Here is a 72,089-nt window from a genome sequence, read left to right as displayed (position 1 = left end):
TGAGATTGACTCATTGAGAGGGCCGGTCATCCCAAATTCAAAAGATTGGACATTAGATGTAGGAAATCTATGCAGTTAATATGATTTTTAGGGATGGAGATGCATGCAACCTTTGTCATGAAATGCGGACTTCATATGAAACAATGCAATGTAATGGAAAGTTGTACAATATTCATGACATTCTTTCCCTATTTTGTGATTTTGATTTTGATTTAATTTTTTTTTAGAAAACATAGATTGATTGTCCTTTTGAAAGAGGTGATAATTCATGCAACCTTATCCTATCTTTTGCAAATCTCTTTGGGAACTCCCTCAGAGTGTATGTTCTGTTTTGATTTAGTCACTTGACCATTTTGGAGTGACGGCAATGGAGTCACTTGATGTTTAATCTATCCATTGAAATTCTAAGGTTTGTCCCCCCCCCCCCCTTTTTGTTTAAAAAACATAAATGGGTGAGAACTTTTGATCTGCCCCTAGGTTCCTTGAGGCTCATGCACGATGCCCCTCATTGCCCCAGTGTAAGGCTTTGAGGTACCAATCATTGTCTTTCATCATGACCTTGTAGCAGGGAACCTATTGGGTGAGAACTTCTAATTTGCCCCTAGGTTCACTTAAGGTTTATGCATGGTGCCTTTCATTGCCCTGGTGTAGGGCTTTGAGGTATCAATCGTTGTCTTGTTTTCACAACCATGCAGCAAGGAAGAATGAAAGAAGCGACTGATTCTCAAAAAGGACTTTCAAGGACGAGAAACAGTTGAAGGATTTTTCAATTGACGGATTAAGTCAAATGACCCCTATTCTTGATAACTCCCTTCTCTCTCAAAAAGACAAACTTTCAGGAATGATAAAATGAGCTCACATGAATGTCTATAATTTACTTGAAAACACAATCAATCAAATGTTTTTTTCCTTTTCTTTTTGAACTTTTTTTTTTGCTTTACTCGTCGTTTTATGGCATCCTCACCAAATCTGTAGCACGAGTAATTTCTGATTGAACGGTCTTGGAAGTCCAAACTCAGGAGCACATGTCGCTTGAGCAAACAAACCAATGGCTTGCACCCACATTCCAGTGGAAGCAAAGATGTAATTATGAGAGGACGGGGGACAAAAATGTCAAATTTATCCATTTTATTTAGCATTGTAACTGTGGTTTACAATGATGGCATAAACTTGAAAATCCTGATGAGTCATTAGAGACATCTAACAACAACCTTCAAATTGCCCCATGTGTGGCACCTCTTGTCAATGTCAGGACTTACACACGATTCTCCTCAAATCTCAGCCAGCCCGCATCAATTAGACTTTGCACCTTATGCTTCGAGGTCATACAATGCTCAATGGAATGTCCCGGAACTCCTCCATGATATGAACATGTTGCGTTCGAGTCATATCCTCGGAGAAATGGAGTTTGAGGAACCTTGGTTGGGGTTATGGCTACCATTGAATTATCGAGTGGATATGGGAGAAAGTCATCATAGGACACCGGAATTAGGGTGAATTCTATAGGCTTTTTTGCTGCAAAATTCCTTCCTTCGTTGGTGTTTTGGTTCGTGCTAAAGGTGGTGTTTAGTCATTGGAAGTGCAATAGACATGCTTTGTGGTTGATTTAGGGACGACCTTTATGGATAATTGGGTGGTGGGTAAGGAAAAGGGTTGTTATTGGCTGAGTAATGACATTGTTGGGTTGGTAGGAAACTTGGCTGTATAGGAATGGCAGTCACAACATGGGTTTCTCCCTCATTCTCACCCTCTTCATTTGCCCCAGTTTTTTTTCATTCATCCAAGCAGGACGATCAGATTTGCCTCTTTTCAGACCCACTTAAGTCATTTCACCGACGAAGACCAAATCTGTATAGCTTGAAGGTGTGTAACCCACCATCTCTTCATAGTAGAATACTGGTAATGTGTCTACTATCACGGTTATCATCTCCCTTTTCGTCATTGGGGGTGCCACCTGGGCTGCCAGGTCTCTCCACTTTTGGGCGTATTCTTTGAAAGATTTGTGCCCCATTTTTGCACATGTTCTGTAGTTGCATCCTATCCGGAGCCATATCAGAATTGTACTAATACTGCCTAATGAAGGCAACCATTAGGTCCTTCCAAGAATGGACTCAAGAAGGTTCCAAGTTAGTGTACTAGGTAACAGCTACCCCAGTAAGACTTTCTTGGAAGAAATGTATCAGTAGTTCCTCATCTTTTGCATATGCCCCCATCTTCCGACAATACATCTTTAGACGGTTCTTGGAGCAAGTAGTCCCGTTGTACTTGTCAAAGTCCGACACCTTGAACTTGGGATGGGTGATGATATTGGGTACTAGGAACAACTCTTCTAGGTTAGCAAAGGCATAATCTTTGCCTCCTTCAATGTCCCTGAGCCTTTCCTCTAGATGATCCAACTCTCTCATTTTTTCCATAGCATGAGGGTTTTTACCCGGTGTGGAATTCAAGGGGTGTGGTTGTGGGTGATACTGAGGGCCCTCCAAAGTGTTTTGCAGGGGTATACCACCAACTGCTTGCCCTTCAGTGGCATATCCGAGGCAAGGCTCGAAGTCGGCTAGATTGTGGTGGGATATTTCATGTGTCTCCCCAATGGGTTGAGAGACATGTGCATGATGAGCTTGTCGGCTCTCAATGAGTATGGGAGCGGAGTTATTGACATCCTCATTGGGAGTGTACACCACATTGGGTGGTGTATAGTTGGGAGGCAAGCCATATGGCGGGAAGGCGTGCTCGTTTTGAATTTGCACATCATGTGGTTGATGGGGGCGTCGAGTTCACCTTAGCAACAACGCTGGTAGCGGTAACTGCAACCACATTGGCTTCCATTATCTTCTTCATGCTCATCATGGCCTCCATCATTGTGGCCATTTGCTCTTTCATGGCCTCCATGTCGGCCTTCATCTGCTCTTGCACCTCCTCTACTTCACCCATTACTCTAGCTCTAGCACAGGTTCGGTAAGGGCACCGTAAAACGTGTTCTTTTCTTTTTATAGCAATGATTAAGTTCTTTTTTTTTCAAGGAAAGAATGCAATGAGCAATGCAACCAATGAAAAGCATGGATGTATGTGAATGATGTACAGTTGAAGTATTGTGAATTTTTTCGCGGGATATGGGGTTGAATCAATTTAGATTTTCAACATGGTCCATGACATCTTTGTCAAGGTGAAACTGGAAGTAACAAGGACATCAATAGTCCTGAATGTGTTTGGCAGTAGACGAAGCAGCGATGTAACTCGATCCATCTTTTGCCCCATTTTTTTGCAAAATGGTTACTTCCATACTTCAACCTGACTTGATGAAACATTTTGTAAAAGCATGAGCTTGGTTCAACCCCGTAATCCAAGGAATGACAATTCTGATCGCCAATACTTCAACAACATTTCATAGGGATGAAAGACTCGGGAATACGCATGCTATGCATGGAAAATGTAATTATGAGATTGAGATGCCCCAAGAAACATCATTTCCTAGTTAACCATGCATTAGGTACCATGCTCAATCATTTTGTTTTGTAAGAGAAACGGGTTTATGATGCCAACATGGTTGGCTCATGGTACCGAACATATGCAACTAAGAATACAACGTGAATTTTCATGCTTCTTGTTTTTGTTTTTGTTTTGCAGAGGAAAACGCAAGGATCATGCATGAGCAAACATGAAAACAAAAGGTATTCAGTTTGTAGAACAAAAAGTATGTTGAACGCATATGCATGATGATGCAATGACTCATGCAAAATGTGATGCTGGAATATGATAACGGACAAATGCAGGAACGATATATTCATTATGATGCCACAAAGAGATGCTTATGCGATGCATGATATGAATGCATTTATGGGCACGAGAGCCCGGAAAATTATCTCTTCTTACTTGCGTATTCGGGGACGCAGTGCCCCATGTCTGTAGTTAAGAAAGTGATATAGATCTTCTAGCTTCCCATGACAAAAGACGAGACCAACATACAACGTATGCATGATGACATGATGCAGATGCGCAACAGGGGGATGTACACAAGATGGCAATATCTTCAAATAATCATACAGCAAAGGCATACATGAAATTTAGGTTATATGCATGGCAGTGTTTAAAAGGCACGCAACGTGTTTGCTTCGTGCCCCTATTTTAGGGACCTAAACGGGAGGAACTAAAAGGCTTTTAGTGATGATTCCCAAGGTGGTCATATCTCACTTGATGGTTTCTAGAGGTATCATCCCCTTCGACAAACATATTGCGGCAGTAGGGACTACCAACAACAATATGTTATCAAAGAAAAAAACTCTAGATGAGGGTTCACTGTTATCAAGCAAGTCGGAGACCCAGCATGACCATAGATTCACCTCCACTCCTTATGTTCCTATGGACCCGGGTATAGCGTCCCTTTTCAACTCACAATGTGTACAAATAGTGTTGGTGTTTGTGTGCATCAAATGAATAAATATCTACCTCATGCATACATTTCAAAAATACATTAAAAGCATAAAAGAGTTGTATACAAGAACGTAAGAGAAATGAAAGGAAACCGAAAAAAGAGGAAGTCATCATATTGCACGAGATTAGAAGGCCTAACTCTCTCAAAACAGTTCTAGTGGAGTCGCCAACTGTCGCAACCTACCCTTCGGCGGGAGGGCGACGTGAGGGTTCACGGGTGCGTCTTCCAAGAAAGGAAAATGCGCGGAGTCGCCACCAACGTTTATTCAAGGAAAACGTCAGAAAAACCGGAAAGGCGTGGTCTACGAACTTTAAGTGTGAAAGGTTCGAGAGTTGTATTTACGCACGGGGAAGGTGTTAGCACCCCACGCGTTCGTCACAAGGGACGGCAACCTTTAATCAAGTGTGCAAATATGACTTCAAAATGCTTCATTTTCCCCCTTTTTATGTTTATGTCTTTTTTATGCCCTTTTTATCTTTTTACCTTTCTACCTTTTTGTGGTCGACAAGGGTGTTTCCCTTGCTCCTACGTATTCCTTAATTGTGATAAGGAAATCAGACCTACGTAGTTCTTTGAGAACTAAGCGTTGGTTAAGTTATTTTTATCTTTTTTGCAAGATATATTTTGACTGAATAAAAGGTCATTTAAGGTGTTGGACCATTAAGCGATCTTTTGATTCTTTTGAAAGGAGAGAAAAACATTAAGGCATTCGACCATTAATGATCTCTTGGTTTTTTGAAAGAGGTGACAAAGTTATGTGTTTGATTTCAGGCTTTTAAAAGTCCACGTTTAACCAATAAAAGCAAAGAGGACCATTTCAAGGTGTTGGACCTTAAAATGGTTTTTAGGATTTTTAATGACAAAGCTTGATTTGTGAGTTGATTTTAGCCTTAGTTTCACTTTGGTTATTAGTCAATTCGATTAAGAAAAATCCCAAAGAAAAACGTCCGATTGATTTTTTGATTATTTTATTTAAAGATATTTTTTGATTATTATATTATTATTTTGCCTCTTTTGGTTTTAAACGTGGTTACGGCGTGAAAGATCGGTCGGATTTTATTCTAATAGAGATTAAAAGATATTACAACTCAAATGATCGGTGGAAATTTATTTTATTTTTGATTAGGCGAGAAAACGATTTAAATAAATGGTTAAAGCACGTCAAAAGGGGGTACGGAAAGCAAACGAAATAAAAATAAAAGCACGCGAAACAAATGGGGACCACTAAGGGCACATAGAATGAATTGAAAGGTTCCATTTTGGGAACTTACCGGTTGAAGATCGAATAACGACGAAGAACGAACGAAGAACAATGAAGAACGATGAAGAACGGTGGAAAACCTTCATGAAATTGCCCACGGAAACGTCTCAGAAGCGTTACGGAAGCGCCTCGACTTGGATTTTCTTCACGGAAACAATTTTTCTCACTAATTTCAAGTGAATCCCAGATACCAGGAGGGTTGAACAAATTTGTTCTGCCCTCTTTTCCTTATTTATAGGGGAAAAGAGGGAGGTGGTTGCCACCCAGCTCGCCCATGCGAGCTGGATTGCTTCCACCAGAAGGCACCGCCTTCTGTTGGAATACCCTGGAAGGTCCAAGTGGGCCTGGTTGCTATTAGCACACCCCTATTTACTAAATACCCCCCTTTGCCTTTTTTTGCTGATTCATTTTCCGTAACGTTACGGAACTTTACGGATTACGTAACGATACTTGTTTTCTTTCTGTAATGTCATGAAACTTTACGGATTATGCAACCATCCCCTCTTTGACTTCTAGAATGTTACGGAACTTTACGGATTGTGCAATAATGCTTCCTTTCGACTCCCGACATGTCACGGAACTTCACGGATTGCCTAACGATGGGTGTTAAGTACCTCGAAGCGGTCAAGCGAAGGTTGCATCCCACCAAACAAATGGTCCCTGGATGAAATTAGGGTATGACACCTTTAGTTGAATACACGCTTGTTTGGTTCTCTATTTGGTTCTTAACCCTCTCATGCAACTTCTTTACAAACTCTGACCTAGATTCCCCTTCTTTATGTATAAAAGAAGTGTCTAGTGGGAGGGGAATGAGGTCTAACAGTGTTAGGGGATTGAACCCATAGGCAACCTCAAAAGGGGACTACTTGGTGGTTCTATGAACCCTCCTGTTGTAGGCAAATCTACATGAGGAAGATACTCATCCCAAGACTTATGGTTGGCTTTCAGAAAAGCCCTTAAAAGGGTGGATAAAGACCTATTCACTACCTCTGTTTGCCCATCAGTTTGTGGATGACAAGTGGTAGAGAAAAGAATTTTAGTTCCTAGCTTAGCCCCTAAGGTTTTCCAAAAGTGGCTAAGGAACTTAGCATCTCTATCTGACACAATGGTCCTAGGCAAACCATGGAGTCTCACAACTTCCCTGAAAAAGAATTTTGAGATGTGGGAAGCATCATCCACCTTGTGGCATGGTATAAAGTGTGACATCTTGCTAAGCCTATCCACCACCACAAAGATAGAGCCTACCCCTCTTTGGGTTCTAGGAAGCCCAAGGATAAAGTCCATACTAATGTCTACCCAAGGTGTAGATAGGATGGGTAAGGGTGTGTATAGCCCATGAGGCATCACCCTAGACTTGGCTTGTAAACAAGCCATACACCTAGTGCAATGCTTATGGACATCTTTCTTCATATGGGGCCAATAAAACTTTTCTTTGAGTAAGACAAGGGTCTTGTCTATCCCAAAGTGGCCCATGAGCCCACCCTCATGGCTCTCTTTCACAAGTAATTTCCTAATGGATCCTTGGGGTATGCAAAGCTTTCCCTCTTTGAACAAATACCCCTCAGCCAAATAGAATCCATCTTGGGCCTTTTTCCCACAAATCTCGTAAATGGGAGAGAAATGTTCATCTAAAGCATACAAGTCCCTAATATTATCAAATCCTAAAATTTGAGCTCCTAGGGAGCAAAACAATGTGTGTCTCCTAGAGAGGGCATCAACTACCACATTTGTTTTTCCCTTTTTGTATTTGATAACATATGGAAATTGCTCTAGGTACTCTACCCATTTTGCATGCCTTTTGTTTAACTTGCTTTTCCCTCTAATGTACTTAAGTGATTGATGATTACTATGAATGAAAAATTCCTTGGAAACAAGGTAATGTTCCCAAGTTTGGAGGGCTCATATTAAGGCATAAAGCTCTTTATCATAGGTGGGGTAGTTGAGGGTGGCACTATGAAGTTTTTCACTAAAATAAGCAATAGGGTGCCTACCTTGTAACAATACAGCTCCAACTCCCACTCCAGAGGCATCACATTCTAGCTCAAAAGTTTTAGAAAAGTCAAGAAGAGCTAGAACAGGTGCCTTAGTAAGCTTTTCTTTGAGCAAAGCAAAGGCTTGCTCTTGTTTTTCACCCCAGGTAAATGCCACATTCTTCTTCACCAGCTCATTGAGAGGTGATGCAATTGTAGAGAAATTAGGAACGAACCTTCTATAGAAGCTTGCTAACCCATGGAAGCTCCTAATATCTCCCACACTTTTTGGGGTGGGCCATTCTTGGATGGCCTTGATTTTCTCAGGGTCCACTTGGACCCCATTTCTACCAACTACAAAACCTAAGAAAACTATATTATCTACACAAAAGGTACACTTCTCTATATTTTCATAGAGGGTGTTTTTCCTAAGGAGTGAAAGAACTTGTCTGAGATGTCCTAAGTCATCATCTAGGCTCCTACTATACACTAAAATATCATCAAAATAAACAACTAAAAATCTACCTATGAAATCCCTTAAGACATGATGCATAAGCCTCATAAAGGTGTTTGGTGCATTAGTGATCCCAAAAGGCATCACTAGCCATTCATACAAACCAAACTTGGTCTTGAAAGCAGTTTTCCACTCATCACCCTTTTTCATCCTGATTTGGTGATAACCACTTTTAAGATCAATTTTTTAAAACATATTGGCACCATGCAACTCATCAAGCAAATCATCAAGTCTAGGAATGAGGTGCCTATACTTTACAGTGATGTTGTTGATGGCCCTGCAATCTGTACACATTCTCCACGTACCATCCTTTTTCGGCACCAACAACACTGGCACAACACATGGGCTTAGGCTCTCTTGGACCCAGCCCTTCTCCAACAATTCTTTAACCTGAAACTCTATCTCCTTAGTCTCATGAGGGTTAGTCCTATAGGCTGGCCTATTAGGAAGGCTTGCTCCTGGGACTAAATCTATTTGGTGTTCTATTCCCCTTAAAGGAGGTAGCCTAGGGGGTATCTCTTTAGGAAATATATCACCAAATTCATGTAAAAGTTCTTGGACCTTTGGGGGTAAGGTCTCAAATGTAGGAATTGTGGCAGTGCTAAGGGATGTTTCCCTTGATAGGAGAAGGTAGAAAGATTGTTTAAGGAGTGCTCTTTTAATATCACCTTTTGTTGCAAAATGATTTTCCTTCTTAACAATCTTCTTGGAGGAATCCTTTCCCTCTTTTTCCTTCCCCCTGGCCTTTGAAGAAAAGGCCTTACTATCCTTCTTTTTCTTTTGTTTTTCTAATTTTTCTTCCTCATCCCTCTTATCTTTCATAGTTAGTTGATCTTTGGCCACCTGTGAAGGTGTTTGAGGATCCAACACAAATTTAGTGCCAAGATGGGTGAGGGTAATCTCATTAGTTAGGCCATTATAAATGATCTTCCTATCAAATTGCCACGACCTTCCTAAAAGAATATGTCCTGCCTCCATGGGAACTATATCACAATTAACTCCATCCTTATATGTCCCAATGGAGAAAGGTACCTTCACTTGTTGGTTAACTATCATTTCCCCTTGCTCATTGAGCCATTGAAGTTTATAAGGTTTTGGGTGGGGAATGATAGTGAGGTTCAACTTGGAAACTAATCTTGTGCTACAACAATTGCAACAAGATCCACTATCCACAATGAGAGAACAAGTTTTATCTAAAATTTTGCATCTTGTATGAAAGATGTTCTCTCTTTAGGATTGAGATAGATCACAAGATTGACCTCCAAGGAGCCTTCTAACCATTAAGAGGTCACCTTCTTCATGGGGGTAGACTTCCTCACTAGACTCTTCACCCCTTACTTCATCTTCACTTCCACTAGAGGAAGGGCAAGAAGTAGTCTCCTCTTGACTACTATAAATGTCATAACCCCTCATGATCATGGTTTTCTTTGTGGGGCATTGAGAAGCAATGTGACCTCTCCCAAGACATTTGAAGCATTTAATGTTGCTAGTCCTTTCTTGGGAACTAGTCTTAGGGGTGTATTTCTCTATGGTCTTACCCTTATCTTCCTTAGGTTTTGAAGGTGCAGCCCCCAAAATTCCATGGGCTTGGTCCTTCCATGGATAAGAGTGAGAGCCATAATATTTTGAAGAAGGCTTTCTTTTAAGTTGTTGCTCCACTCTTATACAAAGTTGGACTAGCTCATCTAGGTCCCTATATGGAAGGAGTTCAACCTTGTCCCTCACTTCCATATTAAGCCCACTAAGTAACCTAGCTATGCTTGTTCTTTCCTCCTCCCTTTCATAGTAGGAGGGAATGTGCCTCTTCCTAAGGGCACTCTTAAGATCATTCCAATACTCTACTAGAGGATCCACATGAATCCTTTGTTTCCTAACAAGGGAAGTCCACCAATAGAGGGCATACCCTTGAAAGCTAAGGGTAGCCAATGGAACTTTTCTCTCTTCGCTAATATGATGGCAAGCAAAGAATTGTTTAACCTTCATTTCCCAAACTAAGTAGGCCTCAACATTATCTTTTCCATAGAAATATGGGAGGCTAATGTTAACCTCTTGAGGCCTTCTATCCTTTTCTCTTCTTTAGGAGTGATGTTTAGTATGTGAATTATTGCGCCCTCTATAATAGTCGCTAAGTTCTTCACTTAAACTCTAGCAAGAGTCATGACTACTAAAGGAGGCATGCTTTTCTCTTTTCATTTCTTTCATTATTTTTCTTCTTTCTTCCTCTCTTATTTTCTCTCTTTCATCTTGATTTATTTCTTCCACTCTTTTTTTACCTTTTTCTTTTCTCTCTTGTTTTTCTTTCCATAACTTAAGGGATCTCAACTCATCTAATATCTTATACAAGGGGTCCTTAGGAGTAGAACCCTCACCATTAACACTAGATGAAGAATGAAGACTCATGTTGGTTCCTAAGTTATGGTTCTTTCTTGTTGGGGGTTTGAAAACAAAAGGTAAAAGAAACTATGATTGAAACTAGCCAAAATAAACATTAAAAGAGGTGTGAATGATAAGGTAAAAACTAATTGGTAAAAGGCAAGCTATCTAGGCGGTTTGACAATGGAGGGTAAAGGAAATAAGCTATGGAAGTAAGCAAGAAATTAAAGTGCAAGAAATGCAAACTAGGCAGATCCTAAGAGTGTTTGGATGACCTCATTTAAGATTCCCAACAAAACACTCACTATCCTAAGGGAGAATTGCCTAAAATTATTACACACAAATGGAAGTAGGGTGACCTAGCGGAGGCTCCCAACTTACTTCTAATGAAAGGCCTTTTTGTTACAAAATTTGAAAGCAAAGCAAATTGCCAATTACAAAATTACATGGAAAAAATTACTCAATTGTGGTGGCTATTCTCTCTTTAGTGTTTCACTCAATTTGGAGTGCTTCTTAGTCCAATAGCTCTTAAGGTGGTTGGCCCCTTGCTTCTTGACTAAAATTCTTCAAGATATGGCATCAATCCTCCTTTCCAATTCCCTATATGGCAACTCACAAGCAAGGAAACAAAGAGACAAACAATAACCAAAGACCAAAAAAAATGAAATGAAAGCTAAACCAATAAAGTTTTAACAAGACAAATTTCCAAGGATTATTCAACAATTAAAGCAATGAAAAGCACAAAAAAGCAAGCTAGGACTCAAAGAGAAACCTATAATGGCTCTAGAGTAGAGTAGAAAAACTAAAAAAAAAAAAAAGACTCAAGAAACCTCTAGTTTTGGCACTTGTTTTCACAATAATTTTCCATTGAAATTTCAGAACTAGGATTGGTATAAAATAGGCACCAATTATAGAACAAATTTTGAGCCAAAACAACAAGCACACTTCCCTTTCACTTTTTTTTTCCTGGACACTGATTTTTCTGTCAACTTGTGTGATTTTCCTTTAATCCAAATCACTTGTTTCTTTTTTTATAATTTTTTTCCAGATGTCTAGAAAATTCAGTAAAAATTTCAGCTCAAAACACGTAGTGACCAATTCCCAGTAATTTACACAATTTCATATCTTCAAGCTGCCAGCACCAGTGATTTCAACCTAGAAATCAAAAGTAGTGTTTATCTTGCTTAAGGCTTGGATAGTTACAATTTGTGTTTGCTTATGCTCAATTATCTTGAATAACACAATTCAAGAGAGCTTAAGACTTATTTGATTCACAAATCCAGCCATAACTCAGCACCACAACTCAACTTCATCATAGGCATCATGTAGGAAACTTAGAAAACAAAAAAAAAGAGTTCAACAACAAGACTACTTCTAGGAATTGATTTAGAACATGTTATGAACTAAATAACATGCATGAATTAGACTCAAAATTCAAAAGATAGGCTAAGAATGACAAGAATACATGAACAAATGTATCTAGAATTCAATCAACAAAATAAAAATTCAACACAAACTTAGAAGATAATGTGACAATTACTATGACTAAACATGACTCTAAGACAAAATGGATTAAGTGATTTACACTTAGATTTTTGTGTTTTTTTTTCTAATCAATATTTTGGAAGAACATTTAGATCTAAGGTTCAGCACAAGAATATTATGAATGAAAAATGATAGAACCTAAAATCAACACAAAAACAAGATTCAAGAGTAGATCTACAAAATTTGAACCATAAAAATGCAAGAACAAGTGTAGATCTAAGATTTAATCGGTTTATTTTTTTTTGAATCTACTATAAACAACACCAAACCACAAGACAATGGAGGATATACATGGATAATAAGATGAAGAACAAGTAATGAAAGAGAATTCACCGAACAAGAAGATAGAGGAAGCAAAAGAACATCACCTAGATGAAGATGCTCTTGATACCACATGATGTAAACTCCATTGGAGCTTGTAGGCCTAGGATCTTCTTCATCAATGGATTCCTTTGTTTCTTGGAAGATGAATGCCAGTGGAATGGAGAATGAAGAGAGAGAGGAGACGCCACTTCAAGGAGAAGATGAGTCTAGAAGAAGTTCACCACCATAGGAGGTCATGGATAAGAGCTTGGAGGAAGAAGGAGATGAATGAAGGGAGAGGGAGAGAAGAACACGAAATTTTGTGGTCTAAAAGAGCTCTGAAATTTGAAGTTTAATATTCAAATGATCAAAGTTCAAAAAAATGCACACACATGACCTCTATTTATAGTCTAAGTGTCACACAAAATTGGAGGGAAATTTGAATTTCAATTCAAATTTCACTTGAATTTAAAATTGAATTTGTGGAGCCAAACTTTGGAGCCAAAATTTTACTAATTATGATTAGTGAATTTTAGTTATGGTTCAGCCCACTAATCCAAGATCAATTCCAAGATTCTCCACTAAGTGTGCTTAGGTGTCATGAGGCATGTAAAGCATGAAGGACATGCACAAAGTGTGACTATATGATGTGGCAATGGGGTGTAGTAAGAAAATGCTCACCTCCCCCTCTAAAATTTAATTGGATTGGGATTCTACCAATTCAATTAAATTTATTTCCCAACACACACATCAAATATTCACTTAGTGCATGTGAAATTACAAAACTACCCCTAATACAAAAAACTAGTCTAGGTGCCCTAAAATACAAGGGCTGAAAAATCTTATATTTCTAGGGTACCCTACCTACATTATGGAGCTCTAAATACAAGGACCAAATATAATGACATCTTAGTCTAATATGTACAAAGATAATTGGACCCAACCTTGGCCAATGGGCTCAGAAATCTACCCTGAGGTTCATGAGAACCATAGGGCCTTCTTCAGCAGCTCTAGCCCAATCCTCTTGGAGCCTCTTGCTCATGGCTCTCGTGACTGGTCCCTTCCTAGGGAGGATTGCATAAATTTATTTCATTTAATTTAAAGTTTTATTTAATATTTTATCATTGACTATTGTATTTCATTTATCTTGTATTGTCTTAGGAATATGAATATTTTTTAGACAAAAACATGGTAATGATAATGGAAAGTCTGAATTGCATCTATATCTAGAAAAAAGGAATCTTGATCCGAAGTTCTTTTATAAGTTGTATGTGTCGAGTTATTGGAGGAATCACCGAGGCTGTTATCGAAACCTATGTCAAATGGCTTGTGATACGTTGAGCATTCCAATCAGTTTAGTTTATTGTGAGTCTGCTTTTAGTCTTAGTTCTTGTGTGCTAACAAAGTATTGTTCTTCCACTCTTTTTAAACCAAAATTGGTTGCATGGCATAACATCCCAATTTTCCATGTGTGTGGTAGACATTGTTATTGCTTTTTTTGTGTGATTAGGTAATGTTTTTAGACTATTGAAATGGTAGAAAATTAGATATTACTAAAGGATACCTTAGCATGGTTAAGCTCTTAATTTTTAAGCTAAAGTCTAGAAAGAATAAGGAAAATTTAGAGAAAATTCTTTGGTTAAATAATGGTAAACTCATTAATGGCCTAGATGTAAATAATTGGATTTTGGTCTAGAAATAGAAATTAGAAGTTTGAAAGAAGAAATTAGTAATTAATGTAAGGTTAGAAATTAAGTGGGGATAATTAAGGTTGATTAATGGTGATCTAGATATCATGGAATTAGAAATTGGGTAATTAAGTCATAAGAGTTTAAAGTGGAGGGTATTTTTGTAAATCACCATACAATTAGTTTAAAGATAGAATTTTAGTTTAATTATTTGGTGACTAATTAAAGTGTCTAGTTATATGATGTGAAATAATTAAAATAAGTTAGAGTTGTAACACCCTGAAAAATTAAAACTTAGACTAACAAAGAAAATTCCATGTTGTGTCATTTGTGCATGCATGAATTTAATTTTAGTAGTTAAATATTTTGAATCATAGAATTTCATGCTATGTATGCATGTGTGTGTGTGTGTGCGTGTGCGTGTGCCTGCACACGCGCGTGTGTATGTGTGTGATTGGTTTAGTAAAGCTTGACAGAGAAATAAACATTGTTTGAGCTAGATTTCCATCTATGCAAGAATTGCATTGTGCATTGGGTAACAATGTAATTTTTCTCTGTGTCAGTGGACTCTATACAAGGTTCACTCTAAAGACACATATCCCAAGGGAGGTCAGCACACTAATCTAGGAAGTTAGCACACTAATATAGAAGATTAGGATAAGATTTACCAGTTTTAGCAAAAATAATTTTTACTTTACCATTTTTGCTTAAGTCTACTTTAGCCATTTCTGGTTAAAAATTCAAAAGGCAAAATACCCATATATGGCCGCATTTAGCACTTCCACCATGGCTATCAAATGGTCATTCATTTTGTCAATTTGATCTTATCAACATTAAGCCTAACCAAGTTTCATTTGGACCAAGCCTTAAAGCCTTATCTCTTCACTCCTCCAAAAATATCAAACTTGGAACCTTCATTCTCCATTGTTGTTCATGAGTTCTTCAAGGGAGGGAGAGGAGTCCATTTTCTTCTTCTTCTTCTTCTTCCAAGCTTCATACAATTGTCCTTGGGGCTTCTTCCCTCAAAGCTTTGATAAGAGACTCTTAATCTTCATTCTCTTCTTGTTTCCTTACCATTTTCGTGCAAAACTCTCAGTCTTGGTTCCAAATTTCTTTTTGTCATCCTTTGAAGCTTGGGAACATCTAGATCTAAGTTCTTGGTTGATCAAATCATTTTTGTGCAAGCTTTATCCAGGTAAGGGGGGTTTTCCACTTCTTGATCTTGTTATCTTTGGAAGCTAGTCTTCATTGCATGTTGTGTTGATGTTCAAAATTTCGTAGCTCCTTCCTTGGCTGGAACTGTATGATATGTTGTTTTACTTGAAGTTTTAAGGTTAAAACAGAGTTCTTTGGGTGTCAAAACTTAGGGTTAGCCTTAAATTTCACTTAAATCAGAGTTTTCTAGCAAAAGTTATGAACAAAACTAGTTTAAGGATATTTTGTAAGATTAAATCTATCATGAAATTAAAATGGTTGTTATGGTTGTATGGAATGTTTTTCTTAAATTTTTTACTTCAAAAAATATAGGGTACATGTAAAATTTATGAAAAATCAATTTCTGAAACACTTAGAAATGTGATGACATGTTTAAGAGTGAAACTTTGTGAAACAAGGCAGCAACTTGATACTAAATGTTAGATGACTTAATTTGGTCATTCTAAGACTAAAAATGGATTTAGAATGAACAAAAGCCTAGGAAAAGTGTCAGGGAGCTCTAAGAACCGTTGTTCGATCTACTGTGAACTTATAAGCTAAGACAAACAAAGTTACTAAACCCATGAGGACCAACTTGTATTATTCTCTAATTGGTTGTTTGATGTTGTATGTAATGTTTGTGGATTATATGATCAATGCTGGAATTAATTGCAAGTATTCTCTGATGGTTACTATTATGCCTCAAAATGTTATGGATAACGTTAACGTGATTGATGAGATATAAGGTGAATGTCAAGTTCAATGCTAAGATTGATTGTATGCATGTTTGATGACTATTATGCTTTAAGTGAATATATTGCATGCTAGTATGACTACTAAGATATGAATGAACGATGAAATTTATTATTGCTTATGAATGCCTAAGATCGAGAGAATGTGAACTCCGACACTTGTATATGTGGCGTCTGATTTATACTTTTACAATATATTGATATTCCCCTGTACATGCTTTGATCTAAGTCCAAGGGTGTCCAACCCTCGACAAATTGCTTGTTGTAAATTTTGGGATGTTTTAAATATAGCTATGTTGCCGAATTTTCAGTAGATTTGTGTGAAAAGTGATTTCTTTCACTTGAGGGTCCTATAATGATTCCTTGAGAGTAATACATAGGCTTGAGCCTTGTCCTTCTCTGCGTGTGTATGAATGTTTGTTTTGTGTGATGTACGTGACATGAGGGCTATGCATGCAATGTGACAAAAAGATGAAATAGGATTGAAGGAAGAGTAAGGAACCATTAGTTTTGTCCCATCTATGAGATGACATGTTTTATTATTAGGCTTCATCTGTGAGAGTGGTGTGGTTATGGTTAGATTTTGTCTATGAGATTGTGAGGTATATGATTATGGTCCATTTGTGAGATGGTGAGGTATGTGGTTATGTTTCATCTGTGAGATGGTGAGGTTTATGTTGAGAAATGGATGATTTACAGGGAACATTGGGGTATAGTGGGTGGAGAGGTTCGAAGAACCTGGGAAAATTAGTGAATGGTGACTACTTGACATTTGGTGCGCTCATTTGGCGAAAAGAACTCACATACCTTACTTTGCTACTCCTAACGGGCTCCGAGACTATACTTTTTGGAGTTAGGAGCTTGGGGATCAATATACATTGTACTCATATGTGGTGACCACTCCCAACTGTCATCCATGTGGTTTTGTAAGACCATTAATACCTAGGAGGCTTGGTGGCATTGTTGAGCCCTATTATGTGTCAAATGTGATAGTCAGTTGTTTCCAATATGATTATCAATGATGTCAAGTGTAGTATTTGACTGTGTTAAGAGTGATAGTCAGTGGTGTTAAGTACTATAGTCATTTATGTTAAGTGTGATAGTTATGCACTCTTAGGCATCGAGAGTGTGGTTTGCCTAGAAAAACCATATGCCATGGTTATGTAAGTTGTATGCTTTTTGTGTTGTTTGTGGCATTTGAGGAGCAGAGGACTCACACCTACAACCAATAACTTTCAAATACCAATGTCAGAGGTGACCATGATGATCGCATGCCTACGGAGATAGAGGAGTAAATATAGTTGTTGTGCTAGTTAGAGCCTTCATGAAAGGAGGATAAGGATGATCCTTCCGAGGATCCGTCTTAGATACAATTTGGTACCTTGGATCGGGCAAATGTCTGCTCTAAGACCTAGGTTTTCTTTTGGATGTATCTGTTCTAGAGTTGGGTGTACCTAGGTTCAGATAGTCATATTTGTTATAGATTTACATGTTACACTTACTTTTAGACATTTATGGGTTGTAATTACATTTTATATTTTTGTGACACAATACTATGGTACTTTTTATTATTATGTATGAAGACTACATTATTTCACCCTTGTATTTAATTATTCTCTTGCAAGGATCATATCTTTATGAAGGTCGTGATTATTGTAACTTGTTACGATTTTTTTAATTGTACTAACTTTCAATAAAAAGATGTTAATGTGATGTTATACGTTTTAATGGAATTTATTGACACATATTTTAAGAATAAAAAGAATTCACAAGTGTTTTCCAAGAAAAGTTTTGAACTAGAATCTAGGGTGTTACACATGATGTTGAAGAACTAGCAAATTTTTATAACTTATTATTACTGTTGGATCAAGTGGCCTCGGAATAATTAAGAAGGGGGGTTGAATTAATTATTAATGAACCTTTACTAATTAAAAATCTATCCTTCTTAATGTTACTAGATTCAATTAGGCTTTTACTATAATGTTAAGAAAGTAAAGAACAGAAATAGAAACTTAACCAAAAGTAAAAGTGATAATTAAAGTGCACATCAGAAATTAAAGAGTGTAGGGAAGAAGAAGACAAACACAAGAGTTTTATATTGGTTCGACAACAACCCGTGCCTACATCCAGTCCCCAAGCGACCTGCGGTCCCTTGAGATTTCTTTTCAACCTTGTAAAATCCTTTACAAGCAAAGATCCACAAGGGATGTACCCTCCCTTGTTCTCTTTGAACAACCAAGTGGATGTACCCTCCACTTAAACTGATCCACAAGAGATGTACCCTCTCTTGTTCTCAGTCACAACAACCCAAGTAGATGTACCCTCTATTTGTACCACAAAGGATGTACCCTCCAATGTGTTAAGACAAAGTTCTCAGGCAATTAGTCCTTTGAAACTTTGTGAAGGGGAAACAAAAGATATCTCAGGCGGTTAGTCCTTTGAAATCTTTTGATTAAGGGAAAGGGAAGAATCAAAAGAATTCTCAGACTGTGTCATTTTGAATTCTTTGAAAAGGGAGAAGGGAGACACAAAAGAATTCAGGCGGTTAGTCCTTCGTTCTTTTGGAAAAGGGAGAAGAGAAGATACAAAAAGAATTCAGGCGGTTAGTCCTTGGCAAATTCTTTTTGGCAAAGGGAGAAGAGAATGAAAAAGATGAATAACACACTTTTGTTTTTTGTAAAAGAACAAAGTTTGGAAACCAGAAAACTCAAAAAGCTTTTGGCAAAGGAAGAAGAAGAAGAAGTTCAAGAAGATGTTCAAAGAGATTCAAAGGTTGTAAAAGAATATCTAAAAGTTGTAATAATTGTTCTTCAAATTCAAGTCAAGGTCTTGCTTTTATAGACTCTTCATGTTTGGTCAAGAAAACCATTAGAAGAGTTATAACCTTTAGAAAAACCTGAAAACCATTGGAAGAGTTATATCTCTTGATTTTTATTCAAAACTTGTCACTGGTAATCGATTACCAAAAACATGTAATCGATTACCATATCTTTTAATCGATTACACCATTTTGAAATCAATTGGAACGTTGCAAATTTAGTTGAAAGCTTTTTGAAATCAAACTTTGTCACTGGTAATTGATTATAAGAAACTGGTAATCGATTACCAGAGAGTAAAAACTCTGGTAACTTAGAAAATTTTGAGAAAAACTCTTTTGAAAAACAAAATTGTGCTATGTTTGTTTTTTGAAAAAACTTTTCAATACTTCCCTTGTGAAGTCTTCTTGATTTCTTCTCTTGAATCTTGAATTCATCTTTTGTTGAATCTTGAAATCATTCTCTTGATTCTTGAAACTTGTTGACTTGAATCTTGATTCTGGAACTTGTTGACTCAATCTTGAAATCATTCTTTGGGCTTTTTTTCATCAGCTTTGTCATTATCAAAACTACTTGAATCAACTTGATTCATCATCATGAAGCTTGCTTCTACAATTACTATTTTGCTATTTTTTTTTACCACTTAACTATTCATTGTTAAATAGTTAACATTTCTTGTTTTATTGTAGATGAAGATAGAGTAGATGTTAAAAGAAATGTAATTGTTATAGATTTATCTATTCAAGACTCCAATGAAGTTTAATGTTGATGGACATAAACTCCAAGAGAGGAAGTTATGTTTTTCTACTGTTTTTTAGTAATTTGTAATGTTGTTTAAGACTTCAAAGTTCAAAGTTATAGACTTCGATGTTGCTTATTTCATGTCGTGTTCAAGAATATTGTAGACTATTTTGTGATCTTGAAATGCTTTTGTCATAGAATTATTTGTTGTCTTGTTGGACTTATAATGCTTGCCTTACATGTGTGATCATGAAATTATAGTGTGATAAAATTATTTGGCTTCTTGAACTTGTAATAGTTATTTTTTCTTAAAAAAATAATTTATTTAGAATTGGAGTTGCCAAAATAATGAAAATTTATGATCAAATGCAACCATTAATGTATTTTATTTTACTAGATTTTGTTTTTCATAAAAAAATTGAATTTATGATGATTTTTTTTTAAAAAAAAATATCTTCTTAAAATTTGGCTTAATTGCAAAATTTACCATGAAACATTCATTATTTTGCAAATTTTATCATCCAAGCTTTAGTTTTGCAAATTTTACCACCTAAGTTTTCAATTTTTGCACATTTCATCATCATTGATGAAAGATAGATGACTTTGACTTTTTACATTGGTTGTAATTATCACTGATGTAGAAAGGGACTTTTTACATCGGTTATAATCACAACTGATGTAGAAACTCACTTTTTTGCATTGATTATAATTACAACTGATGTACAAAAATCTAGAAACAAGATACAAATCATCTATGCGAACATATTCTTTCATTATTTCTTGTAAAGCTTTTTGTAAATCTTTGTATAAATACTAAGCTTTCAAAACACTTTGTATACCTTGAGAGAAAAGACTAAAAAGTGTTGAGTGATATATTCGTCAGTATGACAATCACAAATTACTCAGTGTGTAAACTTCCAAAAAATCTTGTTGATTTTTTAGAGCTAGCAGTGGCTTGGAAGGACAAAGAATATTAAGTTAGTGGCAGTGAAAAATACTTGTAACTTTGATAAGTTAGTGGAAATTTGGTGGGTTGCCAATAATTGGATGTAGTCTCGGGCTTGAGGCAAACCAGTACAATTCTCTGTGTGTTTCTCTTTATTGATTTAAATAAAAGATTTTGAATTTGTTTTTAGATCTTATATCTTGTTTTGTTTTAGAAAGAAAATTGTTTTTCTTGTCTTCTGATAAAGTTTTATCTCTAAGTGTTTTAGGTCTATCTACATTAGACGATAAATGTGTTTTCCTTCTTAGAAAAAGTTTAAAATTTCTAAAAACACAATTTGATCCCCTTCTTGTGTTGTTTGCTTCTATAGTTTGGTATCAAAGCTCAGCCTCTAAGGGTGGAGCACTTAACAGACTGTAGAGGAAAATATCTAGACGACAAATAACCAACGTCAATTCATCATTGAGGGAGCATCTCTCACAAGGCCACCAAGCTTTGATGGAGAAGACTGCCTCTACTAGAAGGACAAAATGGAGATGTACATCAAGTCCATCAAGTATAGAATCTGGCTTATCATCACTAATGCGATATTCCCAATCCCAAACCTAAAGCTTAATGGACAAATGACAATCTGCCAATTATGGAGCTTAACACAAAAGCTAGATATACTTTGACATGTGCCTTATCATAAAAATGTGTACAACAAGATCTGTAGACTGAGAACTGCTAAAGAGAACTAGGACTCATTGAGCATAAACTATAAAGACATTGAAGATGTCTGACAGAGGAAAGCCACAACTTTGACCAAACATTATGAAAGCTTTACCATGAAGGATAGAGAATCTATGGATGACATGTTTGGAAGACTTCAAGTTCTTCCAAAAAAATTAGAAGCTCTTGTGCAGACATATTCCCAGGCTTAGATAAACTTGGAGGTGTTGAACAACTTTCCCAAGGTATGGGAACCCAATACCACAACCATCCAAGAAGCAAGAGATCTAAAAAAATCTTGCATGCGATGAGTTGTTGGGCTCTTGAGAGTCCATGAAGTCCACCTTCAAAATAGGGAGCATACACAAAAGAAGAATTTTGTTCCCTTCAAATCTGAAGAGACGAAAAGAAGAGCTTGTCTAAAGCTCTAAAAGTGCAGATGTAGGAATCTGATGGATCCATAGATGATGAAGTGACCTTTATGTCTAGAAAGTTCAAAAAGATGATGGAGAAGAAAGGAAAGTTCCAACACTCCTTCAGACGCAAGGATTCAAGATTCGAAAAGAAGAACAAGGAGAAAAGCAATGAGATCATCTACTTTGAGTGTGGAAAGCTTGGACACATGAAGGTTGAATGTCCCTAGCTGAAAAAGAAGAGATATTCAAGGGACAAGAAAAAGAAAAGTCTAATGGTCACGTGGGATGACTCAGATAGTAAGAAAAGTAGCATTTTAGATGATTAACAAGCCAACATCTATCTCATGGCATATATAGAAGATAAGGTTGAAGTAAAAACCTACTCTAAATTTAATACTTCCTTTTGTGCTTCATTAGACAATGAAGAGGATATGCCCTATGATATTCTTCTTTAGAACTATCATATGATTTCCTTTTGGCGTAAAAAGTTTGAAGAAAAATTCAAAGCTTATACTTCTGAAAACACTGAATTAAGGAAATCAAATGAAGATCTGAAAAAAGAAAATCCAAACTTTAGAAGAGAGTCTGAGTCTGGCTAGTAAAACTAAAGAAACTTCCACTGTTGAGAAACTAAGGAAAGAAGTAGAATGCCATACTAAAGAATTTGGGAAGTTCTTGGAAAGTTCAAAGACTCTCACCACTCTTTTGAAATTCCATCAACATCCCCTTGACAAGTCTAGCCTGGGCTTTGAAAAGGGAACAACATTCTCTAAGTCACAGCCTATTTTGCACAAATTTGACTTCTATGGTAAGTCTGGACACTCCAAGTTCAAATGCATCTATAAGAAGAAACAAATGTGTAAGGGTACTAACCATGTTGGACCTAAAAAGATATGGGTACCAAAATCTCAAATAGTACTTGTTGCAAATAGCCTTGCTAGGAACAGGATGGGGTTTCAGCTGGTACCGAGATAGTGGATGGTCACAATACATGATGGGGGAAAGGTCTATGTTCCTAGACCTAAAGCCACATGAAGGAGGACCAGTTGCCTTTGGAGGCATAGGTAAGGGATAGATCTCTGGCATAGGTAAAATTGGTATTCCCTATCTAGCCTCCATAAACAATGTCTTATATGTTGAAGGTCTGAAATATAAATAGCTTAGCATAAGTTAATTTTGTGATAGTGGTGATATTGTTTCCTTCAAAAAAGATAAGTTTATAGTCAAGACAGAAGATGGCAAGTCTTTCCTTACTATCAGACAAAATAACAATCTATATAAGATTGATCTGTTAGATCTTAGTCAACATAATGTAACATGTCTATTATCTAGAGAAGATGAAAGATGGTTTTGGCATAAAAGACTCGGGCATGTCAATCTAAAACATATTTCAAAACTATCCAAATAGGATTTAGTTAAAGAACTATCCAAGATCTATTGGAAAACTCATCTTCTCTGTGAAGCATGTCAGCAAGGGAAACAAATCAAAACCTCTTTTAAATGTAAATATTTTGTCTCCACTACCAGACCGTTATAGTTGTTGCACATGGATCTATTTGGACCAACCAAAACATTGAGTCTGGGAGGAAAGAAGTATGGCTTTGTCATAGTTAATGAATATTTAAGATATACTTGGGTATACTTCCTTGCTCATAAGCACAAATTCAAGGTCTTTGAAATGTTATGAGAGAAGGCTTTTGTATCTCTTCTATCATAAGTGACCATGGAACTAAGTTTTAAAATGCTAAGCTCAGATCATTCTGTGAAAAGAATGGTATTTCTGCAACTTTTTTTCATTGAGAACACCTCATTTCCTAAGCATGCTATGTGAAAACTCACTTCCTAAGCACTTCTAGGCAAAAGCAATTAGTACAACATGCTATGTGTAAAACAAAATATTGATCAGACCATTGATCAAAAAAGACTCCCTATGAATTATGGAGAGGAAGAAAACCTAATATTTCATACTTTCATCAATTTGGATGTGAGTGTTTTATCTTGAACACTAAAGATCAACTTGCTAAGTTTTATTCCAAAGTGGATAAAAGGATTTTTCTTAACTTTTCTTATACATCTAAAGCATATAGAGTTTTTCATACTAGAACTTTAGTTGTAGAAGAATCAATCCATGTTAAATTCAATGATGGACTAACATGTGATAAGAAGTTATTAGATCTTGAGGATGATTTTGCATATATATATATATATATATATATATATATATATATATATAATCATTTTTAACTCATAAGGAAAGAAAGATTAAAAAGTCTGATGAAATTCTTCCTTAGACTAAAGGATCCTCAGATCAAAAACCATAGACGCAGGATTGGAAGTTTGTCTACCATCATCCACAAGATCAGATCATTGAAGATTATATTGAAGAAGTCAAGACCAAATCATCATTTCAAACTCACTCTTCATAAGATTAGAGAAATCCTTGCACAAAGTTTCATTAGTAGCTCCAAAGATAATATCATCAACATATATATGTACTATAATGAAGTCCTTGCCAACTTCTCTTCTGAAAAGAGTTATATTTATTTTTTTCCTTTCATAAAGCCATTTTCTAAAAGAAAACAACTCATTTTGTCATACCAAGCACGAGGTGCCTGTTTCAGACCATACATGGCCTTTTGAAGTTTGAAAACATGGTCTAGAAGTGTATGATCTTCAAAGCTAGGAGGTTGTCTGACATACGCTTCTTCTTCAATAAAGCCATTAAAAAAAGCATTTATGGAATCTATTTGAAAAAACTTTATGTTTTTATGAGCAGCAGAGGAAAGCATGATTCTTATAACTTCAAGTCTAGAAACAGGAGCAAGGGTTTCAGTGAAATCAATACCTTCTTAATGGTTATAGCCTTGAGCTACCAACCTAGCTTTGTTCTTTACCACCTTTCCTTGTCCATCCAGTTTATTTCTGAATACCCATCTTATTTCAATGATGATTTTGTTTTAAGGTTTGGGAACAAGAGTCCAAACATTGTTGTTGGTAAACTGGTGAAGCTCTTCTTCCATGGGAGAACTTAAGTTCTTTCTAGCGCTTCAGATCAAGCAAGACAATAAAGGTATCTACATCCACCAACAAAAATACACTAAGGAACTTCTGAAGAATTTTAAAATGGAAGATGCTAAGCCTATGAAAACTTTTATGCATGCTTCCAATCCTCTGAGCAAAGATGAATCAAGTAAACTAGTAGATCAAATGATCTATAAAGGTAGGATTGGCTCGTTTTTGTATCTGACCTCTAGTAGACATGATATTATATGACATCTAAAACGTTAAGATTCTAGGTTAGTAGGTTACTATGATACAGACTATGCAGGAGGCAAAGTAGAGAGGAAGAGCACAAGTGAAGGATATCACTATCTTGGACCTTTTCTGATATCTCGAGCAAGCAAGAAACAGAACTTCATTGCTCTATCTATAGCTGAAGCTGAATATGAGTCTGTTGTAAGCTGCTGCTCAAGTATTAGATGGAAGATTACTCTAGTATTGAAAGCATCATACCAGTATATTGTGACAACACTAGTGCAATCAACCTATCATAAAATCCCATACAGCATTCAAAGGCCAAGCAAAGAGATAAGATATCATTTCATTTGTGATTATGTGCCAAGAGGTGTTTTCAATATAAAGTTTGTAGACACAGATCATCAATGGGTTGATATCTTCACTAAGCCTTTGTTTGATCCTAGGTCGTCTCCCAACGAGCAATGGTCAACCAAACGTTCATAATAGATAGTAATAAAACAGTAATGAATTGGGGGGGTTGTTTGTTTTTGTAAATTAAACATCAAGAAAATTTGAATTAGAAAATAACAGAATTAAAACATGTTGTTTCCCCTTGATTCACAAGAAATTCTCTTATCCTAGGTGACGAGAATTTATCCTAAATCAGTTCAACCACTTAATCCAACCCTAAATTAAATTACTAAGTGAAAATTAACATAAGGTTTTCATTATGTGATTAAGCAACACATACACCTATTAATCATGAACGAAATTGATCATTAAGCATGAACATAAATTAAGCGTAGAGACAATTAATCAAGCACTAAGCATGCATGGATTAATAGCAACAAATACAAAGTAATTGGTGAAGAGGAAAACTGATCAGAATTCAATAGTAATAAAAAAAACCCCAAAGAGAGTTGTGTTTGATCCTCAAGAGAAAACAACGCTGGAGACTTAGCCTTCCATTAATCAGTAGAAAAAGAAATTGTAGATTGAAGCAGAAACGAAATTACAGAAAACGAATTTTATTCTATGTGAACAGTGCGCATGAACAGTAAAAACTGGAATTCTAAAATCCTAGAATTATTCTCCTCTTCGAAAACTCCCTAAAACTAAAACCTTGGTGCTGTTATATAGGTTCTCAGCCCCAAAGCTTACAAATCTGTTTTAAGTCCAAGCCCATAAACGAAATAAAATAAAATCTGGACAAGATAAGATAAGATTGGATGAAATAAAATCTGGACAAGATAAGATAAGATTGGATGAAATAAAATCTAGATAAGATAAGATTTGATAAAATAAAATTGTCTGCTCTCTTCAAGTTCAAGCCCAATTCCAGATTCAAGCCCAATTGCTTAAAATTCTCCTAAAATTAAATTAAAAACACAAAATTAGTCAAGTAGGCCCAAATGATAAAACTACATAATTAATTTGACAATTAAGGCTGTAGAAGCAAGCTTCATGATGATGAATCAAGTTGATTCAAGTAGTTTTGATGATAACAAAGATGATGACAAAAAGCCCAAGAAGAATGATTTCAAGATTGAGTCAACAAGTTTCAAGAATCAAGAGAATGATTTCAAGACTCAACAAAAGATGAATTCAAGATTCAAGAGAAGAAATCAAGAAGACTTCACAAGGGAAGTATTGAAAAGTTTTTTCAAAAAACAAACATAGCACAATTTTGTTTTTCAAAAGAGTTTTTCTCAAAATTTTCTAAGTTACCAGAGTTTTTACTCTCTGGTAATCGATTACCAATTTCCTGTAATCGATTACCAGTGGCAAAGTTTGATTTCAAAAAGTTTTCAACTGAATTTGCAACGTTCCAATTGATTTCAAAATGGTGTAATCGATTACAAGATATTGGTAATCGATTACCAATGTATCTGAACGTTGAAATTCAAAATTAATTGTGAAGAGTCATATCCTTTCATAAAAAGCTTTGTGTAATCGATTACATGGTTTTGGTAATCGATTACCAATGACAAGTTTTGAATAAAAATCAAGAGATATAACTCTTCCAATGGTTTTCAAGTTTTTCTAAAGGTTATAACTCTTCTAAATGGTTTTCTTGACCAAACTGATGGATCGAGTGGCCTCAGAATAATTAAGAAGGGGGGAGTTGAATGAATTATTCCTAAACCTTTACCAATTAAAAAAATTACTCTTTTAAGGCTTTTACTAAATTGTTAAGAGAATGAGGAGTAGAAGAGAAACTTAACAGAAAGTAAAAGCGGAAATTAAATGCACAGCAGAAAGTAAAAGAGTAGGGAAGAAGGAAACAAACACACAAGAGTTTTATACTGGTTTGGCAACAACCCGTGCCTACATCCAGTCCCCAAGCGACCTGGGGTCCTTTAGATTTCTTTCAACCTTGTAAAAATCCATTTACAAGCAAAGATCCACAAGGGATGTATCCTCCCTTGTTCTCTTTGAACCTAGTGGATGTACCCTCCACTAGAACTGATCCACAAGAGATGTACCCTCTCTTGTTCTCAGTCAAACCCAAGTAGATGTACCCTCTACTTGTACCACAAAGGTTGTACCCTCCAATGTGTTAAGACAAAGATCTCAGGCGGTTAAACCTTTGATACTTTGTGAATGGGGATACAAAAGAATTCTCAGGCGGATAGTCCTTTGAAAACTTTTGTATAAGGGAAAGGGAAGAATCAAAAGAATTCTCAGACTGTGTCGTTTTGAATTCTTTGACAAGGCAGAAGGGAGACACAAAAGAATTCAGGCAGTTAGTCCTTTGTTCTTTTGGAAAAGGGAGAAGAGAGACACAAAAAGCATTCAGGCGGTTAGTCCTTGGTGAATTCTTTTTGGCAAAGGGAGAAGAGAATGAAAAAGATTAATAGCACAAGTTTTCAAGGTTTGGAAAAACCAGAAAACTTTGGAAAGCTTTTGGCAAAAGGAAGAAGAAGAAGAAGTTCAAAGAGACTCAGAAATCAATGTGGAAAACTTGCTTGTGTAAAGAATGAATTGGAAAAGATTGATTGATAGAATGAATTAATTTAAAATGCAAAACAAAGCCTTTCTTTTATAGACTCTTCGTGTCTGGTCAAGAAGACCATTTAGAAGAGTTATAACTTTTAGAAAAACTTAAAACCAATTTGAAAAAGTCAAAACCTTTTTGAAGAGTTACATCTTTTGATTTATTTAGAAACAACCACTGGTAATCGATTACCAAATCAGTGTAATCGATTACACAAAGCTTTTAGTGAAAGGATGTGACTCTTCACATTTAAATTTGAATTTCAACGTTTAAAGGCACTGGTAATCAATTACCAAAACATTGTAATCGATTACAACTTTTTTGAAATCAATTGGAACATTGTAAATTCATTTGAAAACTTTTTCAAATCCATTTTGCTACTGGTAATCGATTACAACAATCTGGTAATCGATTACCAGAGTGTAAAAACTCTTTGGTAAACATGTTTTGAGAAAAATCCATGTGCTACTCGGTTTTTGAAAAAACTTTTTATACTTATCTTGATTAAGCCTTCTCTTGATTCTTGAGTCTTGAGTCTTGAATCTTGATCTTGATTTTTGAGATCTTGAACCTTGAATCTTCTTGATTCACTTGAGTTGTTCTTTGATTGATCTTTGATTCACTTGAGTTGTTCTTTGATTGATCTTTGAGCTTTTTGTCATCACCTTTGTCATCATCTTTTGTTATCATCATTGTTATCATCAAAACACCTTTGAATCATCTTTGATTCACCATGAAGCTTTGCTTCTACATAGACATGAAGAGTCTATAAAAGCAAGACCTTGACTTGCATTTGTACAACAATTATTACAACTTTTTCATATATTCTTTTACGACCTTTGAATCTCTTTGAACATCTTCTTGAACTTCTTCTTCTTCTTCCTTTGCCAAAAGCTTTCTAAAGTTTTCTGGTTTCCAAACCTTGTTCTTTCACAGAAAACAAAAGTGTGCTTTATCTTTTCATTCTTTTCTCCCTTTGCCAAAAAGAATTCGCCAAGGACTAACCGCCTGAATTCTTTTTGTGTCTCTCTTCTCCCTTTTCCAAAAGAACGAAGGACTAACTGTCTGAATTCTTTTGTGTCTCTCTTCTCCCTTTGCCAAAAAGAATTCGCCAAGGACTAACCGTCTAAATTCTTTTTGTGTCTCTCTTCACCCTTTTCCAAAAGAACAAAGGACTAACCGCCTGAATTCTTTTGTGTCTCCCTTCTCCCTTTTCCAAGAATTCAAAATGACACAGTGTGAGAATTCTTTTGATATTTCCCTTTCCCATAAACAAAAGATTTCAAAGGACTAACCACTTGAGATATCTTTTGTTTCCTCTTCACAAAGTTTCAAAGGACTAACCGCCTGAGAACTTTGTCTTAACACATTGAAGGGTACATCCTTTGTGGTACAAGTAGAGGGTACATCTACTTGGGTTGTTGTGACTGAGAACAAGAGAGGGTACATCTCTTGTAGATCAGTTCAAGTGGAGGGTACATCCACTTGGTTGTTCAAAGAGAACAAGGGAGGGTACATCCTTTGTGGATCTTTGCTTGTAAAGGATTTTACAAGGTTGAAAAGAAATCTCAAGGACCACAGGACGCTTGGGGACTGGATGTAAGCACGAGTTGTTGCCGAACCAGTATAAAACTCTTGTGTTTGTTTTCTTCTTCCCTACACTCTTTATTTTCCGCTGTGCACTTTAATTATCATTTTTACTTTAGATTAAGTTTCTATTTCTGCTCTTTACTTTCTTAACATTATAGTAAAAGTCTAATTGAATCTAGTAACATTAAGAAGGATAGATTTTTAATTAGTAAATGTTCATTAATAATTAATTCAACTCCCCCTTCTTAATTATTCTGAGGCCACTTGATCCAACAAAGGCTAATCAGTAATTAAAATGGTGACAAAAAGGGTTAAGAAATAGGACAAAATAATGACACATCACTTCTGTATAATGGAACATTTAAATATGACTAGTTTATTAGATTAATGACACATTCTTTCTGACGGTAGCATCGTCTTTCTCTCTTATCATTAACTTGTTGGGACTAATGATTGTTGAAGTGTACAAATGAAATAGGAAACATGTTCACAAAGACAAAAATGTTTCAGTTTTTATTGAGAAACATGCTCCGTAATTTTTGTCATGATTGAAAAACTATTTTCAAAATATATTTAATTATATATGAGTCCTTACATTAATCTCTCTCTCCTCTTGTTGTTAGTTTTTTTTTTACAATAATATTCTTGTAATTTTGTGAGTTGATCATCACCTTCTAGGAAGGGATGATGATGTACATTTTATTATGAGATAATACGATACATAAGTCCATCTGGGAAGGGGATGAAATTATTATAGATACCTCCATCTAGGATGCGGAAGTGATTCTAGATACCTTCGTCTATGATGGAGAAGGCAGTGGGATGTCATTGCATGGAATATGAGCTCATAGACCCTTTGAAGAATCTGAGATCGACATTGGTTCTTGGAACCAAAGAATTGTGATTCTGGGAATCACTAAGTTGTGCTTGTTATATTTATTTGGATGCGTTGAGATGTTGTTATTTATTTAAATATTTTATTTATTCAAAATTTCATGAATTGTGATTGTTTAATATGATTTTTATTGGTGTGTAAATATATACACATATAAACTTATTTTAAATTCATTGCAGATTTCATGGTTGATTTTTTGGATTACCTCGTCAGCTGAGAACAACATTATTTGCAAACTTTTGTCAATTATTTTATTCTATGGGATTATCATCTCATTATAAGTGTTGTTTTCAGAACACCAAGAAGAAGTTGTTGAGTTTGAGGAGACTTCAAGATATAGTTTACTTAGTTACATTAATTTTAGCTTAGTTAGTACTTCAAAATAAGACGTTGAATGCGATCACTTTCATTATATTTTTAGTATTCATTTAGTTTAGATGCCCATATTTTGAGGATAATATTTTTACTTATGTAAAAACTTATTTATTTGACTTTATTTATTATACATGAGGTATTTTCCTATTATTATAATTGTGAGATTTTATATTCTTTTAGTACGGGTTGTTATTTTAATGGAGGGCATTACAGACAAGCTAGTACTAAATCCTAAGGTAGATTGCTTCAAGGGCAAAGAGTAGCTGATTGAAGTTAATGAAGATGCACCCCCTAGACACTATGTCAAAGCTTGACCAGGCAGACTCTTCAAGCACGAAGTAGTTGCACTGCATCAAAAGAGGGAGCTTTCAAGCAAGGATTGGCAAGCTCTATAAAGGTATTATAGACTAGGAGCTCACTGCTCTAGTCTGAAACCTGAAGAGAAGCCACCGTCGGAAGAAGTTCATCACAAGACAGAGCGTTGCTATCAGACTACCAATAGAAGCAAGATTTTGCTACTGTGTCTGAGCGTAGTTTCTCCTTTATTGTTGAGCTTCCAAACTCCATGTTCACTTTCATTCATCAAGTCCAACCCATTATAGAAAAAGTGAATTCTGATGATGAGGAACCTGTTGTTGCTGCTAAAGATTTGGCCATGGAATTCTATGATGGCCCTCCTCCATCCTTGGAATATGTACATTTTCTTGAGAAAAGACTACTTTGAACTAGGGAGGCGCTTGTTAGAGCTCTTCATGATAGGGCTCATGCTAAAAGAGAAGCCAAAAGATGGAAAATGCTTAGGGAATTCTTATTTTAGAAGTTTTCTAAAACACCAATGGACAGTTCCTCTGATGATGAATCTAGAGATGATTTCTTTCACAAGATTGAAAACGAAGAAGAAGCTGCCAAACAAAAGAGGGAGAAGTAAAAAGAAAAAGAATGCAGTCTTAGTAGAAAATGCACAAACTCAGGGGGGGCATCATGAAAGGGAAATTTTCTAAAAATCTTTAAACTCTTATTCTTTTTCTATTCATCTACTCTATATGTGATATGCTTTTTCGATGAATAAAATGAGTTTTCTAATTAGAGGACTTCGTCCCAAAGTCTTATGATGCATTATGTTTTTTACATTTCTTATATTGCATCTGATAAGACTGACATTGCACTTAACTATCATCATATATAGCATATTTTTGTCTTTAACTTTTACATCTGTGTTTGTTTGACATCATAAAAAAAGAGGAGATTGTTAATTCAAAAGACATTTATGTCTTAAAGACAAATCAAAACTCCTAATTATTTAGATTAGATGCAAATAAATATAAATGATAAAAATTGTGTATGATATGCTATTAGATCATGATCTATATTGGTTCGTCTGTATTTTCAGACAATGCTTTCATAAGACAATCTAGTATAGCATTTAGGTAGTGCATTTAAGACCTTCACTTAATTCTTTGTGTCTAAGATTCATTAATGTAGAAAACATTCTCATAGGATCTGTCAAATTCTTATGAAGAATAAATGAAGTCCACAATCTGGAAGATATTGATCCTTATCAAAAGGTGCGCTTTGTTGTTGCAAACCTACTATGATGAAAAAAAATGACTTCCCTGCTGGAGTACAACACGCTAGCCTATTAGCATGGACTTTGCATGAAGAAGGAACATGTATATAGAGAGTGAAGAATCCAACTGTTATAAGACAACAAATACTTGAAGATGAAGGTTATATATAGAAGAAGCTTTGAAGAAACAAGACACAAATCATCTACACGATCATATTCTTTCATTCTCTCTTGTAAAGATTTCTTTAAAACTTTGTATAGATACTAAGCTCTCAAAACACTTTGTATACCTTGCAAGAAAAGATTAAAAGTGTTGAGTGATGTATCCATCTGTAAGACTATCACAAATTTAGTAAGTGTGCAAACTTCCAACAAATCTTGTTGATTTGCTTAGAGCCAGCAGTGGCTAGGTAGGACAAAGAATATCGTGTTAAAGTCAATCTTGGGGTAGAACTTGCATCTATAAGTGCAAGAAGCAGCAGTGAAAAGTACTTGTAACTTTGATAAGTTAGTGGAAACTTGGTGGGTTGCCAAGAACTAGACGTGGTCTCGGGTTTGAGACAAACCAATATATTTCTTTGTGTGCTTCTCTTTATTGCTTTAACTGAAAAAAGGTCTAAATTTGTTTTTAGATCTTATATATTCTTTTGTTTTACAAAGAAATTTTTTTTCTCATTGACTGATAAAGTTTGATCTCTAAGCATTTTTATGTCTATCTACATCAAGCGATAAATGAGTTTTTAGTCTTAGAAAAAGTTTTAAATTTCTAAAAACATAATTCACCCCTCCTTCTCGTGTTATTTCCTTCTGCATTAAGGGACTAAAAACTTAGTTAACCCATAAAATTTTTCCCCAAGGAATGGTGACAAGTCATGATGATTTTTCTTCTTTTTTCTATTTTGGGATTTTGTCAAGTGTGTTTTTTTTGTCACTGACTTCTTATGTATTTTCTGGTACATTTGAAAGAAAAAAAAAACAAAACAAAAAACAAGAAAGGACTAACGAATGTAGGCCAAATCAAAACCTAGAGCCGTAAGAATATTATTTGGAGGGAAAGGCCTCTCCATGGCTCCCTCATCATTGTGTGAACTCCAGCCTGCAAAGGTATCTGCCACCTTGTTAGCAACTAGTGAAATATGAATAATGGAGCAGTCCCAATCCCCCTCCATGATGTCCATAATTTGACGAAGAATATCTGGATGACGATGAAGACATAAGCTTCTCTCACAAACAACATTGAAGCTTGTGGCTGAAAAAGGTGATGGAGCTCACAAACCAAGAGGGGGGTGAATTGGTTTCTAAATCAAACCAAACTTTTTAAAATCAGAGTTAAGAAAAAACTTCTTTTCCACAGATCATATCACAAACTTTTGATAAACCAATATTTAATCAATCATCCTTTACACAAAATCCTTTGCTAAAGTTCTTTCTTCAAAAAATATTTTCTTTAGCATTCAGTAAATTAATCAAGACCATAATGAGAAAGAAAGACAAGACCAAGAGAAGAAGTATACCAATTTTTATACTGGTTCACTCTCTATCTCTAAAGAAGCTAATACAATTATCTAATCCATCCCGAATTAGATTTTCATTATGCATATAGAATTCTTACAAGCAATCTCAATTCCTACCCCAGAAAAGGAGACTAAGGTACCCAACCCTAGGGTCCTCTATGAATAAGAGCCTAAGAAAAACCTACCCTTAGCACAAACTAGAAAAACCTATTCTGGCATGCCTTCAGAAATTCATGCATATACTGACAATGTGTAAACCACACGAAAAGTAGAGTCAAAGAAAGACACAACCTGATCAATCATATGCAAGATCCTTGCTTGAATGAATGAGTACCTTCTTCAACTCAAGAGAAATACACAACACAGTTTTCACAATATGATCTTCATAATCAAAGATTAGAAGTTGAGTCACACTATATCTAAGCACTTTTTCTTCTCTTTTTATCACTTACTTAAGCTCATACAAATTTCACACTTATTTTTTTTTCACACTGAAGTGAGAACACAATGTGGCTATTTATAGAGAAAACAGTTATAACCGTTTGTAATCGATTGAATATACAATGTAATCAATTATTTCAAAGAAGTAATCAATTATATTATCATTTCAATCAATTAAAGTATTCTTCCCAAAATTTGGAAAACTTTTAAGAACAATGTAATCATTTAGATTCTTGATGTAATCGATTAAAGTGTTCTTGATCACTTCAGAAACACTTTTAAGAGAGAAGCAAATGATTATATCACCTAGTAATTGATTAAAGTAGAGACTCCTGAAAAATCAATCATTGTCTCAAAAAGAACTGTATAATCAATTATGATTACCTTGTAATCGATTAAACCGATACGAAAAACTTATCTGCAAGCTATAAACACTTGTGTAATCGATTACGATCAACCTGTAATTGATTAAAACAAAGACTTTTAAACACTAAAGAAAATTTCTAACTATAGAAACTTTTTTCTTATGCCTACATGATGATGCATGATGCACATATGAAATGATAGAGACTAAGATGCAACACACAATACAACAATCAATACAAATTCCACTCAAGAGAGTTGGGCATGTAAAAGACAAAGCTTCTTCAAACATCAAGGCTAAGTCTTTATGTTGCTCCCCCTATCTCTAACAGTGGTAATATCACTATTGTCAGTCTCACAAATTAAGTTTCTCAAGCCTTATCCCAAGCATATATGAGACCATGATTTACTGCCAGTAGTTCAACCATAATATGATCTTCAAGTCCCATGCAAGTGGAGAAACCAAACTACAATCTGCCAACACCATCCCGGATAACCCCTCTAATCCCCATGAAGCCCGTGCTAGGAATAAAGCTCATGCCCACATTTAGTTTAGAGAAAGTAGGTAGGGCAAGGTCCAAGCTTAACTAGGGGTTTGCTGAACACCAATATTCACCAATTCGGTGTACGTGATTTTGATCCTGCAAAAAACAAAGTTAATGTGCCAGTGATCAATAGAAAAATAACATTATTTGCCAACATCAAGCCCACCACAAGACTGAGATAATAAGGAACAAGTCCTTATAGGAAAGAATGGCATGAAACCATGACTTATGATTCGTACTTATGAAGATTCAGCTTACTGGGATACCACTCCAAATCCAGAGTTCTCTTGAATGTGGGTAGTTACAGAGCACATGGAAAACATCTTCAATAGGGGTTGAACTTCTCATACAAGCACTCGAATCCTCCAAGTGACATTGAAGTCATTTAGTGTTTGTTGGGAGGGTAGAATTTAGAATATGCCAGATGAGGAAGATCATTTTCTTCAAAATAGCTAGCTTCTAGAGTTTTTTCCAAATGGGATCAAGGTAATGGAGATCTTCTCTCAACAACCAAAGATAGGCCGAAGCTATTGTATAGCACCCCCAAGGCGTGGCCCTTCCAAGTAAAGAAGTCGATATCAATGGGGTTAACTAATACATGAACAAGATGGATGCTCTAAGTTAACTCACTAGGCATCTAGGTAAGCAAGCACCTAAGGCCCCATGAGCAACATTCCTAAAGGTCATTTAGCTTCAATAGGGTATCAACAAAATGGATGTAAGGCCCAGAAGGGGCTAACAAGCCCGACCCCATCCAATCTGAGTAGAAGAAAGAGGATGAGCCTTCCCCTAAATTGATAGTAAATCCCTCACAAAGATGGCCCACATATTTGATAATATTGTTCCAAAATTGAGAAGGTCCCCTTGCCGAATTTACGGTGAGTATAGAATTGGCACCCGAGTATTTCTGTTATAAAACTCGAACCCAAGGTTCTTCAACATCATGAATAATTTTCCAAATCAACTTACCCAAGAGTGATATGTTTGTTGTCTTGGTATCTCTGAAGCCCAATCCATTATAATATTTTGGATTTGTGAGGACTTTCAAAGGTACAATGTTCCAACCCTTGCTATCTCCATTCTTAGACCAAAAGAAACGATGACAAATTTGGTCCTCTAGATGTAGGCAGATAGATTAGAGAATCCAATAAGCTTGCATAGTATAAATTGGGTTGGAGGCAATGATATACTTGGCTAGATACATTTTGCCCACTTTATTCAATAGCTTACTCTTCCAAGAACCCACCTTTGCTTGGACTTTATCCACCACATGGTGAAAATCATTAGCAACAACTCTACTTGCAGGATCTTTGTGCCACATGTACTTACCAATCGAATTGGCACAACTAATCCCTAGGATGTGTTTAATATTGTCACCAATAGTTGTATACACCCTTGGGGACTTTATGAATCTAAATTTCTGAAGATTGAATTTTAAATTTGAAGCTACACAAAAATCAAAAAGGGTTTTCTCAACTAACCTGGCTCGATCCTCATCTCCCCGACAAAAAAGGAGAATATCATCGGCAAATAACAAATAAGATAGGGGAGGGGCCCCTCTGGATAGGGAAATAGAGTTCTACTGGTTCGTCTGCACTAGCTCATGAGTTTTTAAAGCTAGCTTCTCAATACAAAGAACAAAGGGGTATGGGGAAAGCATATCACCTTGGCAAAGTCCTCTTGCTGAAGAAAAACTATCTAGTTTAGAACCACTCCAAAGGACACGGAGATTTGTGCCAATAACTCTCCACATAATTAGTTGAATTACCTTAGGAGGGAAACCAAAGTCCTTTAGAGTCTCTTGGAGGAAGTCTCATCAAACCCTGTCATAAGCTTTCTCCATGTCAACTTTAATGTTGAGGATCTCGGTTTAGCTTTACACTCACATATATAGTGAATGACCTCTTTGTTGGATCAGGCGGGAATCTAGAAAGGGGGCTTGAATAGATTTTTTCAAAATCTTTCCCAAATCATTCTTAATACAGATTAAAACATCCCCTTCAAATCCATTAAAGTTTCTTCAAAGGATCATTATAAACCAGAAACTTCAATTATTATAAAATGTGTAAAATAGAATCTTGTATGATGGCCCTTGAGATCAATTCCAATGCCAAAATTAATTCAAGACTTAGAGTTAAGAGAAAAAAGAATCATACAAGAGTTTATACTTGCTCAGTTCAATCAGGACCTACATCCAGTTGTTCTAAGTCCTCTTAGAACTTCCTCTATATAGAGAAAACAAGTACAAATACTATGCACACACAATTCTCTAATAGAACTCTAATCTTTCTCATGAACCCTACAATAGAAAGACTCAGAATTGAAACTCTATCAATTCTTTGACCCTCTTGGTAACCCTAACCAAGAAACCCAATCTAAAAGAATGAAATATAAGGATTGAATACACTTGAAATGTGTAGATGTTCACTATCTTCAAGTTTTCTTCACAAGATGGTCAATTCATGATGGTAGAATGAATGATTATTTGATCAACTTCAATCTTCAAACTAAATCTAGTGCAATCATTTTACAGGACTCTCTTGAAATGTTTTTCTTCAAGACTAATCGCATCAATAATCATTTTCAAAGGTTACATAGGGGTATATATAAGTTTTGACAATTAAAACATATCTAATTGATTATAAAATTAGGTAATCAATTAATTCGTCAAAATCTCTGTTGGATCAAGTGGCCTTGGAATAATTAAGAAGGGGGGTTGAATTAATTATTAATGTACTTTGACTAATTAAAACTTATCCTTCTTAATGTTACTAGATTTAATTAGGTTTTTACTACCAAGTTAAGAAAGTAAAGAACAGTAATTGAAACTTAACCAAAAGTAAAAGCGATAATTAAAAGTGCACAGTGGAAATTAAAAGTGTAAGGAAGAAGAAGACAAACACAAGAATTTTATACTAGTTCGGCAACAACCGTGCCTACATCCAATCTCCAAGCAACTTGCGGTCCTTGAGATTTCTTTCAACCTTGTAAAAACCTTTACAAGCAAAGATCCACAAGGGATGTACCCTCCCTTGTTCTCTTTGAACAACCAAGTGGATGTACCCTCCACTTGAACTGATCCACAAGAGATGTACCCTCTCTTGTTCTCAGTTGCAACAACCCGAGTAGATGTACCCTCTACTTGTACCACAAAGGATGTATCCTCCAATGTGTTAAGACAAAGAATTCTCAGGCGGTTAGTCCTTTGAATCTTTGTAAAGGGGAAAACAAAAGATATCTCAGGCGGTTAGTCCTTTGAAATCTTTTGTTTAAGGGAAAGAGAAGAATCAAAAGAATTCTCAGACTGTGTCCTTTTGAATTCTCTTGAAAAGGGAGGAGGGAGACACAAAAGAATTCAGGTGGTTAGTCCTTTGTTCTTTTGGAAAAGGGAGAAGAGAGACACAAAAAGAATTCAGGCGATTAGTCCTTGTTGAATTCTTTTTGGCAAAGGGAGAAGAGAATGAAAAGATATAGCACACTTTTGTTTTCTGTAGAAGAACAAGGTTTGGAAAACAGAAAACTTAGAAAGCTTTTTGGAAAAGGAAGAAGAATAGGAAAGGTTTCAAGATTTCTCAAAAGATGTTCAAGAAGTTATTCAAAAGTTATATCAAGTACATAAAATGCAAGTCAAGGTCTTGCTTTTATAGACTCTTCATGTCTGGTCAAGAAAACCATTGGAAGAGTTATAACCTTGAGAAAACCATTGGAAGAGTTACATCTCTTGACTTTTTATTCAAAACTTGTCACTGGTAATTGATTATCATAAACATGTAATCGATTATACAAAGCATTTTATGAAAAGATGTGACTCTTCACAATTGAATTTGAATTTCAACGTTCAGATACACTGGTAATCGATTACCAATATATTGTAATTGATTACACCATTTAGAAAACATTTGGAACGTTGCAAATTCAGTTAAAACTTTTTGAAATCAAAATCTATCACTGGTAATCGATTACCAGAGAGTAAATACTCTGGTAACTTAGAAAAATTTGAGAAAACTTTTCTTGTAAAACAAAACTATGCTATGTTTGGTTTTTGAAAAATCTTTTTTCAATACTTCCCTTGTGAAGTCTTGACTTGTTGCTTCTTGGTTTCTTCTCTTGAATCTTGAATTCATCTTCTCTTGAATCTTGATTCTTCTTGATGTCTTCTCTTTAATCTTGATCTTGAACTTGTTAACTCAATCTTGACATCATTCTTTTGGGCTTTTTGTCATCATCAAAACTTCTTGAATCATACTTGATTCATCATCATGAAGCTTACTTCTACAATCTCCTTTATTCTACATTTCCAAAAACTGGATAATTGATTATCAGAAAGGGGTAATCGATTAATTCATTTCAGTATGAGTATCTCTATTTCTTTTGTATTGTCTAAATAATCGATTATCATGTGTAGTAATCGATTATAGAATCACACAAAGAGCTTTTCTTTGTTTCTAGGTGTTGGGTAATCACTTATCAAATGAAGTAATCAATTATCCTAAGCTACAAATCCTTCCTTCTTCTAAAACAAGCTTGGGCTCTCGATTACCAAAGTAGGCAATCGATTAATTCAATGCTTCTAGCCAAATTTCAAGTAGAAGTAAGTTCTTAGGAAACTTAGAGAACTAGAATACTTCATATTTGATCAACATTAATCATGAAAAAGACTTATACTATATCACACGCATGCCTAGTCCAAAACATTCAATGCAAATGCCTTATCTATTAAACATGTTAGGCATTGCAAAATTATCAAACCAAAACTAAAACTAAATGTTTTTATTTATTTTATTTCAAGAACATGTTCTTCATCCCTCTCTCACTCTCACCCACTTTTCTCTCTCTAGCAAGCCCGCACGTTGCAAAGGCACACTTTTTACATATCTAAATTTTCTAAAACAAGTGGGGTAGTAACATTGATCAATTACTGAACCAGATCATAAATATCTATGCCGAGAAAATAGGAGAACTCTTAAAACCTGCTAGAATTTCACAAAGAATAAAATAAAAGAAAACAATTATGATTTTGCTTGGATTTTGAGAAAAATTAAAGGAGAAATCAACATGGAACAAAATTCATGTTGCAAAAAAATGTTTTTTTTTCGTTTTGTTTTTTAATTTTTTTGAGGACTATAGTCAGCGCTTTTGGTTCCCCAATGACACATTTTCATTGGTAGTGATGGAGAGCCAAACTGTCATGCCAATGCACCTAATTGAGGACATTCCCCATCCGTTCGACGACTCAAATTCACATTTTCTAGAATCATATCTCTCTTAAACAACATATGAATGCTCGTCGAGGCTTGTCGGAGTTTGGATCAAAAGTGTGCATCAACACCGACGTTGTACTAGTTGTTGAATTCGACAATGGTGAATAAGGTGAAGACAACACCGAGACTCAAAGTGGCGCTTGGGGTGGAGGAATGGGAAGAGTGGATGGTGCGTACGTGTCAATAAGTGAAAATAAATAAAATTTCTATTTTATAATTTTACATGTGGCATCCACTAATTCACCACCTCAAACGGGTCATCACTTAACAAAGCTCCCAAACAGTGGGGATGAATACTTTAAGGACAAAGAACGGCCAAACAAAAGTTGGAGGACTAAAAACCAAAACCTCCAATACAATTGGGGGACTAAAAACATATTTTAGCCTTATTTTATCTTTCAATTTATCTTTGTTTCATTGACAATAAATACATGGTGTTGGTTTGAAGTGTTCCTCACTAACCCATCTCATTCCCAACATAACACAATCACATCCAACATGGTAGCCATTATGAAGAGATGGAGAGAAGAATCCGCAAAAAGCCTTATGTTAATCTCTGTGTCCAACAAAGCAAACCTCTTAAAAGTTTTGCTCCAATGGAGTTAGAGTGCAAAAGCATTGGGGTGCCATCAATGAGAATAATGAAGAGGGAGATGGACTTGAAATAATTGAATAGCGAGAGGGTCATGCACTAGGAGTTGGACCTGAATATAATGCCTTTGGAGAATGACTCACAAGTTCATCGTTGTCATCGCAACGAGGAGTAGAGGGAGTTCGTGCTCGCTGAGCTTCACACCACATCTCTGACGTGCAGATTAAAAAATTGAATCAATGATCGACTCTGTCAAGGTGATGGGTCACTGGGTTAAAAGGATTGGCATTTAATGGAAGAACTTAAGATCATTTTTACCTAAGGAATTAAGGATTAGAATACTAAGAGTTATAAGGTTGGTTTAAAAGGAGAAGGAAGGGAGGGAAAGGTCGTGGGTTTGATTCCCTCTATTAACAAAAAACTAACAATTAACAACTAACATTAGTCACTATAAATAAATAAATTAAAATACCACTTTTGATCAATGAGCGATATTAACATTGAATCTCAAGTTGGATTTTGTTCTTTATTTAAGAGAGACTTTAACCCTAACAACCTTCGCTATTTGATTTCCATACCATTGTATTGTGTTTTTATCTAAAAACCGATGTTTTGAAAACCAAACCGTTCAGTTCAACTAGTCCAACCAAAAACTGCCCTAGTCACCGATCCGGACACTCTTAAAAAGTAGGATATTTTAGAATTGGTAATCGGCCCAAAATCAGAGTTGAACCGGCATAGAGAATCAGTATCGAACTGGTATTCTTAATTTTTTTAATTTTTTATTTAATATGTTTTTTAAAGATAAATAAAAATACATAATTTGAATATTTAAAATATGTATCAATTATTTTGTTTGCTATTATTAATTTTTATCAATAAAACATATAATTTAATCATTTATACTAATTTATAATTCTTTAGGTCCTAATATTTTACAAGTCTAAATTTTGTATTACTTAAAATATTATGTAATATTAAAAAATATAAAAACATCTCAACCATGATTGAACCATTGAACCTTGAATTTGTACCTTCACCGGTCCGATTTTAAAAACCTTGCTAAAAACCCAAAAACACTTCAAGTTTATAGCTTTGTTTTGTTTTATCCTTGTTGTTGAATGCTAAGTTCATGTTCTTATTATGTTCTTATTGTTTCATTTCTTAGTTTAGATGGTAAAAAATTACAAAATTTTCCAAGTATTAAACTAGTCTCCGCGGGAACGATACTCTGACTTATCGAATACGACTTGACAACTTGATACATTTGCCAATGAGTCAACAAGCAACAACATCAATTCCAATAAAACCACCTTCAGCATGGTTCCTTGAACCTATTGGGGCAAGAAAGAAAAGAAACCATAAGAACAAATGCAACAATACTACTACTTTTTCTCCAACTGATGCCTATTCTGTTCTTTTTTCCTTCAACATTCACAATGGCAGATAAGGTAGAGCTTAATCCATCTACAATCAGTTTTCAGGTAACTTTCAATATTCCCAAGTGTAATATAATGTATATGTATATAATCTATGTAACTTGCAATATAATGTACAGGTCTTAAAAGACAACCTCTTCTGTTCATCTAATAAGGAAGCAAATTCACTAGTATTCAACAAAATCCTAAGCATTACAAAAATATCTTCCAGATAGTCTACATGTAGCGATTACATCGGCCTGGAAAAAACTTCAAAACAATTGCTTCAGCAGAAGTCACTACAAGAGATAGCCCATCTTCCTCAACTTTGTCAAGTGATGCAACTTACTATATTTGCACTTGCACATCATCCTAGTCTGTTGAGAAAATACTGACCTAAATTCGAATGTACAGTTATCTCATTTTGCCTTAAGGCTCTGGATGATTTCCAATACCATCAGACAGAGAAGGAGATGATGCATCATTATTTTTGCTTGGCAATGGTGTATTCCTTCGTGATTGGCGTTTTGTGCGCACAGTCACACTTTCAGTTTCCAAGTCTATACTGAGTCTATCTTCCTCGTCATCATCGTCATCCATGCTGTCCTTAAAAACTGGGTGAACATAGGCATTCTGAAGATAACCTTTCAAGTTCAGGTTAGGTTCTGTTGCCCGTTCTAATGTATCTTTCATCATTGCTTCCTGCATAAACAGTTTGGAAAGGCAACATCAAAATTCCATGAAAAAGGAAACTTGTATACCAAGTCCAAATTGATTTACATGATACTTAGCATTGTGCTCAAATCTATTCTTTAGATTCAGATTAAACTAAAGGGATGATACATGAAGTACAGCTAATTCACCATATAACATGCACAACATTTTAATGTATCTAAACCTTTGTCATGACACCATACATAGTAAATTGGCAAGAGTACATGTTATAGAACAAAACTGATATATTGACGGTTTCAATTATATCTAACTAATAAACAGCCAAAAACAGAAACTGGGACTCTACCATCAATGCAAACTGTTCAAAGAATTACTAATCACAAAAGACAAATTGACATACCTGTAAGGGAAATTTAACAAATGCAGATTCAAAACGGCCTTTGCAGTACCTATGGAACCATATGGTTAGTATTGGGAGCACAATGAGAAAAGGAGTTGATGAAGCAGCTTTCTTGGTGGTGAGGAGTCCCATCAAAACTATCTGTGAGACAATCAGTGCCATCACGATACGGAAATGGACATCAGGCCAGAATGCTGCACCACTCTCATACTCCTGATTATATACGTTAATGATCTGCATTTGGAAAACAATTAGAAGGTACAGGGTCTTCATCTCATGTATAAACCACTACGGTGCTAATGTATAATAGGGATTAATGTATAAGCCATTATGGTGTTAACTGTGTTGTGTGCATTTTTTAATGAATGATTAATGGCACCAGAATCGTAAACGTGCATATATAAATTTAACATCTCTGTACCTGATGACGGAACACAAGATAGGCCAGGCCAAAGAAAACTGTTATGAAAGGAAGAACAGCAGGTGTCACTGCAGCATATACTAGACCCAACAAAAAGTACAATTGTATACGAGGTTCTCCAGTGTTGAAACCAATACTCCCAGGATCCATGGCCTCTTCCCTGTCCTTTTCAGTTTTCACCAAGAAGAAATTCTTCAAGTGATAAACAATTAGCGGTTTCAACATCAAAACCTCTGCAGCTATACTGGCCCATCCATCAACCATTATATAAGTAATGAAAAAACTTGCTTTTAAAGGAATAGCAGTGCCAATTGTTACAGGATATCTGCCAAAAGTATTACAAGAGTGCTTAATTTTATCAGCATTGCATAAATTAAAGACAAATTCTTGATCAATAATGTTAAAAATATTGTTGATTAAAAGGAATATTTCATAGTAGAGTATAAGACCATTATTTTTTAATAGTAGAAGTGAATCCAGAATTAATGACATTTTCACGTGACATAATATGTTGAGAACTAGCACATGGTTACTAAATTGCACCCAAAACACAGGTCACAGGAAATATAATAATGCCAATTTACAAAGTAAATAATTACAAAGAAGAAAAAACCAAGTTCTCTATGTTGAATGACTTACTGGTCGGCTGGTTGGTGAATGAAAGAGCTCAGCTGTTGAAATGCTGTTCCAGTAAGTATGTTCCCAAGGAATATATTCACAAAATTGAAAAGATAATATCTAGAAGCTGATCTTCTCTCCAGAGAAGATATAGATCCAAAGCCTTCAAATTTAGACATGATCATCAATATTGTTGGCAAGAAGATGAGGAATAGCTTCAACACAATACCGGGCAGAAAACCTTGAATGAAGGACTTAATGAAAGGGCTGCAGAATGAAATATGTTTGAATGAGTATCTCCAGTGATGCAAATGAAATTATATCTTGAGAGTTCCAATCATGAGATCAGGCTTACATGTCAACAAGTGGCTTCAGCCATGGTGCTGCTTTCTGGATTCCATCAAGACTTGCCAGAGTTTGAACAAATGCAATGGGGATCATAAAAAAGAAAGTGAGAAAAAAGAATGTCACTGCTATGATTAACCTCCTGACAGTGAGGGAAACATATGGAATTGGCAAGTTTCGCCAATATACATCTCGTGGCTCTGGAGCCCATTCGGTCAACCAAAGTGTTGGATTTCTGGTTTGCTGAGTTTGTGCACAAACAGCAGCAGCCCATCTTGTTTTAAATGAAACAAATGCAGCGGGCATGATGGCCTTGGGATCATTTGTGACATTTTCCCTCTCCTCAACAATCTGCAAAATCACCTCTGACCATCAAGATAATTCTTAAAGAAAGAAAACAAAAGCAATGAAATCACAATATGGCTATTTACAAAGGACCTATTATGCTGATATTGGCCCAAGTGAAATTGAATTAACCAGGTTCCTTCATCATTTGTTGTAGTCCAAACTTGATTAGGACAAGTTCTAGCGAGCATTCAGAAAAGTTTTTGTTTCAATCTAAATGATAGATAAAGAAAAGCTGCTACATGAGAAATTAACTTCTTGATGATAGCAGAATAACACTCATGCACATGCGATAAAGTAAAGAAACTAGCACTCTAGAAGGATGTTTGGGAAATCCTAGCCTTAAATGAAGTATGCAAAATTCAAGTCAGATTCCCATGTAAGAATAATTTTCTTAAGTTTGTCATTATATTAATATTAGCATGAAAAATTATATTTTAAGAAATTAATAGCATGTGTGATGTGATAAAATTTCTGCAAGAAAACAAAATATATGAATATGACACTTACTTCTTTTGACAACTTGTCAATTTCAGTGATGTGATGATCAATAGCATCCACTTTCTTTCCCCAAAGACCAAGGAAACCAGTCTGGTAAAAACATACAATAGGGAAAGCGCAAGTAAAACCTAGATTGTTATGATAAATTTCGGAGGGAATATCAACTTATATTTAAATACCTTTATTTCAGGTCTTTTTGAAGTTCTTTCAAGCTTATTTTGATAGTAGACAAGCCAATTTTTAAACTTCTTCTTCTTTTCAACCAACTTAGCAAGTTTGTTGGCATCATAAACAACCTGCATAAACGTTAAATAAATAGACTGATACAAACTACTTCTACCATAAAAAATAAAAAATACAACGATAATTCTGAAAGTTTTCAAAATTTGTATGCAAAAAAAAACTATGATCCGTCTTAAGAACAACACTATACTGTTTATGTCAATAATTACAAAAATACCACCTTGTTTACACTTTGTTGCTTTCACTATTTCCCATATAATTGAAAATATAAAACAAAGTGGAAAGTGATTTTTTGTAATTACTAGTGAAAACAAGAAATGAAAAAAAAAACATTTTCTAAAACCAAACATGCCAATTTTCATTTAACATCTAATTAATAAAGTATATGTATACTCAATTCAAAGTGTAAACTTGAATTCAATTAACATGGTGAAATGCAGTAACAAAGCGACTTCAGGTCATAAGATGTCGAAACCTTGTAGGACAGGGTGAAACTTAGGAAATAGAACCATTTAATGCATAATATCAAAATCAGTAAGATAATAAATGAATGTACCGTTTGAGAAGTGTAAGTGAAAACAGGAGGAACCTACCTGGTGAGTCAGATAGTGATCTGGATGATTGACTAGAAAGAAGTGCTCAACAAGTTCACTCACAGATTCATCAGGGTCTGGTGGAATATTTCTAACAAGCACCTGAGTGTAATATATTTTTGTAAGTAAAAACATGTATGATGCTAATCACTAGTGTATGACAATTCAATCCAATTGCAGCAAATTTCTTGAATTTGTCTAAGTATAAAGATGCACAAGAATCGGATTGCTCTGTTGTAATAAAAGAAAATGCAAAAAACTGTTAAATATGCAACTGAAATCTACCAAGTATAATACCACCTCCAACATATAAAATCATCAAATCAGAATTCATTGCTTCTTTGTAAAGATGAACAAGTTATAGTTAAATAATTTCCTTAAAAATGAAGGATGAAAAAACCATTTTACCGTAAATTGATCAGGACGACGCTTTTCTGCTGCAAGAAAGCCAAGTCTCATTGTTGCAACCTTCCCATACTCCTTTAGCAAAACATAGCAAGTCCAAAAGGTAAACGCATAAGCCATTACTATGTGTCCCCAAAACCTGAAGAAATTCACAAAATTTAGTAGATAAATTAGATCATCAGATAGTAAGATATTCACCCCAATAGTGACTCAAACAATGTTAACAAGTGAGATGATGCAAAGAAAATACAATCACTAATAGCCAAATAGATTTTGGTGAATTAAGTGATGTTGTCTGAGACCTAAAATTAAAGATTCTAATGTGAAGAAAAGGTAATTTAGATATAACAGAAGCCACATAGAAGATGCAAAGCAATTAAGATAAGCTTAAGGTAGCTCTTAGTTAGACACAAAACCTAAAGCGACATAAATATACCATACTAGCCAAAGTATTCATCTGGCACTGAGACGATTCAGGTTTGAAATGACTATACTAGAACAAATAATGATGGAGTAGCAGAATTGCAACATCACAGAATGGAGAATTTGAAACCTTTCAGATCCTCTATGGACATTTGAAACCGAGAGTTTATCAATGTTGCTGGAAGTTATGTTTTTTATCTGGGATCCTTCTAGACCAGTACTTGTCCAATTGACAGGAACCAGAACAATCCAAGCCAGGAATGCAATAGGAATAAAGATTTTAAGCCTGCACAATAAGAACACAAAACATTAGAACTCTATTATGATTTGCTGAAGTTCCATTCACTCAATGCTTCATACATACCCTATCAAGTAAATCCGCAGGTAAACAACAGAATCCAATCCAGCATGGTCAATAAGCTCAGGTTCTGGCATTCTAAGTGCTTCTGGCATCCAATTCAAAAAGCTAAGATATGCTCTCCAGTCTAAATTGATGAACTTGCTCACAAGCGCTCTTCCATGAACTGGATCTGTTCTTAAACCCTTCAAATACCATTTTGGAAAGTATACTCGATCGTTCCAAGGCTGAAGCCTCAAAATAGCAAATGCCACAAAGAAAAGCAATGCAGTGGAAATGTTTATGGCAGCAGCAACTCCAATATCCGACAGCGTTGTCATTTCTTTCTGCAGAAAGAATCCACGCCTTCCTGAGTTGTAAGCAACGAGTTAGATTCATACAAAACAATTTTGAACCAAACTCCCAGTGAAACATTGAACTGCCAGAAGGTCATGCTCTTCGAATAAGATTTTTTGTCTTATTCTAGAATTCCATTAAATGAGTAAACAAACACAAGCAATTATCTACATCTACATAATCTACAAGCAACACTTGAAACAAGATTTTTTCTTCTTTTTTTTCGTATTATTTACTAAAAACTGATGAGCATTAAATTAATTTTTTATAATTGCAAAATATTATATCCTTCTCTCTTCCAACCTATTAGTAAAGAAACAGCATCAGATTATGGCCCCCACAGAGCTAACAACAAACACAATAATCAATAAGAAACTTCTGGTTCTAACATCTTGTATCCATAACTTAAACTTCCCTATTCAATATTGAAGTAGTACTTAACTCATACGATACAGAACAAACAATCCTGAACGATCAATTAGAAACCAAAAGAAAACAAACTAATCATTATCAAAGTCAAAGTCTTATCTTTTAATCACCTTCACTCAGCAGAAATAATAACAACAATTAACAAGGACAATCAATTTCATGATGAGAAAACAACGTAATAAGATTCAGTTACTCACAAACACAATTCCGAGGTTCCAGAGTTGAAGATGCAACGTAGGATGGATGAAAGGGTGTTTTGTTCGAGTTTGTGTAGGAGTTGGGATATCTTGGAAACCAAACAAAGAACCTTTTTTGGTAGTACAAGTGCAACACACGCCACTCTCACCTGCTTGAGTTCAGAAAGAGGAATCCGTCACGTTGACATCCACCACCTTCACGATTTACAGTCACACACAGAGTAAAACATAAAAGAAAACAAAAGGCACTGGCGCTGAGTGATACTGGAACAGTAGTGTCTCTATTGTTTTCTTTTTCTTAACTTCGGACAATTGCAGTCACTTAGTTTTATAACGGCGTGTCGGGTGAAGTACACAAAATAAAATATCACAAGATTAGACAAAACATGTACACTTGCATGCCAGAGAATAGAGATGCAATGCAAGCAAGCAAGCATCAACAATTCTAACCATTTTTTCACTATTTTTTTCTTCCTGTTTATCTAATAATAATATACTTATCTGGTTTTAATTATATGAAAAAAGAACACATTTTTTTATCATAAAATATAAAAAAAATCAACTAATTTTATCTTATTTAATATTATTATTATTAAAATATTAAGGGCTAATTTTAGTGATTCTTTTTTATCATTATACCAAGTTTCAACAAAAAAAATAAGTTAAAAAATAAATAATTATTTTTAATAAAAATTGATGTAATTAAATATTAATTAACTAATTTTCTTAACTAGAGTGTAATATTTTTTCTTATATTTATATTTGAGAAGGAAAAAAAAAGTAATATGTTTCTTTTTCTACCTCTCAATTGTTGAGAGAAAAAAAAAAAGGTGAACATGAATTGTTCTTATGAATTTGTGCACGTGAATGACAGTAATGGGTGGACGATAGATGTGTGTCAAAAATAGATATAAGTAAACAATTATGAGATTGTGACGTTGATATTAAAAAATTGACATTCAAAATAACAATATAATAAATATTGAAAATTAATGTAAGATTAGGGATGAGGTGGGCTAAAGGAAAACGAGTTACCGAAGCGCGTATCCCTATCCGTGTGGATAATGCGTTGGATGGTAGAAATGGGCCACGTATAGAAAACCCCATTCCTTTTACTCACCAGTCACCACCGAACAATTTCATAAATCAAATCAATATGAAAATGATTTTTGTTTTGAATTTGATTTTCTAATACGAATATCACAAACCACATTGATTGGGTAGTATTTAATTATCAGTATATTATTTCACGCAGTATAGATAGCATATCATAGTATCGTATTAATTATTTATTTTCATTCCGAAATATTATTAAATAATTTATTTATTTTTAATTGATAAATATATTTAAATTTCAATATATTTTAAATCCCTACAAATATAGCTCTATCCAGCTTTAATCTTTTTGGAATTTTTAAATCCATCATTTTTAATTCTTCTCATAGTTTTTAAAATTACATCGGACCCATTAGTTTAACTAATTGGACTAAAAATTAGCCCAATGAGTGAAACTGAATTTGAAAATTTGATTTTGAATTAGTTCAGAAAACCAGTTTGAACCTGTACCTTTTTAAAAATATTTTTAAATTTTTGTCCTTTCATTTTTTAAACTAATATAAAATATTCAAAGAAAAAGAAAAAAAAACACAATAATAAAGATTATAAATAACTATAAATTACAGTAAAAAATAAAATGATATAGATTGTTTATATTGATTGTTAATTTTTTTCTAGGAGATAAACAGTTAACTACAGAAAACATATTTCTCAAAATAGAGAAGAAAATAGTGTTGGATCAAACGACTAAAGTTGTAGTATATCCTATCTCAATAGTCTAATGATCAACAAACTTTTTTTATTTCTGAAATATCTTGTGTGATGTAAATATGTAAATATAAACATTTATCCGTTCTATATTTTATTAATATACTTTTGTATAAATTTTATTTCATTATAATGTATTATTTATTATTCATGATTAATATATTAAATTTAAAATTTATATTAATTGAGTTGGCACCATTTGAGAAATATTAAGTAAGGTTATGAAAGACACATAGAGAAAAGTCAATTCTCACCATGTTCTTGAATTTGATCACTAGTGCAGGAAACAATTAAGTGATTAACCTAAGAGAGGAGTGACCAACAAGAAATTTCACGGCCAAGTTGTATCAAATGTGATGTGGTGTGATTGTGATCAATTTCAAAAGGTGCACATGCCTTGTTTGCATGTCTTTGGTGTCTATAAGCATGCTCACCATGGTTACATTGACTATATACATCCAGTTTACACATTAGAATGCGTCTCAAATGTGTACAAAGGATTGTTTGACAAATTATGCAACAAAATGTATTGCAACACATACATGTGAAGAATGTGTCCAGCCTATATACGCTCCGAAATAGATATAAGGGAATCGAGCTAATCAAAAAGATGTTTCATGTGTTGCAACCCAAATCATTCCAGAAACAAATACCCTTGTTGTATTGGAAATGCAAGCTCAAGCCTACAATGTTAATTTTAATCTTATGTTGAATTATTTGTAATTTTTATACTTAGTCAAAAGAACATTACTTTTAATAATATGTTGTATTTTTTTAAATGTATTATATTTTATCTTTATTTAATCTCTATTTCAGTTTAATTAATGTTCTGGGTTAAATACAAAAAATATAGAATTAAAAAAACAAAAAGGAAGAAGTAAATGACACATTGAAAAACCAATCTAGAAAGAAACAAATAAAATCTATATAAAACTATATAAAAGAATATGTTGTCAAAAAGTTCAAAATAAACATTCTATGTTGTTGACGTGTCACTTAAACAGGGGTAATTTAGATTGTTCACCATCTTTCTCTTTCTCTTTACTCACTCCTTCGGCTTTTTCTTTCTCCTTCGGCCACAACATTTATTTCTTTTGTCTTTTTCTCCTCATTTTAAAAATGGAAGAAGCAAAAGCTTCTAGACTGCAAAAAAAAAAAAAAAAATAGAAAGAGATGCTTCTTTCTCCTCCTTTTTTGCATCTTCTTCCTAACATTCTTCTTCACCTTTCCCTTTTCACTCTTTGATCCTCTTCCACTATTTTCTTTTGCATTTTTTTATTGAGCATGGACATAGTTTTCATAGAAAAAAATGAAAAACCAACAACCATCCTTCTCTTGTGGTTGTAGCGCGACCCCAATCTGTCCTTCTTTCTCAAAATCGCCTTCAACAATGAATAAGTTGACGGATCAAACACTGTTGTTGCCACTCAGCAGCAGCTTCTTTCACCACCATCTCCATTGAGTAGTGACATCTTTCATCATTGTTCTGTTGAATAGTGAGTTCTTTCACCACCACATCGATATCATTGATAAGTTTGTTTTCTCTTTCAATAGGCGGGTGAAAAGTTCAAAATGGACATCCTATATGATTGACACGTCACTTAAACATAGACAAAATGAAAATTTTAAAAAAATTATTATTAAATGTAAAAACTAAAAAGAATAAGAGAATATTAGTAGAAATACATGAGACAACACGTATCGCGTACGCGTCACAAGTATTATGTTAGGAAAAGTAGAAAGGGAGATGTTTATTTTTTTGAAGTAAAGGATAGAATCCAACTCTTGTTATTCACCTAAAAGTAATTTGAAAAATAAAAAAGCAAATATTTTTTTATACTTTTTAGAGCGAACCCGAGCGACATGTGCGTATGGCCAGATAACCGACTAGTAAAAAATTAAAATAGAGGGTTGAGAACATATTTCCTTCAAAAAAAAAAAGAAAAAGAAATTGAAAAATAGTGGTCAGAGAAAGGAGGGAAGTGAAGTGGAAGACGCAGAATCGAAGAGAAACAAAGGTTTTGTTTTGTGTTGTTGAGTTGAAACGAAAGACAAATTAAGAATGTTTTGTGTTGTTGAGTTGAAACAAAGGCTTGTTATCTTTGGCAAGGGAGAATGGAAGAACATTTCAACACATGCTCTTAAGATAAGAACCATGTCTCAAGTTGCTAGTCATGCCCAAAAATATTTCTTCACACAAAGGGAAAGGGAAAGAGAAAGAGCATCTATGGCATGACCTTGTATTGAGTTTTTAATGTTAACTTTGATATATAGAAATTATAATGTAAAGTTTCAGGTTACAATTTTTCATGTTTTCATGTATTATGTTAATATTTGGTATTAAGTAAAAGCTTCAGCTGTCATTTAATCAATTTGCCAGATTTCCTTTGTATCTAGTTACTGAGTTATCAATAAAATTTCTCGATTGCTTTGAAGGGAATCTCATTCATGACCTCCCATTTTGATGTTTGCATATTTCATTATGAAAATTTTGTTCAATGCAGATTAACAATGTAGGGATTGAGGGAGTTGCAATTGAATAATCCATTATCTTATTTTGAAGTTTTATCCTCCTTGCTTTTCCCATTTACCTATAACATTGAATGTGGAGGTTTTGCTCAGCATGGATGACACAGTGGCGCTGACTGTTAGAGGAGATGATGGTGGTTTGTGCGACGACAATTTGCTCGCATTGTTTATTCGTGATGGAAGCTTACCCAAGAGGGAGTACGAGGGGGGCATCGTGAAACTCTTTGTTTTTCTTTAATTTTGAATATACAGGATTGCAAATCCAGTCGCATTTGCAATTTTAGCAGAATGTGTTCATATCTCAGAATGCTCTGTTTTTGTTATATTTGGTGTTAAAGATGTGTGGCATCAAGTTAAACATCTGCTTTCAAATTTCATACAATATTTTGCTGAAAGATTTGTGTTAAATGTTATAATTTCCTTCATTTGTAAGTATGTCTATTTTTGGTTTGGTCACATTATTGCATCTTCCATCTTGCTTGAGTATGAGTAATTATTTTTAATTGCATATCACAAATAACAATCTAATGTGTGCTACCTTGATTTCAAATTAGTTTTTATTAGAGATTTACTTTTGCAATTTCGCATTTATTTTGTGTCAGTTATGCAACCAATTTATCAGGTCAGCAAGTGAAGTAGTCCTAGTCTTTAGTTAATCAACAAAGTTGTTTCATTAATTTGCAGATCTTATCCTAAAAGATAAGATATTTGTACATGACTTAGCTAAACAACGAATTGGATTATGATTGTAATTTCACCAAAGTAATTTTGTATCTTTCATGCATGAAATGGTCCATTACTTTGTCATAATCGTGAATTGTTGCTCAGGTCCCTTGGCTGCAAACATCTTTGTGGCTACAAGCAAGAGCAAGGATGCATGCATCAATAATTCAGGACTAATGAGTCTGAGTTGTTCCCACATAGAGGCATTTTCAACAGAATATTATCAGGTTCTGATTCTCTCTAAACCTCTGAATAATTTCTTTCTCTTCCTGCATTTTCAGTAATAAAATTTGTTCAATGCAGGGATTGGTAGAGGAGGGTTTACAACAACTCACTACAGTCATCATGAATCATGGGGTAAGTATCTAGGTCGTGTTCTGAAATGTAGTCAATACATGTGGAAATTTGCTATAGAGATTCCATGAGATTTTGTTGTTATTATTTATATTTATTTACTGTTAATGTAATTAGTTTATCTGCAGAATATTCTGTCTGCAACAAATCTACACATAATATTTGTTTAGGAATAGTTATCCGGTAAGTAGCATAAATTAAGGAAATTTTCCTGAAAACTTCGTGAATATGTATGTGCTCAATACAATAATGAAAGGCAAGATTTGCATCGCAATTTCTTCTATATGGTACCAGAGCTCAATGTGATAGGTTTGCATTTGCTATCATGACTAAAGAAAGAAAGAAAGAAAGAAAGTTGCTGCTGAAGAAGTGATGTCAAGGAAGACAATCTCACTCTATGACATCACTGCGAATGACAACCCAGGAAGTCTCTTAATGCAAGTTCAATTGAAAGGAAAGAACTTCGATGAGTGGGCTTGTTCTCTTAGATCTGCTTTGAAGAACTTGTGGGAGGAATTGGGGAACCATGTGCAGATTCCTGCATTCACGTGTGGAGGGTGCACCTGCAACTTAGCATCCAAGCTAGAAAAGAAACTTGAAGAAGAGAAAATTCATCAATTTCTCATGGGGCTTGATAAGACTGTTTATGGGACTGTCAGATCAAATATGCTTGCTCAGGATCCTTTGCCTAGTCTGAATAAAATTTATTCAACCTTGGATCAATAAGAACGTGTGAAGAGTGCCACTCGGGGAAAGGAGGTGCGCATTGAGATAATGAGTTTTGCTGTGAAATCTTGCAGCAAAACCGATGGGAAGGACCAAAATTTAATCTGCAAAAATTGTAATATTTCTGGGCATGATTCTGGAAACTGTTTTCAACTAATTGGTTACCCAGAGTGATGGGGAGAGCGACCTCATGGTCGCGGCAAGGCTGAAAAAGGAAGGACATATGGTGCCAGAGGATGTGGTGCTGTAAGTAAAGCAAATGCAGCCCAAGCCTCTACATCAGAACCAAAACCAAACATTGTGATAACAGATGCTGATAAATCTGCTGTAAGTGGACTCGATGCGGAGCAGTGGCAAACATTGGTGAATCTCTTAAACGATGTCAAAATAGGACTTGTAGAAAAGTTGACTGGTAAGCGTAATTTGGAACAGTGGATCATAGAAACAGGTGCTTCTCGACATATAATAGGAAAGATAGAATGCTTGACTGATGTGACAACTATCCTGGATTATCCAGTAGGACTTCTGGATGAAAAGCAAATGTCTGCTACTAGGGAAGGAACAATGATGCTGAGTGATACATTGAAACTAAGCAATTGTTAAGTCAAAAAATATTTGTCTTAAAGACGAATCAAGACTCTTAATTATTTTGATTAGATGCAAATAAATACCAATGATAAAAATTGTGTCTGATATGCTATCAAATCATGATTTGTACTTGTAAGTCTGATGTTTCAGACGATACATTCATAAGACAATCTGATATAACATTTAATATTGCATTTAAGACCTTCATTTAATACTGTGTCTAAGTGTCTTTCATGCATAAAACATTCTCCTAGGATCTGTCAAAAATCCTATGAAGAACAAATGAAGTCCATACTCTGGAAGATGTTGATTCTCATCAATAGACGTGCTTTGTTGTTCCAAACCTGCTATGAAGAAAGAAGTAACTTCCCTGCTGAAGTACAAGGCATGCTAACCTATCAGCAACAAATCTACACATAGTATTTGTTTAGGAATAGTTATCGGGTAAGTAACATAAATTAAGGAAATTTTCCTGAAAATTTTGTGTATATGTATGTGCTAGGTACAGTAATGAAAGGAAAGATTTGCATTGCAATTTCTTCTTTAGTTTCAGTGTCCAACAGGGTCCTAAGTGTGCTACTATTCTAGACCATTTGAAATTCTATTGATAAAAAACCTTACAAGAGAATAGTAAAGTTTTCACAGTTGTGATTGGAGGTATTTGCATGCCTCCACTCTCTTTCCCTTTTCATATCTATTTTTTGGGTATGGAAAGAGCTAGGTGTGAACTTTCATAATGACCATGGTCCTCTATAATGCACTGAAATTGGATTATTAAAACTTTATGTTGAGATCTCATGTCGACTATAGATATAACAAAAGTAGAATTTATAGTAGAACTTCAATTGTGTTCATCCAGTGACTTTGGATCCATTTTTTCTACATTACTACCGGGAACAATGGCCAAGTTAGAACCTCCAGAAGGATGCAGCTTCCTTGATGGTCTTGAGGTTCATGTTGCATTTGGAAGTGTGTGGAAGCAGTCATTGTCTGGATTAAGTGGAGGCTAGCAATCACTGCTTGCAATTTCTCTGATTCTGGCACTGCTTCTGCTCATACCTGCTCCACTATACTTCCTTGACGAGGTATGTTTTACGTTAGCTTCTTTGTAAGTTTTTTTAGAATCGGTTATCTTATTGTGACAGTAATTAGAAGAGACTGCATTGAATTTGTGACAGTGAAATATGGAAATCATCTAAGTTTTAAAAACTTTATGATCTGAGTTGTAGATGCATCATGCATGACACTTAACGTAGCCCCAACAATAGTAGGGCTTTACAGAATCAGTAACGAGGATCAAAGAGTAGCAGATAGAAGAAAATTGCTCTTGAAAGGTTCATTTACATTTAAATTTATCAAAGAGTAGCACATTTTCATCTTTAAGTGGAGACAGCTGGAAAATCAATGGAATTTGAACATCATTCAAGGGAGGAAGTGTAATTTACCCTATTCCTTATCATTGCAATTAAAGGATTGTTCTGTGTATCCTTATACAAAATAGTAGTTTTTTTTTTTTCCTGAGATAAGTCCTGAATAAAATATGTAAAAGTGAAAAAAGTGAAACCGGATGATGGACTGGTTGGTAATTACCTTCTATTTTAAGGATTGATAGGTTGTTAGACATAGTTGATAAATTTATGCTTATTTGATAGGATTGATGGATTAAACATTCTCGATAAATAAATAGGCATTGTCTTATTTCACTACCATTTTACAGTGGGTACTGTCTTTTATACATTTCAAGCAATGATTGTGGTTGGGTCAAATGTTAATTGTTAATTCTTGCAGGTTGATGCAGCTCTTGATTTGAGCCACACACAAAACATAGGGAGAATGACAAAGGCTCACTTCCCACACTCAGAGGTAGAGGATGATTGTTGATATTGTCGTGTGATTTCTTCCAATCTTATCTTCCCAATACTAAAAAAATAATAGACACTAACCTCTTATTGCAGGTTATCAAGAATATTAAAAGAAAAACAGAAATGTCATTGTTCTAGTTTTACTTTGGTTTGTCAATATACGTGATAATTTATTTACAATAAAATATTATAGTGTCTTTTAATCCATGTAGTTGAAACTAACAAGTAGGGGAAAAACTTGTTTGCCGTATAGTTCTCTTTTTGGCTTTGCTATTGTTAAATTCATTTTCTCTGATGTTATTTTCAAAGTTCTTGCTAGTGACAGTTCAGCATCCAATAAGTTGAATGACCTCATTTCTTTTGGTTCTTTTGTTCTGCAGTTTATTGTGGTTTCCTTGAAGGAAGGCATGTTCAATAACACCAATGTTCTTTTCCGGACAAAATTTGTGGATGTGTTTGCTTCATCGATCTGTTACAAGTCTTACACTTATGTTCATCTTCAGGGCAAGTAGAAATGTTGGTAATGCCTGTAATTTAAAAGCTTATGTAATTTGAACATCAGTGTAGGGTGCATATGTGATAGTATTGTTTCCATAAAGTAATCTAGAAGTTATAATATAGTGCTAATGTAACTAATGATATTAACACTAACGAGGATGGGGTAACATGGGTGTGTGTTTGCTGAATCTGGATGATCTGGTTTGATCTGGATGAATCTGAATAGAGACCGTGGAGGAATCAAGAATGACTGAATGAGTCGTCAGAATTTTACTTTGGTATTAATTGTTACCACCAAACCTTTCTCAGCATTTCTCTCAAAGCCTTTTGAGACCATACCCGCTTCAGTAAACCACCCATCCATGATCCACTCTTCCAAACCAAAACCTTTCTCATGATTCTTCCCAACAGTCTCCCCTAATGGTTTCTCCTTGTCTCTGCCCAAAATTAACCCTTACCTTTTTCTTTCCTTCTATGGCTTCTATGGATGGATCCAAACCCACAAATCTCCCATGTTATGACAGACGATCTTTTATTTCTTTCATTTTTGTTTCAAGAAAAAAGGGTCAGCATTTAGCACTACTCTCTCCAGGCAGGCCAGGGGATTGAGGAGGGAATTGAGAAGGTAAGGGGGAGTTTCAAACTTCCATGTCTCAGAAGAAAAAAATGCTTAATATTGGCACATGGTCTCTGATGCGTTCTGGTATCAGAGGTGCCTGCATAACAAGAGAGAAATGAAAGAATATGCAAAGAAAGAGGGAAATGAGTCCAGGAAGCAAGCTTCCCCAAGCAAGAGGATAATTCCCTCAACTCCAAATTCTATACTGATCTCAATGATGCCTACCCATAATACAACCAGATTCTGTTATAACAGTGCTCACACATACAGCACTAACTAACTGATACTACTAATTCCCCTCTTTATCCTTAGTCACACTCCCACACCTCTATTCCCTTTGGACTTACGAGAATACACAAGTGAGGGCTCATTCCATTTCGATTTGGGCTTGGACCCCGTGATAATATTCCTATCAGTCTCCCAAATAACAGAAACCATAGAACATTTTTAAAATAAAGCAACAGTGTTTAGAAAGTTCACAAATTCAAGCCATAGATTTTTTCTTCTCTTCCTCAAGTCGCTGCAACTCAGCCAGTCTTTCTGCCCACTCTCTTTCCCTTGCAACTGCAGCCATTTTACGTTCTACCCTCTGAATATTTTTCTTCCGATTAGCCTCTTGCAGCTGAGCCTTCCTTTTCTTCTTTTCAGCCTGTATGCAAGAGTCCACAATGAACATTTATTCCAATAGGAGATACTTGGACTGATATCATACCATAGAAACACTTTTAGTTTACAAAAAAAATACATAGCACAGGTATTTTGTTAGGTTATAAGAAAATCACTCTAACCTCCTTAATAGCTATAACAAGCACCTCCTGACAAATAAAAACTGGTCATAACCAACTCCATTTAGCCTTGACAAATCTTGAAGTTGTAAAACAACCCATCTTACTTTAATTGACACTTGATAGTCAATTATTTGTCACAGAATGCCAATAAATTCCAGAGTTCCTAAGAATAACCACATAATGATCTAATATTCTAATTCCATTAAACATAGATATAGTTCACCTCATTTAAAAGGAGATTATTATGGCTATAATCTTTTCTATGGAATACTTTTGACATTCAATAGCCAATAAACTTGCCACCAAATCTACTCTAGCTAAATGTAGTACTTTTCATATCCAATGTTCATGAAGGCTACAGAAATAAATGACAAAATGAAGTCCTCGGAAGAACTGAAGGGACATAATAAAAAAAATGTGCTGTCAATGAATAAAAAAGAAGGCAGATGCTTTCGAAGGCAAGAGTTAATGCATATACGCAAACTCATTAGAGCTTCTGCGATGAATTACTAGATCCTATCTATGGCTCATAATTATTTGCTTTCATTTTGGCCGCAAATTTAGTGACAATAACAGCAAAGCAAACATTAGACAAAATTCATGCTAGTTAACTCCATGAGAAAGCAAATAAAGAACTAAAATCAGTTCATGACGTAATATTATCAATCAAAAACGCAAAGTGCAGATGCTAAACAAGTGAACAATAATACCACATCCAAATTTTCACTGTAAACTACTCTGAACCAAAAGACAGCACTAATGTTCAAAACTCATTAACCTAATTATACTAGTAGAAAGATTATGTTCCCCTCATGGACAACATTCACAAAGTTCTAACACAAACATTTAAAAATTTAAGTTACTAGAAATCCCATCCAACTTATAATTGAATATTGAGACTAAATGTCAATTTGTTTCTCTCCTCTTCACCATTAAATAAGATGACTGTCAAACAACACTAGGTCTTTTAACATGAAACTAATTGAAAATAAATATTCATTTCGTAACCATCATCCATTTCTCAAACAATCAGCAAGTAGAATGAATTTTCGTCTCAGAAAACACACTCAACACTCATAAACCCTAAAAATTCAATGTGTGCAGGGTAAAGGGGGAGCGCACCAATATAAAGGCACGGCGTTGCCTCATGCGTTTCTTCTCATTTCTCCTTTTGACACTCCCTTCATTAGGCTTATTTGGAAGTATGGGTTGGCACGGTGTATATTGAACCCAAGCATAAGGCCCTAAACCAAATAAAGCATTTCAAAATCGGAGATCAATTTCAAAATTAAAAGCACAAAAAGGGACGCACCAGAGGGTCTCAAGCTGGCTCTCTTTCGACGAGGTTTTTCAGAGGGTCGTCTCTTGGGGAAGCGAGTGTCTGTCAAGCTGTGGAATTGATTCCAAAGGGGATGAAGCCATTGAGGAGGTTTGCAGGGAGATGGAAAAGCAGGACAAAATGGTGCCATCGAAGCATTGATGGAGATTCGAGGCATTAAAGCTCTTGATGATGCAACTGAGAGAGGGCGAACAATGTTCCTTAGGGCTCCTGCAAATCCCATTCTCTCTGCCTGTAATAGAAATGATCAGTTCACGTGCACGGCAAAGTCCCTGATGTACTTTTCCTCTTAAGAATTTCTTAGATACACATCAAATGAAATGTATTCGTTGGAAGCACTAGATATTGAGCTTCTGAGTTATCATAATATGCAGATTCCAATCATAATTTGAGAAAACAAAGTATTTGCTAGCTATACTCAGAATTTTGGTACTCAATTTTACGGGATAATAAACAACCCAAATAGCACAACAAATTCAAAATTCAGCAGTAAACAATGCTGATTTGATTGGGCATGTGAAAATATAATGATGTACCTCAACTTTTTAAGACCAAATTAGACTAATTACTATGTTTTTGAAGTTTTCAAGATGACGCGTCAAACTATTAATACTTTGTTGTCCCATTAGAATAATAATGACACAAAAATGGTTACAAACAATGGCAACGGGAAGCAAGTAATGTTCGGTTAATTTGAGAAAAATCATCCGATGAAATCCATATTAAAAAATATTAATTCTTAGTTCAATGTACTTATTAGCCTACTCGGCGAAACGTCTGAGATATGCAGAGCAGAAACAAACTGACCTTGAGAAAAGAAGAGTTTTTTCCAAACCAGTATTTGGTCGCCAACGATGGCCAGACGGGAGCGCGAGGAAAGGCAAGTATTTGTGTTCTGAATCTGAATTTCAGATTTGGTATTTAGGTTGAGTTTTGGGCTTTTACTTCCAGCAACTTCCTGTTTGCTCAATGCACCTCCTGACATTTAGTGATTGGACAAAATTGTCCTTCATAACTTCGAAACATAGCACCTCCATCCCATTCAGTTCCGCAACACCAGCGGCGATCACCCATTGAAGACAGATTGAAGATACCCAGCGATGTCGGCAAAGGTAAGTTTAGCCTTTCTTTTTGTTTTCATGGTGGTGATTGTCACATTTGATTATCTCAAAGATACTGATTGTGTTGTCATTTACTGAGTCAGAATTTCGGAATTGCCTATTCCAAAATTTATTTTCGCATTATAGTTTTTTCTGAAACACCAATTCCAAAAGACATATACATGCATTCTAGAACATGTTTTTTGGACCATTTTTTTTATGAACAACTGATGTATGTTATTTGAGTTTGAATGAAGATAGTTGTGTTGTAACAAATCATTAATTTTGTTATTATGTGGGCAAGGGGATTAATTGTTAGTTGTGAGGTTAGTGATGAATTATTGAACTTGTAGTTACTTTTGTGTTTGTACAAGTAGTCTTTAGTAGGTTAGATTGTAAATAGGCGTCAAGGTTGATATAAATATAAAGTTGTTTTAATTTATTTATTTTTTTATATTTATGTGTTTTGTATGACACTTTTTTTTAACTTATGTGGATGTTTAGATGGTACGAACAAAAAAATATCAATGATAATCCTGACGATCACGTGAGACCTACTACATCTAATGATAGGTTGTTAGATATGATGTGGCTTAAAAAAACTTAACCAAGAAGAGGATGAATTGGTTTTAAACGCATTTTCACACTTTTTAAAGTATTTTTGAAAATGCTTTCTTAATTCACATTGAAACAAGAGATGAGATGATCTATCAATTATCCTTTTACTTGTAAACAAAATTTTAGATTGAATTAATGATACAAAACAAAAATATCACAACCATAATATATAGAACCTTAAGTAAGAAGTATAAGAGTTGAAGGGTTAGAGAAAAGATATCCAAGACATTCATACTAATTCGATTACAAAGAAATTTACATCCAATTTGATCCAAAGCAACCTAAGCTTGGATCTATTTCACTATCAATTTGAGTTTTACACTTTATTGATATAGTTGGTTTCTCTTTCTTTCTTAGTGAGGACAATTTACACATAATTCAAATTCAAAAATATAGTTGATGGTGCTTATTATTATTAATGGCTTATGACTTCTCATTTTTCTAACATAGTCCTGAGAAGATAAGTCTTCTTAAACCTTATGATCTTACTAAAACTTACTTTTACCATGATTAAAAATTCTTTTACACAAATAATTTTGAGTACAAAGTTTTCACAGAATAGCTTCTCACAAAAAAATGTTGTGTAGTTTTTATTTGAAAACTTATGTAAAGTTCATTTAAATTTTCATGGCAATTTCAGTAACTTCATATTCATATTTTTAGTTGGTTTCCTTTCTTCTTTCTAGTCATTACTTAGCTAGAAGATTTTAGGATAACCTTAAAATATTCTAAATACTTCACGAGTAAATTTATAAAATATAAAAAATAAGGCACAAAATATAAAAAAATTAAATTGTGTGTGTGTTCCTTTATAAAATTATTAATTTATTATCAAACGATATAGAAATCTATAATCGCATGAAATTCAAAATTAATAAATACCTTGAATTTTAAATAAAGACTAAATTAATTAGGCCATGAATCGCATGCTTGAATTTGGGGTTTGAGATTTTTTAGCTTTTTAGGTCAAACTTCAAATACACACACACAGGTCATAGAAAAAGAGGAAACAGAAAAAAAAAAGTAAACTATTTTTTTGCATCTTTATATTTAATTAGAAAATAAGTAAAAAGAATATTATCAACTTGAAAGTACAATGTACGTCGCATGGGTTCCATAATTTCTTGGTATTTATTTAATTCATATGGATAAAAAAATATTTATTTAAAGTAAAAAATATGCAAAGTGGAAAATTACGCTTGCATTATAAGTCAATATAAACAAGTTCTATTTCAAAATACCTAAACTGAATCTACGGACTACAAATAAAGTCTCACTTTCTCATTCTATGAATCTCTTTACTTTATATAAAGATACAAACTTTATTAATGGCTTTGTGTACTATTATTTTTAATACTAATAACCAAATAATATTTTTTTATTAAAAAAATATATTTAGCATTTTACCCATACATTCATATCATTATTTTCAATAAATGTTTTCAACAAAAGATATTTATCAAATATAATAAACTATTAATGTTATTCTTCGTATGAAATATAACAAAAAAAAACATTAAAGTAATACCCTCATATCATATTGAAGATTTTAAATTCCGTTTTTGGTGTTGTATATTTTTCAAGATTTATATTTAATATTATTCATTAAAAAAACTTAATAAATTAAAGATAAAACACCTTTAATAAATTAAAAATAATAATGAATTTTCTAATAAGTTGACTAAGTAATCTTTATAGACCCGAGTAAAACATTATTTAGCTTCCTACGAGTATTATTTAAATTATTTATTATAAATTTAAAACATAACTTATATGTTCAAAATAATTTTTATTATAAATGATAATTTTTAACTAAAATATATTCTCTAGTTAAAAATATTTATTTATTATAAATTTTAGTTCTATAAAAATAAATATTTATTTTATATGACCCGCAAGAAATGCAAATTATATTAATTTGATGATAATTATTTGTAATGATGAGTTATCAACTTTGCTAATTTATTAATAATATCAAATGTTGGTAATCAATAACAAGATGTGTCAAATTTGAGTCTTAGGTATATATGCAATTGCACCAAATATTTGAAGAATTTGTAATGATGATCTTGCAAGGCTTGAAGAGGACTTTTTCCCTTGGAGATGCTTGTGGTATAGACAAAAGTTTGTAATTGATTTATATTTAATGCTTAAAACTTAAAATAATAAATATTTTTAAATCTTTAACATATTCAATATTTATTTATATTTAATACTTTTTTCCCAAGTCAAACTATGTAGGAAGAATTTGTTGAAGAAGTGAGAAATCCCCAATCAAAGTCATTTTCCCTTTTCCTTCTCTTTCCAAGTGTTGAATGATAAATTTTGCTAATTCTCAAGATTTGATCATTGCCCAAATCACTTAATGAATATCATCGCAGAAAAAAAAAAACAAGAATGGTTGACATCTACAAACCTCCACCCGTCAAACCTATTTAATCACACTTTCAAACTTAACATTGTACACACTCCCACTACCTTTGATTTCATAGACGCTACTTTTCTTTCTCCTTGCCTTTCCTTCCTTTTTTTTTTTCATATTCCTACTATTTTCATGGAGTTCGCATATCGTGATGGCCAAAACCAAAGGACACCATTGCCAACTTTGTGCCCTATTTCCACACCCGCTTATGTCTCTGAACACCCGTTACAAGGTAACCCTATCTTTTCTTTACTTTCTTTTCAAGGGAGACCCATTTATTTTTTTGTTTTAAAAAAAAACTTTTCTCACATGAGTTCATTTTATTCACCTTCGACTTTGTAGGGTTTGATTTTATGCCAAGTGGTTTTTCCAACAATGTCCTGGTGCCCAGAGTTTTTCCAACACTGATGTCAGTCAATGCAGACGAAACATTCCAACGAGATCTAGAGACAAAGCATATACAACAAGAGCCAGATAAGGAGGAAATCATAAGAGAAATACTTGTCAACAAGATGACATTGACACAACGACAAGAGTTAGATGAGGAAGCAAATGGCGACGAAGAGAGCATTGGGACCTCGATGCAAAATTGGAGGGGATATCATTTCGGTGAGTTTCAATGCCTTTGAATAAAAAAAAACAACCAACTGATTTATCACATTAACACAGTTGGTGGGGCATAGCCCCAATTCCCCCCCCCCCCCCCCCCCCAAAAGTTGACATTAGATCACAACTTTTGTGTAGACGTCACAAATTATTCCTAATAAAGATAAAGTGATCATACTGATTAGTGCATAGTGTATGTTTAACTTACCCTTCTTTTCTCTCTTTATCTTTGTATTCAATTTTTTTTCTTGTTTCTTCTTTTTTGGCACTTGGATTGTGAAAAAGCTTCTCTCCTTTTGTTTTTGATTAAAAAAATTTAACCATTGCTTGAGAGTGACTACAATTACTTATTCACTTTTGATACAATAATCTAACAAAAATGATGCAATGGTTTATTTCTTTTATATTTTGAGAATTTTGTAAAATTAAAAAAAAAAGGTTTATTCTATTAACTGTTACAAAATTCTTAAAATATAATAAAAAAATTGTGAGTAGTGTAAGCAACGCAAGTCCAAAGTCGATAATGAGTTCAAAATTGTAGGTGATGTTGAAAGTTGCAAAGAGAGAAAAATTATTGTTCTTATTACAATGGACCAAGTGACTAAAATGTGACATAATAATCTCTTAGGTGTTTGGAGTGAGGAGAGTAGTCTAATTTGATCATATCTCAAGGAAGTAAAATGTAAGGTGTTGCTTGATTATGTTTTGATTTATTATATTTAAAATTGTTTTGTAATATAATTTTGAAGATTTGTTTTTCGTGATAAAATAAGGAAAAATAACTTGTTTGATAAGTATTATTTTGAAAACAATTTTGGAGATGAAAAAGTAGAAAAATATATTCATTGAATTTATTTTTAAGAATATATTTTATATTTTTCTAGTTTGCATGTTTCCTTATTTTTAGAATTAAGAAAACAAAAACAAAAGGAAAACAAAAACCACCTATATTTGGTTTTCATTTTTTAATTTACTTTAGAAAGGAGACTTTAACATGTAAGTAATGTAACATCCCAAAAATAATCCAATAACAATTTAGATAAAGATATCTAAATATATCTTTTAGTAAAGGAAAAGATACATTAAATTGTTTTAATATATTAGATTGTTATTTTTATTTTGAAAAGATATTAATATAATAAAATATTAGATTAGTTAAAGATAATTATAATTAAATATAAAAGAAATAATAAATAACGAAATATTGGTTAAATAGATTTTGAATTACGTACAATTCTTATATAAGAGTAGACAAATCATTCTCTTAGAACCACACACACATAAACTGTCTCTCTTGATATTAGTGAGTTTCTTAAGGACCAAGAAAAGAAAGAAAGTTGGAAATTTTTTCGATGCAATTGATAGAGGAGAAGAAGAATAAAAAAGAGCACAAATTTCTTGTTTCAAGAGGTAAGTAAAACAACCCTTTTCAAAAATTTCATGGTATGACTCTTAAAGAATGTGTTTTTGTATTCTTGATATAAATCTGAGTATTTCAATAAACTTCATTGAGAATTCATTAGGCATACTTCAACATCTAAGTATTTTAATTATACAAGGTTTGTTGTAGTGATTTTTAATTGACGGTATAATCTCAAATGTAGGATGGTGCTTATTGATTTTTCTTGTTCACAAGTTGATAACCTAGGAGGAAAATATGGTGTTGAGTTTCTTGATTTTATATGTAGTGACCTCAATTCCTTTTGAGATTGGCTAAAAGGATTTTAATTGTAATTACACATAGTGAAGTTCACACTACTAGAAAATCGTGTTTCAACGAAGATTATTTAGTGCTTTCAATGATCATTGCAAACTATCTTTGAAGTTGTTATCGTGGAAATGTTCAATTTCCACAACGGTTCTTGAACCGTCTTAGTCTGTTCGCTTCTATGTCACTTCTGCAAATCATTTTGGATAGGTTTACTTGTTGTTTAAAAATGTTAAAAACATCAGTATTTGATGATGATTTTCATCCAAAAATCGTCTCAGAATCATAATATTCTAAGATGATTTTATCCTAAAATTGTGTCATTCTAAGACAGTTTTCAACCAAAACCGTTGTAAACTCTGTAGATTGTAAGACTGTTTTGTTCGAAAATTATCTTAGAATCGTGATGTTCTAAGACAATTTATCCTTGAACCGTCTTAGAATGTCACAATTCTAAGACGGTTTTAATTGATAACCGATGTTGATTTTTTTAAAATGTTTATTTTTTTATATCAAACCTAATTAAACCTGTAATTTCAGTCATGTAGACCCAAACAGGTCGATTGTTATAAAATATTACAAAATTAATTTTGGTATGAATTTCGACATACATAAGTTACATTGACAATAGTGTAGACATACATGAAGCATATATGATAATCCATATTCCAATAACATGAGGATTCTGGTTCACACAAATGAATAATAGATAAAAGCCATTACTGGATCAATACATACATATAAGTAATAAACAACTCATGCACAATATGAGGGTTATGACATTCATAATAGGCAAATGAAAAAGTAGTAGCCCGGTCTCATTACTTGGATCAACTAGTCATCCAAATGGTAGCATGTCCAAATCAAGCTAGGAATTTTCCTTTAAACCTTTTCCTCCTATCATATTAGCTGTAATCCCTGGTTCAGAATTAAATGACTAAAGTTATGTAATATGGTGATAACAAAATGTATATAGAGAAGTAGCATGATTGCAACATATTGCAAGGTTGATAAAAAAAAATCTTAAACAAAAATATAGACAACTTAATCACCTTGTTACATCAAAGTAAGCCTTGACGTCCTCCCATAAATCCCAGTCGTCTCTTGTTACTCTATACATGTTGACTAGTCTATTAACATCCTTGGCCATGGCTAGTGTCACACTAGTTCCAAGAGACATATAATACACAATAGGGCGATTAAGCTCACTGAGAACTTGTCATGACATGCCATATGATAAATTAGCCAATAAATCATTGGAAAAATATTACCAATCTTAATGTTTATGTGAAAATGAAAGGTAGTGAGAGGGTAAGAGGGAAAGGGAACTACAGAATAAGCGTCATTGAACATGCATCATAAAACATGGTTTTTTTAGTAGTTTATGACGGTTTTACATAAAACTAACGTTAAGGCGTCCAATAGTTACAAAATTGCAACCGCCAAGATGTAGCTCTAATACCAATTGAAAAAAGATGATGACGCTCACAAACCAAGAGTGGGTGAATTGGTTCTAAATCAAATCAAACAAAAAATAGAGTTTTGAAACTTTCTTTTTGAAAGATCGTATCACAAACTTTTGTTAAAACCAATATTTAGTCAATCACCCTTAACACAAAATCCTTTTGTTAAAGTTCTTATTCAAAAAAATATTTTCTTTAACCTTCAACAAATTGATCAAGAATACAATGAGAAAGAAATATAAGATCAAGAGAAGATGTACACCAATTTTTATATTGGTTCACTCTTTATCTCTAGAGAAGCTACTCTAGTTATCTAATCCAAATTGAATTACATTTTCACTATGCATATAAAATTCTTACAAGCAATCACAATCAATCTCAATTCCTACCCCATAAAGAGAGATTAAGGTACCCAACCCTAGGGTCCTTTGTGAATAAGAGCCTAAGAGAAACCTACCATTTGCCCAAACTAGAAAAACTTATTCCAGCATGCCTTAAGAAATTCATCCAAATGCTAACAACATGTAAAACACACGAAAAAATTGATTCAAAGAGAGACACAACATGATCAATCACACGCAAGAACCTTTGCTTGAGTGAATGAGTCTCTTCTTGATCTCAAAAATAATTCACAACTCACTTTTTACCATGAGAGCTTCAGAAAAAATGAAGTCTAAAAGTTGTGAGTCGCACACTTATTCTAAGAACCTTTTCTTCTCTCTTTTTCCTTCTTAAAAGTGTGAATACAAAGGGGTTATTGTTGGACATGTGGCCTCAGATATCTTAAGAAGGGGGGGGGGGTGAATTAAGATATTACAAACTGTTTCCCCAATTAAAAATTCTACTTTGATTCTAATGCAAGTTCCAAGTTCCCTTAAAGATGAATTTCTAAATGATGATTCAAATTAAACAATCTGAATGTAACTGTTAAGCAACAATAAATAAAAGAGTTTAAGGGAAGAGAAAGTGCAAACACAGTTTTTATACTGGTTCAGCAAAGTCCGTTGCCTACGTCCAGTCCCCAAGAAATCCGCTTGGGAGTTCCACTATCTCATAATCCTTTACACCTTCTGAAACACACAAGGGCATCCTTTCCTTTGTGTTCAGATGCCTTACAACAAGAGACTCTCAGTCTCTTAGCCCTTTGATCAGAAAGAGAGGAAGAAGAAATGATCTCTCTTGAAAGAGACAGATGGTACAATGAAGCGCTCAATTCCTTATTGAATGTCACAAGTGTTTGGCCAAGGAAGTGTGAAGATAAGATGATTTGTATTAGAGAGGATAAGAACTTTGAACTCAGTGAAAAACTCTCTTAATCATTTGAGAGGATAAAACTTTTTGGGCAATCAAAAACTCTCTTAATCTCTTGAGAGGATATAACTTTTTGGGCAATGAAAACTCTCATCATCTTTTGAGAGGATAAGACATTTTTGGACAAGCAAAACTCTCATAATTTTTTGAGAGGATAAAACATTTTGATAAAAAAAACTCTTTCTAATTTCATTCCAAGTCACTAATTTATAGGCCTTTGATGGCCATTCAAAATTCAAATGAAAAGCTATGACTATTGGGAATATTTTTCAAAACAATTCATTGGTAATCGATTACAATCTTGGAGTAATCGATTACACAATTATTTTTCTTGAAAAGTTGTGACTCTTAATTTAAAATTTGAATTTCCAACGTTCAGAGTCACTGGTAATCGATTACAATATTTGTGTAATCGATTACAAGGTTTCAAAAATCTTTTAAAACGTTTTAAAGCACTAGTAATCGATTACATGAACTGGTAATCGATTACATGTTTTAAAAAATCCTTTTCAAATCTTTTGAAGGCATTTCAAATGTTTCAAGCCTCTGGTAATTGATTACAATATGTTGGTAATCGATTACACATATTGAAAACCTTTGAAAAATGTTTGAAATGATTTTCAGAAAGCTTTTGTGCTTCTGGTAATCGATTACAGTCTCTGGTAATCGATTACCAGAGAGAAAACTTTAAAAGAATAACTTGGCCAAATCTTTGTGCTTTCAAATCTAACTTATAAATCTAACTTAAGAATCTATCTAGTCAATCTAACTTGAATATCTTGGATTGCTTGATGCTTACTTGAATTATCCATGAAGACAAATCTTTCTTGAAATCAAAATCTTCTTGAGTTGTCTTGGATATGCTTGACTATTGGAATCATCAAAATCTTCTTGAATTTTCTTGGATATGCTTTACTATTGGCATCATCAAAATCTTCGTGAAGCCTTGCTTCTACAGTTATTTATAGAGAATATAGTTATAACTGCATGTAATCGATTAAATACCCAATGTAATTGATTATTTTGAAGAAGTAATCGATTATATTATCATTTCAGTCGATTAAAGTGTTCTGCCTAACATTTGGAAAACTTTCAAGAACAATGTAATTGATTAGATTCATGATGTAATCAATTAAAGTGTTCTCGATCACTTTTGGGAACACCATTAAGAACAAAGTAATCGATTACGATCACGTGGTAATCGATTAAAGCAAAGACTCATGAAAAACCATACATGGTCTCTACTAAACTATGTAATCGATTAAATTGAAACTAGAATCTCTCTGTAAGCTACAAACACTTGTGTAATCGATTATGATCAGCCTTGTAATCAATTAAAACAGAGGGTTTTATGCATTGAAGAAGTTTCTAACTTTAGAAGCAATTTTTCTACCTCTACATGATGATGTATGATGTACATATGAAAAGATAGAAACTAAGATGCAACAATCAATATAAATGCCACTCAAAGAGTTGGACATGTAAAAAGACAAAACTTCTTAAAGCTCCAAAGCTTAGTCTTCATGTTGCTCCCCTAGTCGACTTCGAGCCTTGCCTCGGATATGCCACTGAAGGGCAAGCAGTTGGTGGTATACCCCTGCAAAACACTTTGGAGGGGCCTCAATTTCGCCCCCAACCACAACCCTTCTATGGAAAAATGGTGGGTTACACACCTTCAAGCTTTGCGGATTTGGTCTTCACCGGCGAAAGGATCAAAGTGGGTATGGAAAAAGGAAAATTTGATCATCCTGCTTTGGTGAATGCGAAAACTGTGGCAAATGAAGAGGATGAGAATGAGGGACAAACCCTTGCTATGACTGTCATTCCTACACGGTCAAATTTCCCATCAGCCCAACAATGTCATTACTCAACCAATAACATTCCCTCTCACCTAATCATCCACAAAAGCCATCCCCAAATCAGCCACAAGGCCTACCTGCTTACCACACGCCCAATGCCCAACCACCACCTTTAGCGCAAACCAAAAAGGAATTTTGCAGCAAAAAGCCTATAGGATTCATCCCAAATTCCGGTGCCATATGCTAACTGATGTGTCATCATTTTCTCCTATTTCTTAACCCTTTTTGTCACCATTTTAATTACTGATTATCCTTAATTGTCAAATTAATTATGCAGTTTTATCATTTGGGTCTACTGGATTAATTTTGTGTTTTAATTTAATTTCAAGAGAATTATAAGCAATTGGGCTGGGACTTGAAGAGAGCAGATGATTTTATTCTACCAAATCTTATCTTATCTAGATTTTA

The 72,089-nt window shown here is 34.3% G+C and overlaps 2 protein-coding genes and 1 pseudogene across 3 annotated transcripts; 1 reads left to right on the top strand and 2 right to left on the bottom strand.

Annotated features, from left to right (window-relative positions):
* Window positions 1-42,544: 42,544 nt before the first annotated feature.
* Window positions 42,545-49,196, bottom strand: LOC100790932 (calcium permeable stress-gated cation channel 1). 2 transcript variants are annotated; one of them, XM_006605626.4, is made up of 12 exons: window positions 48,745-49,196; window positions 47,789-48,131; window positions 47,555-47,710; window positions 47,005-47,140; window positions 46,597-46,698; window positions 45,940-46,056; window positions 45,770-45,850; window positions 44,925-45,265; window positions 44,591-44,836; window positions 43,952-44,276; window positions 43,531-43,764; window positions 42,545-43,157 (listed from the first exon to the last, which is right to left on the bottom strand). In XM_006605626.4, the coding sequence occupies exons 2-12, from the start codon at window positions 48,100-48,102 to the stop codon at window positions 42,885-42,887; spliced, it is 2,325 nt and encodes a 774-aa protein (XP_006605689.1). In that variant the 5' UTR covers window positions 48,103-48,131; window positions 48,745-49,196; the 3' UTR covers window positions 42,545-42,884. The 2 variants fall into 2 exon arrangements, with proteins under 2 accessions (XP_006605689.1, XP_003555683.1); XM_003555635.5 differs by having other exon boundaries at window positions 47,789-48,127; window positions 48,745-49,190.
* A 3,125-nt stretch (window positions 49,197-52,321) lies between these two features.
* Window positions 52,322-57,948, top strand: LOC102661505 (structural maintenance of chromosomes protein 2-1-like; annotated as a pseudogene).
* Window positions 57,949-58,611: 663 nt separating this feature from the next.
* Window positions 58,612-61,490, bottom strand: LOC100527264 (peptidase family M23 protein). The gene is made up of 4 exons (NM_001250295.2): window positions 61,402-61,490; window positions 60,568-60,826; window positions 60,378-60,499; window positions 58,612-59,116 (listed from the first exon to the last, which is right to left on the bottom strand). Exons 2-4 carry the CDS (start codon window positions 60,815-60,817, stop codon window positions 58,952-58,954), a joined length of 537 nt encoding a protein of 178 aa, NP_001237224.2. The 5' UTR covers window positions 60,818-60,826; window positions 61,402-61,490; the 3' UTR covers window positions 58,612-58,951.
* Window positions 61,491-72,089: the final 10,599 nt, after the last annotated feature.

Source organism: Glycine max, chromosome 20, assembly GCF_000004515.6.
Source record: "Glycine max cultivar Williams 82 chromosome 20, Glycine_max_v4.0, whole genome shotgun sequence".
NCBI classification, from domain to species: Eukaryota; Viridiplantae; Streptophyta; class Magnoliopsida; order Fabales; family Fabaceae; genus Glycine; species Glycine max.
Note: the sequence above shows the minus strand (reverse complement) of the source record. Positions and strands in the feature narration are given on the sequence as shown.

What these genes read in the sequence shown, in the direction of transcription:
- LOC100790932 (XM_006605626.4), bottom strand. Translation starts at nt 48,102, where the DNA reads ATGACAACGCTGTCGGATATTGGAGTTGCTGCTGCCATAAACATTTCC. An exon ending in GTCGTCCTGATCAATTTACG is followed by an intron (nt 46,699 to 47,004) that starts GTAAAATGGTTT and finishes TATTACACTCAG; the next exon opens with GTGCTTGTTAGAAATATTCC. An exon ending in ATTCACCAACCAGCCGACCA is followed by an intron (nt 44,277 to 44,590) that starts GTAAGTCATTCA and finishes TACTTTTGGCAG; the next exon opens with ATATCCTGTAACAATTGGCA.
- LOC100527264 (NM_001250295.2), bottom strand. Translation starts at nt 60,817, where the DNA reads ATGGGATTTGCAGGAGCCCTAAGGAACATTGTTCGCCCTCTCTCAGTT. An exon ending in AGCCAGCTTGAGACCCTCTG is followed by an intron (nt 60,500 to 60,567) that starts GTGCGTCCCTTT and finishes TATTTGGTTTAG; the next exon opens with GGCCTTATGCTTGGGTTCAA. An exon ending in AACGCCGTGCCTTTATATTG is followed by an intron (nt 59,117 to 60,377) that starts GTGCGCTCCCCC and finishes TCTTGCATACAG; the next exon opens with GCTGAAAAGAAGAAAAGGAA.